At 37.3% G+C, this 72089-nt stretch overlaps 2 protein-coding genes across 2 annotated transcripts; both read left to right on the forward strand.

The window, feature by feature from the left end:
• The first annotated feature begins 23368 nt into the window (after nt 1–23368).
• On the forward strand, nt 23369–24454 carry LOC149501638 (uncharacterized). The gene has a single exon (XM_089732538.1). It carries the CDS (start codon nt 23369–23371, stop codon nt 24398–24400), a length of 1032 nt encoding a protein of 343 aa, XP_089588664.1. The 3' UTR covers nt 24401–24454.
• Nucleotides 24455–29445: 4991 nt separating this feature from the next.
• LOC149501639 (uncharacterized) lies at nt 29446–30601 on the forward strand. Its single transcript, XM_089732337.1, has one exon. It carries the CDS (start codon nt 29446–29448, stop codon nt 30436–30438), a length of 993 nt encoding a protein of 330 aa, XP_089588463.1. The 3' UTR covers nt 30439–30601.
• The last annotated feature ends 41488 nt before the right edge of the window (nt 30602–72089 follow it).

Genomic DNA, 72089 nt, shown 5'->3' on the forward strand with positions numbered 1-72089 from the left:
CGAAAGAAAGGTGAGTTTTAAATGAACACTATTCCTAGCTATATTTTCATACCTTAGTAAATGGTGTTACGGACTATTAAAAACCGAAGATGTTTTTGCGGTTGAGCCCATAGTTATCACAGTATATATGCTGATGCTTGCATTGAGACAAATGAGTGAAGTCTCAATTGCATCTGTTGTCATTTGTTAAGTGATGCCAATAATTAATTGAATTATGCATACAAACAATTTTTGTTCTACTGTTCTTTTTTTTTTTTTTTTTTATAACAACTAATAGGCAAACGAGCAAGACGGGTCACCTGATGGTAAGTGATTCACCGCCGCCCACGGTCACCAGCGTTTACGCCTGTGCGTTGCCTACCCTTCAGATAAGAATATGCTCTTTTCTTGAATAACCCAATGTCGCAGTTTTTGGGGAAGACCGCTGATGGCAACGAATTCCAGAGATTTACTGTGCGTGGCAGAAAACTGTTTTTAAAACGCATTGTAGTGGAACGCCAACCATCCAGATGGTGCGGATGATAGTTCCGGCGAGACGATCGGCAAATATTTTTACTAATTACCATTCATTTATTTATAAAATGGAATCAAATGAATTATCTCGTTTAAATTTGGTGATTTTATTTTAAGACTAAACCAATAAACTGGGAAACTAAACTACTTTTGAATCGTCCTCAAAAATCTTCACACTAGTGACTCGCCAATCAAATACTCTGTATGATTTTGACGCCCCTACTTTTTTTTTCCCTTCCTAAGCTGATAGCCTTGGGAGGCTATTTCAGCGTAACCTTAACTAGTAGGTGAGCTCACGGGGCTCAAACCGGAGTGATGCTAACACTGACCCCAGCGAGAGCAGTGCTTCGCAGAATCTACCACCGGATCGGAAACGCGACCCACTGAGAAGATCCGGCGAGAAACTCAGTGGGTTGTGTCTATGGGTTAATTCGCTCGTCGAGCTCTTCGTAGCACGCGACGGGTTCGACGAGGACGGTGACCGGTGCTTGTGGTACCTAAAAGCACCGTTAATGGACCAAGAGGATCCGTTAAGACGTGTTTTGGCAAAATTTTGATTTTTACGCAAGATTTACGATATCTATCGCCAAAACAAAATACACACATTCCCACTAAAACACTTACATAACAATTTGCCAAAAAGATCCCTTTTGTATTTTCACGAAACTTTCAGTCCGTCACTTCTCATCGGCTCCCCGAGGACAGCGTCTAAACTTTATTTTCCGCTTCAGCGGCCGGCCCAATCAATGAGTGTTGGCCATCACTCCGGCACAACGGAAATATTGACAAACTTTGTATTGGACTTGAGAAATTCGTGAAACTTAGGCAGTGTCAGTATTCAATGGACACGACTGTTTAGTGTGTGTCTTTGATCTTTTTGTTTCTAAACGTTCTCTTTAAAGATGTATTTTTGGAAGTAGACAAATTCACGGCCGATCTGGTGTTACGTAGTTACCGGAATCCAAAGAGAACACGACCTGAATGCACTGGCACATTGAGGCGTGAGGTCAAAATCTCAACTGTTTTTTAAATAGTTTTTCTTACAAAATAAACCTCAACTCATCACGCGTTCTACCTGACTAAAACCAATATTTCTATCTTATTGTATTTATTGAATGTTCACTGGTTAGTAGAAGTTGATGACTCTAATCATGAAGTTCTCGGGTTGTTCTGTCAATAAAAAATCTGTCAAATATACTATTTCGGTATTTGAATTCTGAATGTATTTGCTTGTTCATAAAGTCGAATATGCTTTGAGAAGGCATAAGGTATCAATCAACCAACACCGCGTCAATTTCTAATACGGAACACTGTAAAATGGAAACATTATCGAAGAACAATGACGCAATGACAAAATAAAAATAGCTGTAATTAAAATAAACAACAGAACACGAAAAGTATGAAACTGTTCAGGAACAAAACCAAATTACATCAAAAATAATTCAGTTAATTTGTTACTCAAAATTACCTTTATGCGTATACAACAAAATGTGAGTTCGAATTAGTTTTGATGTTGCTGTGCTTCATATAACTTTAAAAATAGACCTTTAGAATTATGTTGCCACTTGTAGAACCGTGTAGAGAATTATTTGCGAAATTTCTAGGGACGGCCCCTACGAAGCTAGGCTATAAGTGGATTCGTAGCTTAAAATTTGATTTAAACAAAAATGAAACGGGAAAAATATCTATTATGCTATTAGATAAGCCGTTGGATCTTTCCGTGTGCCTGTGTCTGTCACGACGTAAATTTGAAGCGAAAGCCATTGTATCGACGTGGTTGAAACTTCTTAGATATTAATTGGAGTAAAAAACATTCTATGCTGCATAGGGTGACTACCCATATCAATTACTTAATTAAGTATAAGGTAAGTACATAAGTAACTTTTTTTTTTTTTTTTGTCCTTGTAGGCAGACAAGCGCACGGCCCACCTAATGGTGAGTGGCTACCGTCGCCCATGGACTTCAGCAATGCCAGAGACAGAGCCAAGCCGCTGTCTACAAAATTAAGTACTATGTTTTTGACTCGTCTAGTTTCCCACAATATGATTAGAAAACCAAATAATTTAGCCCTATTATGTTTATAGCTATTTCGTTCGCAGCACTTGATTTTAGCGAATGTAGTTTTACTGAATGTATTTTTCTTCGCTGGCCAGTTCAGGCGTTTATAGAGCGTTTCACTCTAGTTCCAGCTCAATACAGATGTGTTGAACATCCAACTATTATTTGTAATATTAGAAAAAGCAAGAAAATTTTCAAATTTTTAATTTATACCAAAATTGCTATGAAAGCTTTGAGATGCGTCGAGAAAATTCCCGCCATAAGGCGAAGCTATCGTCTGTATTGAAGTGGCTAAATAATGATGGGAGCGATGAGATGGTACGGGAGTGATGGGGCTAAATAGTGATAGGATGTGATGTGTATGGATGTATCGTCTCATAAGGAACTTCGTTCCAAAAAAGCCAACTACAATGATAGTTCTATAAACGTGTTTAAGTATATAGATTAATCTCTGGTTCCCAAAGTACAGGAAATCTTAGTAGGTAAAGGAGCAGGGGAACGTAGGTATGTGATTTATCCCCGATTACTTAATTATTTTTTGGAACGAAGTTCCTTATGGGACGATGCGGAGGGGTAACCTAACCGGGAAAAAACGTCCGTAACGTAAGATTTTTTCTATTTAGTTTGTTATCAACAAATGTCGCTGCACGTAAATTCAACAATTCCTGAATCGCGGTGACGAGATGTTACACAGTTGATAGACGTTCTCATATTTTTCTTGATAAATTATTCTTACCTGGTATAGGGGATACCGTAGACCGTAATCATGCAGGCGGTTCCCCCAGGGCGAGGCTGCTCCATTACACTGCGGAGTGGTTGACCCTTGCGATTATTTTTATGTTTATCAATAAAATAATCATAAAAAAAATGTATACCCGAATAATTATTTTCTTTATACCTCGAATAGAACTTAAAATTAATATTTTTATAATAAGGAACTTCGTTGCTATCGGATGTCGTGGGGACACCACACTACTTTTTTTTTATATTCTAATGTCAAGATTTCCCAAAGTCTACTTTTAATTCTAATAAATTTGAGAAATCTTCGACCGTTATTTTTCGGACTTCATTTGTATTTTACATCTCTATTCATACGTTGAGGAAATATTTCGAAAAAAAAGTTGGGCACCATACTTTTACACGTTTAGAATAACTTCTTCGGGATTTATCTTTTCACTCGATTACAATTAAACTGCAAGAATACTTGTAAGTTATGATAATACTTGTGTGTGTGTGTGTGTGTGTGTGTAATACTTGTGATTAAAAAAAACACATAAAATATTTAGAGGATAGTTAAGAGTCTTTCTGTTATCGGAACACCAGAGCCGTGTGTACGTACCGAGTCGAACAGGAATACGTTAACGACGACGATGTTTGTGATCTTGCGAACTTATACATAGCGATTATCTGCGCTACTGCACCCATTAAAACTTTCCTAGACTGAACGTTATAACTATATCAAGTACTTTGTCTTTAATCTAAGCTTGAAGTGGAAATTTTGAATGTTAAGGAGTTTTTCTTTTAGGAGTTATTGATCTTCTAAATCTTATAGGAAGTGTTTGGATTCCTCTGGGACATCATAGGAATCGATTGGAACATATATTCATTTTAAGAATCCCAGTCAAAACTGGGTCGAAAAAACGCTTTTGCTTTTCTTGCCTGTCCGTCTCATAAGAGCCGTTGATTTCGAAGTTGATTCTGAATTTACTAGTGGTAGGACCTCTTGTGAGTCCGCGCGGGTAGGTACCACCAACTCGTCTATTTTTGCCGTAAAGCAGTAATGCGTATTGGTTTAAAGGGTGGGGCAGCCGTTGTAACTGTACTTGAGACCTTAGAACTTATATCTCAAGGTGGATGGCGCATTTACGTTGTAGATGTCTATGGGTTCCAGTAACCATTTGACAACAGGTGTGCTGTGCGCTCGTCCAACCATTAAGCAATAAAAAAAATCAATCTTAGTTAAAATGAAATTCGTGTAAAAAGTATTCTCTTTTAGAAATCATTTCATTGACATTCTGTTCAACTTTGATACGAGAGCCTTTGAAACAATCCAATATAGGGCCATACGCGATTGGACAACGGCCTTTTCTATTGAACTCCTGACATTGATGCATGACGCTGTCAATGAAAGGTGGCTTTAAATCTAGGCGCCGTCAAAATACACTGTCTTGATGAATTCGCTTCAGTTCATCTCATCTGTTTTTTATGACGTGTTTTAGTACACAGTAATTCGCAATTTGTAATAGTCTTTTAGAAAAGTTTTAAAAACCATTTTATGTTGATGGAAGTTGGAGGTTTCTGAAACATGTTTACGCTGGTAGATGAGATCTTAAGGCTGTAATTTCTTAATAGCAATGTAAATAAAAATAACTTGAAGAGAACTAGTGTAGGGCTCCACTTCCAACAGTCAGGAAATAATACACAGATTGCAGTAGTTTACTTAATTCTGTATTGCTTTATTTGTAACTCCACTTGTACAATCTTTAGACATCTGCTCACTACCGAATACACTCATTTCTGTTCCGTTTTTTCAGACTACCGCCTTTTTTATTATGTCACGTCCCCACTACTGTAATTGCTCCCACCAACAGTGTTGCTATTTGGCAATCCGAAAATTGCCTAAACATTAACAAATTTAATTATTGTACAACAAACCTTAGACTAGAATTAGAAAAAATAGAACGCGTGCCCTAATGATTGCGATATTCATTTTGTTTACCTGTTCATTTTGACAGGAAAATGCTGGATTTAAAATCGTGCAAGTGCCAATTTTTCCGGTCTATTTATATTATTTTCTTTATTACGTAGACGTGTGAATAAGATCACGGAACTATAGGTGTTAAATGGCAATTGAAGACCATGAACACCATAGTGTGAGTAGAATTCACATTGAGATTTTTTTATTGGAACGAAGTTCCTTATGGGACGATGCGGAGGGGTACCCTAACCGGGAAAAGACGTTCGTATCGTAAGATTTTTTCTATTTAGTTTGTTATCAACAGATGTCGCTGCACGTAAATTCGACGAGATGTTACACAGTTGATAGACGTTCTCGTATTTCTCTTACTCAATCATACTTACCTGGCGTGGGCGACAGGGGAGGTGCCTAGCATGCAGGCGGTTCCCCCAGGGTGAAGCTGCCCCATTGCACTGCGGAGTGGTTGACCCTTGCGATTATTTTTATTTTTATCAATAAAAAAATCATAATAAAAATGTATACCCGAATAATTATTTTCTTTATAACTCGAATAGAACTTTATAACAAGGAACTTTGTTCCTATCCGGTGGCCCACGACACCACACATCTTTTTTTATTTCTTTATTATTGCTTAGATGGATGGACGAGCTCACCAGCAAACCTGGTGTTAAGTGGTTACTAGAGTCCATAGACATCTACGACGTAAATGCGCCACCCACCTTGAGATATAAGTTCTAAGGTCTCAAGTATAGTTACAACGGCCGCCCCACCCTTCAAACCAAAACGCATTACTGCTTCACGGCAGAAATAGGCAGGATGGTGGTACCTACCCACGCAGACTAATAAGAGTTCCCACTACCAGTAATTTTTTTTTTTTTTTTTTTGTTGCTTATACGGCTGGACGAGCTAACAGCCCGCCTGGTGTTAAGTGGTTACTGGAGCCCATAGACATCCACAACGTAAATGCGCCACCCACCTTGAGATACAAGTTCTAAGGTCTCAAGTATAGTAACGACGGCTGCCCCACCCTTCAAACCGAAACGCATTACTGCTTCACGGCAGAAATAGGCAGGGTTTGAGTTAGGGATTTACTTTTTGCTAAGTACACTTTCGCTCGGGTTCGTTTGTCGTTTTTTTTACTTTTTCTTGTTTCAATTTTTAATATCGTCATATTATTTAACAGTTACAAAAAAAAACCATTTTACAAATTGGTCTTAAATCTACATAACTTTTTTAATTAGAACTAATTACAATTTACAACACTTCAAGTTATGAAAGTCCAACTTTATTAATATCGAAATTACCAGCGAGACACATTTTTTCAAATTTAACATCTCAAAATGTAGGTATTACTGGTTTTTTTTACAATAATTTTCATACTATATATTCAGATATTCAAAAAGGTCCCAGGTGCGGCGTATGTGCGATTTCTCATTTGTTTAATCCTAGACGTACATCGGATCGATTGTCCAGTCCCAGTGTATGTGTCATGAAAGTAACCGGTAACAAAGAAATTACCAATCCGGGAACAAACGTTACACACAATTGCATTAAATCATTGTGAATTTTGGTGAATTCGTCCACGACTTTGAAGTAACTTTGAAGAAATTACAGAAAGCAATCCTTATAGATCTCTGCTGCATATTCCATTTCACTTTTTTTTATTAGTTAGTTTTACTTCACGACCGACCTGAAGACACGACCTGGTGAAATTGGCTGGTAGGATTGGATGCGAAAGGCAAGAGACCGAAAAGAATGGGGTGCAGCTGCAAAGACCTACACACAGCATTGCGTGGACACGGGTTGAAGAAGACTTTCATGGCTTGGTCTTGAAATAAAATTTGAGTTTATAATTTTTTTATTATATCTTTTCACTACAATTTTACGAAATTACTATACCATGTATATAAAAACTCCAAAACAGGAAAACGGTTGTGTTCTTATCTACAATATACTGCACTTATTACCGATCAGTTCCCTGTGGACATTTCAACAAATTGTCTCTCTATTTATGTTTAAAATCTATTGAGATTCTTATTTCAATCGCTATAAAGCGTAGATTAGCTTGTAGTTCTATTAACCCGTTTACTAAGCGAGGGGCAAGTTTGATGGGCATCGCATGTCAGTGGTCGAGACAGCTGACTTTTAGTTGTACTTTTGCGTTCTACAGAATTGGTACGAGATGAACTTTCATGTTTGATTCGGAACGATTTTCCTCCAGGAAATTACAAAAATTGAAATATTTATTTGTCTTCGATCTGGTTTTTTTAAATTGATAATTAAAACGACAATGGTTTACCTTAGTGTGGTGATTGATATTTTTATTGGCTTTCAATATTTTTCGGCACTATCGGTTACAATATCATCGATCTGTTCACGTTGACGATGCTACAAGAATAAAAATATATATAAGATACTAGCTGACCCGGCGGACTTCGTAGTGCCTCAACCGAGATACGAGAAAAGACCTAAAATTTTGTATAAAATAAACTTAAAACAAACAAAAGGAATCCGTCTGACGCGAGACACATCAAAGAAAAAACAAAACTGTTTGTTTTTATATAATTCTGAGCTTTTTTATATTTTTTCACCTTTTAAATCTTCCCTGGACTTCCACGAATAATTCAAGACCAAAATTAGCCAAATCGGTCCAGCCGTTCTCGAGTTTTAGCGAGACTAACGAACAGCAATTCATTTTTATATGCATAGATATAGATTTAATCATTTATTATTATTTGAGAATTTAAGCAGCGCATTAAACGTGCATTAGAGATTATTAAAAAAATATGTTCATAATATATATATAAAAAAAATGTATTTATTTTTTCATCACAAAAAGCTGGTCTGTTAATTAAGTGAGCAGCTCTTAATCCCGGATTACAATAAACCAGTAAAGGTCTTCACGGCGCTCTGCGAATGAATTTAATGAGCATTTTCTGAATTTATTGTCGGCGCAGGGGGGCGGGGGCTTAGCTTTTTAATATCCCTCCTTGCATTGTTTTCATTGCTTTTTTCCATAACACGAGCATTACTTTATTTTACCATTGTAAAATCAAAACTGGTGGTAGGACCACTTGTGAGTCCGCGCGGGTAGGTACCACCACCCTGCCTATTTCTGCCGTGAAGCAGTAATGCGTTTCGGTTTGAAGGGTGAGGCAGCCGCTGTAACTATACTTGATACCTTAGAACTTATATCTCAAGGTGGGTGGCACATTTACATTGTAGATGCCTATGGGCTCCAGTAACCACTTAACACCAGGTGGGCTGTGAGCTCGTCCACACATTTAAGCAATAAAAAAATCAGAAGATAAGTGAAGTGTACTTTAAAAGTTTTTAGGTTGATTTTCCTAAATCTGTGTGTCGTAGTTTAAGTATTAAAGATGACTAAATGGTTCATTGGAGAATGGGCAACAGCATTTCCTGTGTATTATACAAGCCCACTATGGTCACTAACTGCCGTTTATTTGTAGAGCGTATTGTGAACCAACTTAAGGTACCATCATCCTAAAGGTTTCTGCCACGAAGCATTTTATGCGGTTCGATTTGAAGAGTGGGAGATCCTTTATTCGTTCCGATAGTGTAGCTAGGCAGGACTGTGACATTGTTGACGTCCATGGGCGACGGTAACTATTTACCGTCAGGTGGGTCGCGAGCTTGCTTACTCTACAGCATATTAAAAAAAATTATTCGACTTTTTTTTATAAAATACATTTTTTTTATTGCGATTGTAGGCAGACGAGCATACACGGCCCACCTGATGGTGGCCCTACAAGGGCAATAAAAAAAACGGTGATTGTCAATTGAAGTGTCTGTCATATGCATAGACCTATATACTTCAGTGGTCAAAATATGGTCTAGAAACAAAAGAAAAAAATGTCAAGGAGCAATTGTGTAATGAGGCGTATTATAATCTGAAAGGTTTTTTACCAGATGACACTTAATGCGTGGGAGACCGACGTTCGCTCCAGGCTTTACTGGCTTGATGTATCTTGTGACTTCGTTTACATGTCTTTTTTGTACTTAGATTATTGATATATTGGCAAAATAAAATACAAATACACGAATAAAAAAAAAGATATGCCCGCCGAGCTTATTTCGCCGGTCATTCTCAGATTTTGGAGTCAAGACTTCTTGGAATCCCTGGTAAAGTTTATTTTTACATTAAATAAGCATTTTCAATATTTTCTAACCTTACAAAGTTTATTTTAATGTTCTATTCTATGATTTTCTTTTATTTACATATTTCAATACAGCTCGTAGATATTATCTACTATTATCTTGAAGTGGAACTGATATGATTTTACCTGCAAGGTTTTTAATTTTTACTCTAAAGTTCTTGGCAGCAATAGCGGCAACGAATACCCTTAAAAGGTCTCAAAGAAATCGCCGTATTAACAAAAATACGCATTAAATGCTCCATTATACGTGATAAAGGCCGCTTTGAACGTGCATACGAAACGCTAACTGAGTTTAAATTACCCTATTAATGGGTAGTAACGGTGCGGTCTGTCTGGGTACTTTTGTACCCCTCTCGCGTTGCACGCTTAGGTGACTCCTGTCGGACTCACGCCGTGTAATCCGATTACGTATTCTGTGTGTAGTTGGGACGAGTAATAACTACTACTCGTATGTGTATTGACTCGACGTATCATAAATATTAAGTCCTAATTTCTAATTCTAAATGTATGGACAGACCGTGAATCGAGGTACAAGTTTTTTTTTTTTTTTTTTCTTAAATTTTCATTTAAGGTGATAATTAATTTCGATATACCAAAAAAAGGCCTCATCTTTCTTTAATAAAAAATTGAAAGAATGAACTTATTTAGGGAAGTTTTTGCACCTTAAGAAGCATTGATTAATAAACGAAAATCGCAAATTCGGTGTCAAGCACAAACCCCGTTGGAGCCTAGGCTACCTATTTTCAATAGAAAGAGAGGCTTTTATCGATATCTGGGAAACTAGGTCGACATTTAGCTTCCCCGTATCCGACCTAACCGAACGTATGAATATGTATGTACTCTCTCTCTCTCTCTCTACGTATGTAGTTTTATTAAGTACCATTCGAAGTAAATCCAGTTGTGAATTGGATGAAAATTTAAAAACGTTTGCCTTGGAAGAGAATTTTCGAGATTAACTTTCCTCTTATAAAGTATTTCTGGTTTCAGCAATGTGGATAATATTAGAAATTGGGCTCGAAAGCAACTAGCGGAGGTCAATTTCTGTGAGTATAATGTAGGTTAGGTAGTGGCAGCAGAATGCGCTAAAGATTTTTCTTCTTCCATAAAGAGCTTATCTGGATCTTTGTGTTAATCGACATCTCTTTTGCATTTATTTAGGAAAGATAACGAAATGTCTTTAAGGAGGTTATTAACCGCTTTTGATATTCAGCTTAGTAGCTGTACTAAACTGAGTGTCAGTGAGAGTCGCGCACGAGCGCGAGTGAAGTTCCAATCAAGTCTTGTAATGAATTCATCTTCACCTAAATGTTTACATACATATTTTGATATCACACTGAGATCTTCAAACTATGATATTGAAATTCAAAGATTTCACAATAAAATACTGAGAGTTTTTAATTAATGCATCTTGATTTGTCCCAACGAATTGCTGAATCTTGATATTAAAATACCTACTGCTAGTCAAGATTCACCAAATTACAAAGTGATCATGTAGCCATACATCCAAATACTCCGGGACGGAATCTGATAAAAGAAGACGCTATAAACCATTTCTCACGAATAAAGCGAAGCAGAACCTCATGCACCAGTACATCATTAGTACCATTTATTTTAATGGAATGTGATAGTAGCTGCAAACCTAGAAAGTCACGAAATTTTAGAGATGATAATTATTTTAAAATATCACACCACTCACCACCAGAAAATTGGAAACGTCCTGTTTATCCAAAGTACGCTTTAAGACAGTTTAAATGAGGTAGGTACCTTTCGGCTCTCGATAAGATGTAGCTCACGGCATTTCCTAACCTTGGTATATTACATGGTATTCAAAAGGATTTAGAAGAGTACTCAGCGCTAGGCAGCAACTTAGATATCCTCAACGGTAATCAGTCAGCTGGCAAGTATGAAAGGAATACAAACAGAACCACAAGCTCGGAAAAAAATCTCCAATGTCAAAACACATTGATCACATTTATTTTACTGTACAATATTTCTCGTCAAATGTCGGAAATCAAGTCCTTAGACGTACAAAAGGGAGTGGCACTTTTTATATTACATTTCCTCATACAATTATCGTCGATTTATCTCCGGTCTTGAAAAATTCGTTCGTGTCTTTATGTGACTGCCATCGCTTCAATACAAATGTTATCATGTGTGATGAAATAGGAAGGGATGAGTGAGTATAATATCGGTTTCTGGAAACTTATGGAATTATAGAGGAGTTTGTGGCCTGGTATTAAATAGTTACTGTAATATATGGACTATGTTCAGGATGGACCCTTCCCACCTGGAGACAAAACGTCAAATACGTAATCGCAGTGTTGAAATAAAATTGAGGTAACCTACCAGTAATCACGCAAATTCATAATTTTTTGTGAGTTTTGTTTGATTAACCCTTTGCTATACTTTCAAATTGGAAGTAATTCGGGAAGATGTCTTAAGTGGGAATCTCTTTAGCTTCCGGGATTTCAGCCCGCCATAGTCAAATTGCTTAATATGAGTACATCGCCTTTACGCCACTATGTCTTCAACGAATAAAGGAATTACGAACTAGATTTCAAGCGGTTGGACGACATGACGTCATGCATGTAATCGGGCAGAGGTTATAAATTTCGATAGGGTACACAAATTATGAAAAATAATTTCTTGTTCCTAACAACAACATGCTTAGAATGTACAATCACAGCAATTACAAAAAGGCTAAAAGCACAACAAATCAAACAATTTAATTTGCTTGCGTATCCAAATAACTGAACCGATGTCATAAATTAGAATAATTTTCAGTACTAGATTTAGATTCGAACAGACACATGTCTCCCGACCCGTCTAAGTAAAATGGATTGCCATTTCTCAAGCCGGCGGCCATTACTGTAGGTCGAGAGAGTTACCAAATATTGACGCTAGTGCTAGGAAATAAATCACCGATATGGAACCATCGGTATGGAGGTATAGTAAGTGGCCCGAGAATAAAACTATTTGTCATAATACTCAAACTGCGAGATTAAGTACGTAATTTCGTTTGATCTGTAGATAGAAGTTTTGCGACGTGCGTGCTATTATTGCTTTTCGCGGTGGGATAATATATTTTATAGATAACGATCATTTAGGATTAAACGTTGGAATGGTTTGTTTTCGCTTCACAAAAAAAATACCCTAAACGAACTTTACTTCAATAGACAAATGAGTATGGGAACTACGTGATGTTTTAGCAGATGCAGCATCATCTAATCGTTCTAAAGCCTGTGGGTCTACTAAAAGGAGAGTGATCCTTATAGCCAAAGACGATCCTGCTCTAATACGAGTTCCTCTCCAAGGTGTTTCCGAAGCACATGGCCTTCTTCAAGCAATTTTTGGTATGCAAAAGCTTCAGCGGTATGCAAAACACTCAAACACTCCTCCATTGGTTTTCCAGTCCAGGTCCCAACTGAATTAGAGTACTAGCCATTATTATCTTTAGAACCAGATTTCATGATTGCTTAGCTGCAGAAATAGGTAAGTGATTGATGGCTGGATATTCAATTAAAAACAATGAATTAAAATAGTTTTAACCGGCTGTGTTATCAACGAACTCAACAAAGTTGCACGTATTGATCACAATTAAAAGTTGGAAAACCGTTAATTACCAAAGAATAACTTGGGTTCAAAGGTTGAGGCAACATAACAACTTCGAAGAAAAAGTCTTTTCGTCTATCCCACGCTTGATCGCTTTTTCTATCCGCAAAGCCAGGTAATACAGAACTTTCTCCGGAGGAAAATTACTTTTCGTACGAAATTTCACCCCTTATCAAATTCAATTCAGAAAGCGGTGGATACAGAGAAGTTTTCAGTTGTAAGAGTTTACAGCCAAAAACGTATTTATCTTTTTGGAGGATTCTTAAGTTAGTAAAAAAGTTTTTTAAAGTTTTGTATGTGTCATAACAATTATTTGTTTTTTTAACGTTTTTGTTCCTCTTTTTTCTTACTGGCTTACCAATTGGTGAGAGGATTATCATAAAGCTATAGATAACGAAATGGAAATGTCACTTAACGTCGATAAAAACACGATGTATTTACACACACACACACACACACACACACACGCACACCCACACACACACACACACACTCACTCACACACACATGCACGCACACACACACCCACACACCCACACCCACACCCACACCCAAACATCCATACAAACACACACAGTGCCAGTGATCGTGAAAAAATAGACGGAAGCGAATCAGGTCTGTTTCGAATAGAGAATAGAACTAAAATGCAAAATATACTATTCCTCATGGGTATTAGCAATACTACGGCTAAACGGTTAAAAGGTAAAGATTCGACAAAAATTGCCCAAGATGATAACTGGCCCCCTAAGAGCTAGGGGTCCCACCCGTTTTGTGCGGGGAGAGACCCAGACGTGGGGTGGCGTGCTTTGCACGCTCACCCGCAGTAAGAAGCCGGGTGATGGTAGACCGCGTTCCCCCGACCGCTCTGGGGGAAGGTGTAACGCGGCGCCATCAAGGCGGGCTCTCGGCCCGCTGAACGAGGGAACCGGTGGTCGTGTCGCTGGCGGCCGCCGGTCTGGCGTCCGTGGGACGGTGGGATGGATGTAATGTGCTCTGCGTCAACCCTGTCCCGCCGTCTCAATAGCCCCGACTGGGCTCCGGCCCGGTCCGAGGTAGGGCGCCGGTTGTGAGCGGCAGGAGTTTTTAGTGAGGTTCAACTCCCACATACCCCACTTGCCGCGCGGGTGGGGATCCGGCGATTTTCTCCTGTGGGAAAAAAAAAAAAGATGATAATGGAAAATGTTCTCAAGCAAAGCTGCTACAGAAATTAGGAATATGCTCCGAAGCTGGATTCTTTGTTTGGATGCAATATTTTTATAATGAATTCCGATATTTGCGCACGCTTACTGCTCAAATGTCAACTGACGCCTTGAAGCAGGTCCAGCGTACCTGTTCCGATGAGCCCACATGGTCAGATGGATCTAATTCTATTTACTCTATTCGGAGGCTCTTCGTACACCTGCGTTCGGATCAAAATACGCACACACGCAAAATTTCTGGTCGGATGTCACTGAAGACACAAGTATGGGTAGGATTTGCAGTTTTTTTTTTATTTTTTTTTTTATTGCTTAGTTGGATGGACGAGCTCACAGCCCACCTGGTGTTAAGTGGTGGAGCCCATAGACATCTACAACGTAAATGTGCCACCCACCTCGAGATATAAGTTCTAAGATCTCAGTATAGTTACAACGGCTGCCCCCACCCTCTTCAAGCCGAAACGCATTACTGCTTCACGGCAGAAATAGGCAGGGTGGTGGTACCCGCGCGGACTCACAAGAGGTCCTTCCACCAGTTACCGGTTAATCAGTATATATGGACCAATTTTTGTGATATGCCTTACTGACTTTTTACAAAATATAACTATTATAATTATCAGAAAGGGACTGGTGAGTCGGCAACGTTTCTGGAAATAGAGCGCAAAAGCTGTCGTGTACGAAATGTATACAACGTGAAATTTATTCAAATCGTTTGAATGTTTATAATGGCTGTGTATCTATCGTAAATCTCAATACTCAATATCAATAATTTTATTTTGTTATAAAGGCCACCAGAGAAATCTAGTGCGATTAACGCTAAATTTATGATATATAAGTATAGGTACCCATTTGTGCAAGCACTACATCTCGGAAGTAAAAGCAATAAGTAAGCAACAAAAAGCATAACTTTCATCTCTCTTTCTCTCTCTATCTACTTTCGTCTCTTTCAGCTCTACATTTATTTTAATGTTATCTATTCCAAACGGCAAGGGATAACATAAGCCCGCAATGGTATAGGTATAACCGTCCTATATTTGTGAGAACGCGCTCATGCGTTCCAATTTGAGTCACGAGACAACCGTGTTGAATGTTACTGATCTACGCGCCTCCTTAGCGGTTTTAAAAGCGAGGGACTGGGTGATCTATGGAATTAAAAATAAGAAAGTTACTGTTTTGTCAGACAGGGGCTGTTGTGAACTACATTAATGGTGTAGCATGAGTGATGTTACTGGCTGGAAATTAAGTGGCGGACATCTTCGCAATGAAGTCGCTATTATGTCGGAGGATCAAGGAAATTGGAACGTCAGCCGCGTTATGAAGGCTTGCTTTTTATTCTCGTTAACGATTCTGTTGTGATGGAAAAATGTGGTTTGTACTAATTTTCCAAAGATAAAGCTTGTTGCTGTTCGTTCTTTTTCCAATTTTAAAAATGCTTTTTTTTGTTCCAACAGAATTCCAAAATAAATCTTGAGTGATACCGGCATGAGGCTGTTTGCTGAGGAATCAAATTTAATATGTATAGAAAAAAAAATTGGTTCATTTTGTTTGTTCGTGTTCTATGCATCCACGGCTCGTTCATCCAAATGATTGGAAGATTTGTATGTACATATGCCTCGGTAAGATTGGTACTATCCTAGACATAGTAGTATGAATCTTGGATAGTTGGCACGAGACATTCCATACAATATAATATAAAAATCAAGAGCAATACAGAGTCGTGTTTCAGATAAATACTATTCGTGATCGTGCCACGTCTATCCTTGGCAGACTTACTTCATAATTTGCAAGTGGAGTAAGCCGTCTCTTCGTAGTAAGTTCACATTTTACAAAAGCCATGTCCGTCCTACAATGATCTATACACCCGCATCCATAGACACCCATCATTTGCTTCAGTCCCGTCTTCGCTGGATAGCCGTTGGAGCGCCGCAGATCGTGAAGAACTTCAATCTTCACGAGAGTATGAGCCTTAAATCCAACGGGAAATGCCTTAGTCGGCGTCGAAAGGCTGTGCGGTATGAAAATTTCCTCAACGTGCTCTTTTCTTTTTTCGAGCAGGGGGGCAGATCTCCTGTGAGGCTTACGCGCCTAGGGGGCGCGCGGGGTATGTGGGACTTGACGGTCTGCAGACAACGTGCCTGCCGGTGACTATTCCTCAAAAATTGGCTCCTGCAAGAGCCAGTCACCCTCGATGCCCTGGACACGTCCTTACGAATATATCCGATCCGCTATTGTTGTCATTAGAAGCCTGCAGCTCTAACAACTAAGAGTATAGGGACACTGGTAATCGTACTCGTTGAAGTCGTTAAGCTCTCCGAAGACTGACGTGAAACACGGGCCATAAGACGAGCCTGCAGAGTTTCTGGGCGGATCTTATCAGCGGATCGCAATTCCGATTAAGCAATAGGCAGGTCCCCTTCGGAAGCGCTCGAGAAGCTATTCGTAAATTCCATCACTCCTGGCTGAGCCCATGCTCGCCCATCTGTACTGGCGAAGCTGGAAAGGCCTTCGGGCTGTCAGTGCCGCCCCCCATCTTCAGACATCAACACGAAATTGAATAGTATTGTAGTATCAGTGGCCCCATCCACATAGAAAAATATTTAGATTAAAATATTTCAAATCTTCTGTTCACTAACATAAAACCGCTAACACTAGAAAACTTTCACTGAAGTAAAATATTCTCCGCGCAACAAAATTAACGGACTGAAGACGTCCGACTAATTAGAGTTTTTCATTACGCACGTGCCGAGGCAAAATTGAATTTTTCAAGGAACTTTATAAGAACGAAACGTGTCTACACGGAATTATTAATACGAAGTATTCATTAATGCGCAATTAGGAAAACGGAGGATGCACGACAGATGTCCAGAAATTTATTTAATTCCTTTTACATTTTCTTTTAATATAAAATCTGGGAAGCGCGAGTCAGATCTCATTTCTCGAGACAATTCGATGTAAATTCGATTCAATATCAGACGTTTTTGCACGGTAGAGTAGGTAACTTTGGAATGGTTTTATTTGAGCTTTTAAAAGCAATAAATAAGTTTGTAATAAAGGCGAACGGTCTATGTTCGTTAAGTTAAGGCTTGGTAATTAAAAACTGAATTCAGATCATAAAACAGTTTTGCTGTTTTAGTGAAAGCAAGAAATTTACTTTGATACCGGTTATCACAAAAATATTATTGTTATTGATGTCAAGGGAGTTTATACACCTGTCAATGAGACACACGTGGACATATTTTGACTATTCAAAACCATTTTACTCTTTGTCTATTTCAAAATCCAGCATCAACTGAACTAATTTTCTTGTACAGGTTTATTTTATTTTATAAATGTAGATTACTGTCGCCAGTGCTGTCGGGACCGATGCATGCGTCGCCTGACTTCGCAGCAAAAATCCATTAAGGCAAATTAAAAATACACATATTATTATGTATATATGTATATTCTTATTTATCCTGGCTGATCGAATTGGTGATTAAACTAGGAAGGGCTAGAGCAGCTGTGGTTTTAAATCTGAAATGATGGTAGTTCATGACATATTATTTTGTCAGCGTCCACTAAGGAAGGATTTTTTTTAAATTTTATCTCTATAAGGGTAAAACAAGAGATCAATGGAAGTCCGTCATTTTCAAGGGGGAAAAGCACAAAATTTGGTATACCTCAATTTGGTTAGATATACATAAATATACACGTATAGGTCTTTACAAAACATTATCTCTAAGATGGTAAATTACGAATTAAAGTGATATAGATAAAGGGACTTATATTTGTTTGTATGTTTATGAAATGCCAAGACCATTTTTCCATCACATATATCTTGGTAAAGCAGCTCCCCGTTGAGTCTCTGTGCTCGTTAACCCTTATTGTTGTTGGATATAATTGCAAATGCCAAAAATCTCCCCATTCCAAAAAAAAAAAACAAGTTTCAGGCCACAAACCATTTAAAATGTATTAATAAAGAATGACTTCCGAACTTTAACCTACTTGGATACACTGAACGTGTAAGACGAATCATAATACAAAATACCATACGTTGTTTCATAAAGATTTGTTGTGTTTTAAAGTACTCAAGCGTAAGCCTGGAGGTGTGTAGCGAGTTGTCGGGAAGTTTCATTCGTTTATAATGCGTAACTTCGTTTCATGACATTATAATATACTTAGAAGTGTCGTGTCAAAGTACTCAAAGCTACTGTATTCTCAATATCAAATGGCAGAATGATGAATTACGTAATAGTATACTGGAAGCCACGTAATGTCTAAACATCTAACGCCCCGGGGAGCGCAAATCTAAATCACACTTTCAACTTTCATCCAATGTGTAGTTTTGAATGAATTATTTCTGTAAATTTTAGTTTTTAATGATCAAAAACTTTGTTTAATTAAATAAAAACACAATTTTAACGTAAATGAAAATGCTTGGCTTGAAGGTCTTCTAGTAATGACCTCTAAACAGTATGGAGGTAACGAAAGTGTTAGCTCTTTTTTTTCTCAAATTAAATATAAATAATGTATTTAAAAAAAGCGCTCGTTCGCAACACAACAGCTTCGAGTTTTGAGAAAGGCAAGGTTCAAATTCTAAACGAAGAAAAGAAACATCGTTGTGCTGACGAAGACTTATAGACAATTACAAATGTACACGGAAATAAGAGAGATCTAATAATATTTGTAAATTAAATTTATTTAATTATTGTAACTAAAATGAAAGGTGCATGCAGCAGAGATGCGAATGTTGCGATGGATGTGTGGAGTAACGAGAATGGATAGATAGAATACGAAATGAATATGTTAGAGGAAGTCTGAAAGTGGCACCTGTGACAGAGAAGTTGAGAGTTGCGCGTTTCGGATGGTATGGACATGTGACGAGATGAAATGACAATGAGCTTGTTAAAAGAGCTTTAACTAGGAATGTGGAAGGCTTTAGAGGAAGAGGTAGACCTATGAAAAATTAATGGATTGTGTAAAAGACGATATGTGTAAGAGGCGAGTGAGCGAAGAAATGGTATGGAAGGTGAAAACATGTAGCGCTGACCCCAGGTGACTGGGAGAAGGGCAAAGATATGATGATTGTAAATAAAAATAAATTTACTAAAATTTGCTAATCCCGATTTAATCCATGTGTACACGTAAATAAATTGAACAAAGCATGGTACGTCAGATATGTATCTGTACAGTCGACGAGCCTCCCACCGTTCTGCAGCACCGATAATGACACTCCCTTGTGTACAGGCCCTTATGAAAAAGGGTTGTAATCGGTAATTCAGATCACGTACTGCCTTCAAGCGTGACTCGTAACGAAAGACGCTAATGGCCGTTGAAAATATTTTTTTTCAGATATTACCAGGGGCACCGCTTCTGCGAGGTGCGATAAAGTGGCCCTCTTATTAATGCTATGGAATCGGTTTTTTGTTATTTACTTTAAGGCCACAAGGATTTGTAAGTACTGCATTTTTTTAAGTAAACCTTTTTGGAGTTTACTCCTTTAGAATCGATTTACATATATAGGCCCGGGGTATGAAAATTATGGGGACCAAAATCGTACTAGCATGTCACACGAAATGCGTTATGCGCCTGATTGGCTCCTGATTGCGTGATGCGTGCGCGCGCCAATCAAAATCGTACTAGCATGTCACACGAAATGCGTTATGCGCCTGATTGGCTCCTGATTGCGTGATGCGTGCGCGCGCCAATCAAAATCGTACTAGCATGTCACACGAAATGCGTTATGCGCCTGATTGGCTCCTGATTGCGTGATGCGTGCGCGCGCCAATCAGGAGCCAACGCGCGGCCGCGTTATCGCAGGTGACGCCGGGCTGCTGCGCCGGCAGTCCGCCACAAAGCCTCGTACTGATCGCGCGTTTCTCTCATTATTTTATTTTATTTTATAATCGTTCTTGAGGAGTAAACTCCAGTCGTGCGTCGGAGCGGACACACACACTTTTTTTTTTATTGCCCTTGTAGGCAGACGAGCACACGGCCCACATGATGGTGAGTGGTTACCGTCGTCCATGGACTTCAGCAATGCCAGAGGCAGAGCCGAGCCGCTGCCTACCGGTTAATACTCTCCACAAGCCACGTTTGAAGAAGGACATGTCATAGCGCTCGGGAAACACCGTGGAGGGGCACCTCAAACAATTGTTGTTGTATTCGATTCGTTTTATTCTAAATTTATCCTTCTTGAATTCAAGAATTAAAGTCGAGCTATTTTTGTGATTTTGAATGCAAGCAACTTAAATCTTAATTATAATGTTGTTTTTTTTCTTCATACTGGCTATTTTTATTTTCAATATTATTCATGGTAATTACTGCTTAAGCATGTGTGTGTGAACGTTCGTAATTTCCCAGTAATTACTTCTGTTCGTTTTAATTATTATAATAGATTTATTTTTATATGATACGTAATCTTAGCTTTTTATCTTTAAGCGTGAACGAAGGTTGACTAGCATTTGTGACGACAAATTTCAAAATTATTAATATATAGTTTATTACGTACTTCAAAAGACTGCTCTGGAAAAGCATTATGCTGTACGAAAAATCATGAAATAAATTAGCGTTCATTAAAAGCTTAACTCCACGGGTAGAAAATTGTGGGTTGGTGATCATGATGAAGAAGTAAGGGCAAGTTGTGATTTGTGAGTCCGCACGGGTAGGTACCACCATCCTGCCGATTTCTGGCGTGAAGCAGTAACGCGTTTCGGTTTGTAGGGTGGGGCAGCCGTTGTAACTATACTTGAGACCTTAGAACTTATATCTCAAGGTGGGTGGCGCATTTACGTCGTAGATGTCTATGGGCTCTAGTAACCCCTTAACAACAGGTGAGCTGTGAGCTCGTCCACCCATCTAAGCAATAAAAAATAAATAAAAACTGAGACCTTAGAACTCATATCTCAAGGTAGGTGGCGCATTTACGTTGTAGATGTCTATGGGCTCCAGTAACCACTTAACACCAGGTGATCTATGAGCTTGTCCACCCATCTAGCAATAAAAAAATAAAAAATAATGTAAATATCAGTACGAAACTGTTTTTGCAGCAAAGTCGGATTCATGCAAATAACGACCTATTGCAATTTGAAATACGTCACTAATATAACAACGGCACATCGCAAAACAATTGTCCCAAAACGTAAGTCCCATTTCAGTATCCGATTGTTCCAATAACTTATGCCTGTCAAAATAGAGATAGATTGTGAACATTCCATAACGACGAATGTATAAAAACTACGTTTTGTTTGTTTTTTACCGAGAGTAAATCGACACACTGTTGTTTTATTTTAAACCTTATTTGCATAGTTATATTTTTGAAATTCAATTGAACGTATACAATATAAACATATATAACTAGTCAGGTCATAAGTATTGTCACACAGTAAAAACTTTTCTTTTAGAATGCTGGCCACAAAAAAGTTTATTGAATTCGAATTTCGAATTGTTCATGAAAATAAAAATGTATACTTTTAGAATTTTACTCATTTTTAAATATGGAGTGGACGCTTAAAGAAGACCGTGTTGCAGTTATTGCGTTGCATCGTTGCGGTTACGCGCCAATTCAAATTTTTAACATACTGAAAAATTTGAATATAACCAAAAGATTCGTTTATCGTACCATCAAACGATACAATAAAGACTCTAGTGTAGATGACAGGTCAAGAAGTGGTCGCCCTCGGTCTGTTAGGACTCCAGCAGTGATAAAAGCTGTGAAGGCGCGAATTCAAAGAAATCCCAAACGTAAGCAGAAACTGTTGGCAGGTATTTTGACCGTGTGCGCTTTCAATGATCGTTTATCGAATTTGAGTTGAAAATTAACATAGCTATTGGCATACGGTATACGGTCTAAAAACCTATCTTAAATAATATTTGACTGACTCAGTGGCGCAGTAATTAACGCCCCCGGCTATGGGTTGAGGATCGTGGTTCGATACCCACTTTTAGCAACATTTTGTGTTACGAAAACAGTACAGTACATCCTTGTTTTTGGTGCTAGTGTGCTTAGTGGAACAGCGCCCATTGCGGCAAGTGTAGGCAAACGTTCTGTTATAACCCTAGTACGAACACTATTTGGCTGACAGCCCTAACCAAGCTGTACAATCAGCATACCCGAGCTCTCCTGTTCCGTCCGCCCCGCAAACGGACAGTCTTGTACAATCTTTCGACCCGAGCGGTCAAGTCTGATTCAATCTCTCGACCCGAGCGGTCAAGTCTTCTCCTATCCTCCTAAATCAGTGCGCGTGACTGTCGTCGGACCTCCATAACTTCGTATTTCATTTTTTAAAATCTACGTAGCGAATCCCGCTATAACATTTTGGTGGCAGCGTTAAGGGATCCAAAACACGGGTCCTCGGATCGTCTCCGTCTACTCGAAAAGCTCATCGCCGTATCCTGAAGAAAACAAGAAAGAAATCACTAAGTCTGTCCAGAACCAGTCCGCGCCATACTACATCCACTGAATCCAAGAAGACTCAACCACTGTATCCTGAAAGAAGACTCAACCACTGTATCCTGAAAGAAGACTCAACCACTGTATCCTGAAAGAAGACTCAACCACTGTATCCTGAAAGAAGACTCAACCACTGTATCCTGAAAGAAGACTCAACCACTGTATCCACATACTATATCCACTGAATCAAAGAAGAAAAATCACTGTATCCTGAAAGAAGACTAATCACTGTATCCTGAAAGAAAAAACCCACTGTGTCCTGACGGAAGAATCAACCACTGTATCCTAAAACAAGAAAACACCACTGTATCCTGAAAGAAAAAGCATCGTATCCCGAAAGAAGAATTCCTCATCATCATCACATTCCGAAAAAAATCAAGCATCAACCAGGCCGTTTCCTGTCAACCCGAGCCGAGCCTCAATCGCCTTATCACCGGAATGCTGAGACTTCGAGCTACAATATTCGTCGCCTGCGCAACATTGTTACAGTAAGCCGTTCTTTGTTCTAACATTATAATATAAACAAATCGTATCAAGATTTCGCCGCAGTACTTCCGACAATAATTTCAAAGCAAAACAATCAACCCTTGTTCTTAATCGTTTCAACCAAACCTATTGTTATATTTTCTACATGCTAATTCAAATTCTATTTCTATTTTAAAACTTTAATAAATTTGTTACAATGCCATCGGACTCCAAGGTACCGAAAGAAACTTTGTCGCTTCCTCTCCAAGTTGATCTACCTTCTGAATCAGAAGACGATAGGCCTCTTGACTCATTCGAAAAAGAAAAAATCAAAAAGTCCTCACAAATGCAACTAGACCTAAGCATACTTTTAAAATTCATTAAACCATACGATGGGAGTAAGGAAACTCTTAATTCATTTTTAATAAATTGCAACAATGCCTACGAGCTCGCGAATAAAATTCAAAAACCAATTGTTTTCAAATACATTCTATGTCAACTGCAAGGTCGAGCTGAAATCGCATGCTCCATTAAGGAATTCAATAACTGGGAACAATTAAAAACATTTCTTAAAACACAATTTAGTGAACGGAAGCATTACTCCTACTTACTAACAGAATTACAGGAAAGTAAGCAACAGATAAACGAAAACATTAGTCAATATGCGCTTAAAATCGAAACTCTGTTATCTCAACTTCTTACGGAAATCTCGCTCAACACTACAAAGAATAAAGAAATTCATGGCCGCGTCGCAATGATGGAGGAGTTAGCCCTTCACCACTTTCTAATGGGACTACACCCGAGAATATCAAACATCATTAGGTGTAAGTCACCCCGTACGCTGAACGAAGCGATTAACTTTGCTATATCCGAAGAGAAAATTCAACAAACTCTGTATAGACGCAATGCGCCCATAGATCACGTACGCCCGCGAAGAATAATATCAAATAATCCTAACATGTCTCGCGAAAACCGTAATCAATACAACAACACTCAGACTCCGCGTTACAATCCACAAAATACCAATTCCAATTTAGTGTGTCGTTACTGCAAAAATCCGGGTCACACAATCGAGAACTGTAGAAAGAGAGAGTATAATAACAAATTCAAAAACCAGTCCATCCCTGGTCCTTCCACTTCCTACCAAGCACCTAATCAATTTAGGAAGGTTAATCTAATTACCGAACAAAACGGATATGACACGGTAGACTATAACGAAATTCCAAAACAAGAAAATTTAAACGCATAATGGACTCCCGCCGGTGTCACGAGAGTCCAGCATCAAGACACTCTCTCGTGCCAAATCAAAACGACACCAATAATTCAAAAACAATCCCGCTGTATCAAAAGAAACTCACTGTATCCTCTGTATCTAACTCACTGCATCAAAACAAAATCGCTGTATCCTCTGTATCCGATTCGCCGAATCAAAACAAAATCGCTGTATCCTCTGTATCCTCTGTATCCGATTCGCCGAATCAATATAAACTCACTGTATCCTCTGTATCCTCTGTATCTGATTCAATGAATCAAAAATCCACTGTATCTACTAAACCTAAACAATCGAATTCAAAACAAAACACTGAATCCATTCTGCAAACATACAACATTACTACTAATCCTGCTAAACAACACTTACCATTCATCGAAACAAAAACGACTCTATCCTCTGTTCCGTTCAAGCTACTCATAGACAGTGGCGCATCAATCAGTCTCATAAAGGCAACGTCTATTCAAAAAATGCCAAAAATTACAAAAGAAGTAATCGCGTTCAACGGTTTAGGGTCATCGGAGAATGTAATACACTCCCTAGGCCACATCCTAATCAACATCCTATCAGCCCAACACCGGTTCCATTTAATCCCAGACCTAGATTTCCCTTATGACGGAATAATAGGCAACGACTTCCTCTCCGCATTCAATTCCCAAATTGATTACTCTAAAGAAATACTCACCCTTGGCGACCTAAGCTTCAAACTCCAATTTCATGAACCAACCCTCATTATACCTGCCAGATCCGAAGTCGTCGTAGAATGTTCCATTTCCAACCCAGAACTAAAAGAAGGCCTTATCCTAGATCAAAACATCTCCGACGATCTCTTAGTAGCTAACTGCCTCGTAAAAACAAAGGCATAATAGAACCTTCAATATCCCCTTGGTCCTCACCTATTTGGGTTGTACCAAAGAAACTCGATGCATCAGGCCAACAAAAGTGGCGTATAGTTATAGACTATAGAAAACTAAATGACATAACTATTGGAGATACCTATCCCATTCCCCAAATCACAGAAATCCTAGACCAATTAGGAAAAAGCACATACTTCTCCACTTTAGACTTAGCCTCCGGATTCCATCAAATTCTCGTAAACCAACCTGAAAAAACAGCCTTCAGCGTCCCTCAAGGTCACTTCCAATTTGCCCGCATGAGCTTCGGACTCAAAAACGCCCCTTCTACCTTCCAACGTCTAATGAACACGGCTCTATCCGGTTTACAAGGTCTACGCTGTTTCGTGTATTTAGATGACATCGTCTGCTATTCCTCTGACTTAAAAACTCAAATTCTAAACCTCGCTGAGATCTTTCAGAGACTCAGAAACTTCAACCTCAAACTACAACCTGACAAGTGCGAATTCCTACGACGAGAAGTCGCTTACTTGGGACACATAATCTCCACTGACGGAGTCAAACCTAACCCAGATAAAATAAAAGCAGTCGTTGAATTCCCTACGCCTTCTAATCCCAAAGACATTAAATCCTTTCTTGGTCTCGTTTCCTACTATCGCCGGTTCATCCCCGACTTTTCAAAAATTGCCAAACCCCTTACCTCCTTACTAAAGAAAGAAACTCCATTCAATTGGGAGAACCAACAACAAATATCATTCGATCTCCTAAAACAAAAACTCACTACTGCCCCTGTGCTCGCCTATCCCGATTTCTCCCAACCTTTCCTTCTAACCTGTGACGCATCAAATCATGCCGTCGGATCCGTACTATCTCAAGGACCTGTCGGAAAAGACAGACCCATCGCGTTCGCCTCTCGAACACTTAACCGAAGCGAAGTCCATTACAGCACCACGGAAAAAGAATTACTAGCAATATTGTTCGGATGCAAAACCTTTAGGCCATACCTCTATGGCAGAAAATTCCAAATCATTACTGACCATAGACCACTAAAGTGGCTATTCAACCACAAAGACCCAAGCAGTAAAATGCAACGCTGGCGTCTTAAACTCGAAGAGTTCGACTACGAAATCATTTACCGCAAAGGCAAACTTAATTCAGCAGCCGACGCTCTTTCTCGATATCCCGTGAATCCAATAATTCCCTCTGAATCCATTGATGAAACTCTGAATCCAGAACCTCTGTCTCCTGACGAAAATCATGACGACTTACCATTCAGTCCTATCACGCTAGAGGACCTTACCGTGAATCTTCCTGCTATTTCCGACCAAGACAGTAACGAACTACCCTGTATCGACCTACTAGAACAAGACAATGACATGCTACTTCAATCTAAATCCGCTGAATCCCCTGAATCTGCCAATCCTACCAATCCTACTAACTCTAATGACATTCCAAATCCTATTGATCATGAACCGTTGCCCACTACAGCAACCCCACTGACTCCACAAAGCCCAAACTCGAACCCCGACAACATCCTAGAAGACGACTATTCCAAATTCTTAAAAGAGATTAACAAGAATACGACATTCAACACTAAAGTTATTGACCAAAACCAGAACCTCTTAAAAACTCATTGCCAGACGATACTAGTCCCGACATCAATAGACATGGATGAATCCAACCCCTACGTTCCTGAAATAATGGAAACCCTTTCCAATCCCGACGAAACACTATACCGTGAAAAACAACTGTACTCCTTCGAAGAGGTCCCTTTCGGCAACAAAGTAACATACCTCATGTTCGTCAAAGTACACCACTTCGACGATTGTTCCTATCCCGAAATATTTCAAACTCTCAAAACGACTAGAAATCATTTAATAACACTGAATCCTCCTATAACTGAAATTGCTATCCCAGACTTCAAAAACCCTTTCGAGTCACACTCATTCGCCAAAATCTACAATATCCTAGTATACGTATTCCACAACACGAACATAATCGTTAACATATATCATAACAGCATCATATATCCCTCGCTTAGTGAAATTAAGAAAATACTAAAAGAAAACCACGATATTCCTATAGCTGGCCATTTAGGCGGTAACCGAATGTTAAGCAGAATAAAAGAAAAATACTATTGGAAGGGAATAAAATCCGATGTCGAAAATTATATCAAAAATTGTACCCTATGTCAAGAAAACAAAGCCCTTAGAAGGTGCAATCGAGCACCGATGCAGATCACTACTACTTCCACTAGCCCTTTTCAAAGAGTCTCACTCGATATCGTCGGACCCTTACCCGAATCAGGAACAGCGAAACTCAAATATGTCATGACACTCCAAGACGACCTTACTAAATATTCAGCAGCTTACCCATTGCGTAGTGTATCAGCTGAAGAAACTACAGACTGTTTGATCCACTTCATATCCCTTTTCGGAATACCTAATACTATCTTCACCGACCAAGGCACTAACTTCACTTCAGACCTTTTCAAAAGCACTTGTTCCTTCCTGAAAATAAAAAACCTTTGGTCAACGCCATACCATCCCCAATCCCAAGGAGCTTTAGAGAGAAGCCATTCCACACTCAAAGAGTACCTAAAATCATTTGTGAACGACAACCAAGATGACTGGCCCCGATATGTTTACACAGCAATGCTAAGCTATAATACGGCCATTCACTCCACTACCAACTTCTCCCCATACGAATTATTATTCGGCCACAAGGCATTTATTCCTGACTCCATTTATAAACAAGACCTTACTACTTACCCTGACTACGTCAGAATGCTCCAACATCGTCTCAAGCAATCTTGGGCCAAAGCAGCCGAAAACATCGACAAATCCAAAGACAGATCAAAATCCTACTATGATAACAAAACTCGTCCTATAAAATATAAGGTTGGAGACTTCGTTTATCTAAAAAACCATTTAAGACTCCGAAAAGCCCTCTCGCCAATATGGAAAGGCCCATATAAAGTGATTCAAGTTCACAACAACAACAATGTCACTCTATTAATAAACAGAAAACATGTGAGGCACCATTTTGACGAAATAAAACTGGCAAGTGCCACTCCTAGCAATTAGTTCAAAAAAAAAATTATAATTTACATTATTTTTACTATTTACATTACTCATGTTTACTATATTAGTCGTAAGCTATATTTACTCAATTTTAATTAATTTAGTTAACCAGTTACATTTTTATCATCTCTTACTAACTCGTACGACTTTTACTATGTCATACTATTTCCTACTAATCCCTTAATTAATTAAGCACCGCTGCGTCGTTACTAAAACATAAATTAATCTCTAAATCTATAAACACAAATCGTCCATTTCCAGAGCATCAAGTTGCACAACTCCGCAAATCGTTACTCAGATCTCTTCCAGTCCAGGTATATATTTCCATCACGTCGGAAAAACAAAACTAGCAAATGGTCACTTAAATGTACTAATTCCTGTAGACATATCCCGAATTAAACCCTATGTCGAAAACATATTTCAAACACTTGAAACAGTAAAAACCCTCTGCAGGCAAATCAGACAAACTAACAATTCAGAATGCCAAAGTATGATCCACCCCTTACAAACTCGTTACTTAGACCTTTTGAAAGAATATTCTTCTATATCACATCTAATGAATAATAGAGCAAAGCGCGCTTGGATAAGCGGCATCGGCATAGCAATGAAATCAATTTTCGGTACCCTGGACGAAGATGATGCTTTGAAATATGAAAACGCCATAAATGATATCCAAAACGAACAAAAGAGGCTAGCTTCATTAACTAAGGAACAAATTCTTGTAACCAAATCAACTATACAAACGTTCAATGAAACTTTCAATGTCATAAAAGAAAATGAAGAAAAACTCAACGTGGCTATCGAAAAGCTTTCCACTCAATTGAGAAACTTATCGCGAACATCTAGTAATATATTAATCAGTTCCCAATTCAATATCGTATTTAGCAATCTAGAAACTGCCCTCTTATGTTTGTCCTTCCAATTGGAAGATATTACAAATTCCATTCTTTTTAGTAAATTAAATATTATACACCCATCTATTCTAACGCCGTACCAATTACACCAAGAACTTGTCGAGAATCACCGACACTTACCTAGCGACTTAGAATTAGCCACGAGTCTCGGTTTAAAACACATACATACTTTAATGAAAATTTCTAATGTTATAAGTTATTTCTTTAATGATAAGATCATGTTCGTTTTACAAATTCCGTTGGTAGAACCTCAAGAATTCAATGTATACCTCTGTATCCCATTACCTGTACCTCATAACGCTACAAACATAAACTCCTTCAGCACCGTAATTCCGAATGAGAAGTACCTAGTTATAAGTAAGGACAAAACCCGATATAGTAATTTAAGATCCCTAAGCCAATGTAAATCAATCAATTATGTATACTACATTTGCAACATTGTAAAAATTCTCTCTACAAACGCCAACCCATCCTGTGAAAGCGAATTAGTTTCTAAAGCCATTACCACCTTGCCAACTCTATGTAAAACTAAATTTATCCACGGAATCATAGATGTATGGGAACCACTCAACAACAATAAATGGATATTTGTTCAATCCAAACCAAGTAAACTGTCAATCGATTGTAAGAACCTAGAGATAAGAGACTATATTATATCAGGCACGGGAATCGTAACTATCCCGATAACATGTAAAGGTTTCTGTAAAGATACCCGACTATTTCCCAATTCTAATGTCCTTAATATAAGTCATCCTACTATTAAGCTAGATTTTAACATATTAAACGATTCATGTTGTAACTTTGCTAAATTCAAAGAAGCCGAGAATAACGTGCCCCACATTAAACTAAACCAACTTGACCTTAACTTACTTAACCATCTATTAGAAAACAATTCAAATTTAATTCCAGAACTAGATAAAATAATTGAACACCCTAATCATTTTACAAAATATGGCGCACATTATTCCTCCTTTGTGTTATTTCTAATTCTAATCATAATTATTGTATCTTTATGTAAACTGTATCGCTATTATAAAATAAATAAGCCCAACGACGCTCACGATCGCACAGAGATCCCAATGATCATCGTAAACAATCCAGAACAACCCATTCCTAATCCAGGAGCACTAGATACTCCGTCACCCAAGACTCGCCGTAACCTCTAGAACCACGGCATCCTCGCCTTCTCTTCATCAACCCCTATAATAATAGCATCCCCTACCAAATCTACTAAACCCTCTTCCAGATCCACTGCATCATTTCCAAATCAATAAACTTAGAGGATCAAGCCCCTAAGTTTATTTTCCCATGGGGGGAGGTGTTATAACCCTAGTACGAACACTATTTGGCTGACAGCCCTAACCAAGCTGTACAATCAGCATACCCGAGCTCTCCTGTTCCGTCCGCCCCGCAAACGGACAGTCTTGTACAATCTTTCGACCCGAGCGGTCAAGTCTGATTCAATCTCTCGACCCGAGCGGTCAAGTCTTCTCCTATCCTCCTAAATCAGTGCGCGTGACTGTCGTCGGACCTCCATAACTTCGTATTTCATTTTTTAAAATCTACGTAGCGAATCCCGCTATAACAGTTCCAACTCCATACCATACTATTTTAGTTAACTTTTACGCTATCGAGAACGTTTAATTTTGTTAAAAAACTCGCACTAAGCACACAGATGACCTTGATTGCTTCACTCTAATTATTTCTTATTATTACGAGATCGACGCTGTGATGTGTGCTTAGACATCACTAGGGCTGAATAAAATAGTCTAAAATAAAAAAATAAAAAACATTTCTTTTAATAAAAAACATTTATTAGCAAACACTACACAAGAACTGGATAATTAGTTTGAAATCGACTTTTCGTGTTCAAACATGAAAGCACGAAGTCTTCTGCAAACGAACATTGAAATTATTTTTTATAGGTATTTTTAATTTATTTTATTTAGTAGTTAGTGGTTCAAAACGTATCGAAGATTCGTAAGCAAATTCCAAGAGAATTCAACCGGGTCATCAGGCACCCTACATCTGAGCATAATCTCATCCATGCCGAGCTCAAAACCCAAGCTATTAGCGAAATATAAAAGGTTGGCCGCAATTCTCGAGTGCTCGCTTAGAACCATATGGGGCAGCTCGTTAGATGGGAGCATGGCGATTTGTTTAAAAACTTGCTGAAAAACGCAAGTCCATTTTCTTAACAATAAACTTTCTGGTCGGATATAATAGCATGTACGTAATAGTCTAGAATTCATACGCTACTTAATGTATTGTTCAAATGGTTTTCTCTTATTCTTTGTTCGCTAAGGTTAAAAATGGCTAGTAAAATACTATGTGAATATTTTTTTTTTATGAACAACGCAAAAAAAATTGATCGTAAATAAAACAGAAAATACATTAAAATTTGTTTAATTAGTAAAAGATTAAAATAAAAATAAATAATAGTTAAAAAAAACAAAAAAATATTTTATTGTAAAAAAAGCGTGGGCTGCATGTTATATCAGTAGTTATAAATATTTTATGAACAGATATGAGTAGAAGGGTTATTTTGATAATATCCTGAAAAGCACCCCACGCTTTTCTATATCTATATCTATACTAATATTATAAAGAGGAAAGATTTGTTTGTTTGTTTGTTTCGAATAGGCTCCGAAACTACTGGACCGATTTGAAAAATTCTTTTTCCATTAGAAGCCGACATTGTCCCTGATGAACATAGGCTACTTTTTTAAAAATTTTTTTTTTTTTTTTGGTTTCATGTGTGTTTTAATGTTTCCGAAGCGAAGCGAGGGCGGGTCGCTAGTTAACAATAAAATCATTTTTACTTAGACTATTTTTAATTCAAATTTGTTAAAATTTATTTTCTATTTTTTAGTTGGATTTTCTATAAAAGCGTATTTTTTTAGTTTTTTTAAACTATTATTTACTTTTAATTTTTTAGTTGAATTTCAATTTTTTTTTAAATATTGAATTGTCATCAGTCTTTAATAAGTATGCCAAATTTCGAGTTAATCCGACGTTTTGAAGGGGGTCAAAATCATGTTCAAAGATTCCGTTACATACATTAATACGTCTGAAGCTAATAAAAGCGTATTAACAAAAGTATCTCTGATATGTCTTATGTCAATTGTTATAGACATCTTCATCAAATAAATAGTTAGTCTTCATTGCCGATTTAAACATTAAAGTTATCATTTTTAGAAAGTATACCTAGTGCAGCTATGCTCTGTAAAATAAAAATAAGAAAAATCTAGAGACATTAACATTATAGCACTCAGCGGGTTTCCTGCGAAACTTGCCGTAATAATTCTTTAAGGAGCCATGAAAAACTTTGCAAACTGCACTGCGACATTGCTGTTTACAAAACTATAAACATAAACAGGCTAACGTATTCTCACGTATCAACAAATAATTCTATATTTTCCAAATTTATAGGTCGTGAGTCCGCACGGGTAGGTACAACGGACCTGCCTATTTCTGACGTGAAGCAGTAATGCATTTCGGTTTGAAGGGTGGGGCAGCCGTTGTAACTATACTGAGACCTTAGAACCCATATCTCAAGGTGGGTGAGCTCCGGTAACCACTTAACATCAGGTGGGCCGTGAGCTCGTCCATCCATCAAAGCAAAAATATACATGAATCTCGTAGCACTTTAAATACTCGGGTCCGTCTTAAAGAAATATGATTATGTACACATTCAGCATTTTTATTTATTTACTCAATACGATAAATATTATTTCCAATACATCAATGAAACAAAATAATTTGTTTAAATTATCTCTTTTATCTTGTTTCATTAGTTTGTTTGCTATTTAAAATACTTGATGCGTTCGTAAACACTCTAAACTATGTGTGTATGTATTTAGTATTTTTTTACAAACGATTTTCGCTCAAATATTATGTTAGAAATCAAACCCAACTCTCTGGAATTTAAAAATTATAATTAGGTACCTAATAAGGTACATAGAGCCGCAAGGATTGGTGATCTTATTGACAAAAAAAAAATAGCCCTTGTAAGCAGACGAGCGTACGGTCCACCTGATGATGAGTAGTTACCGTCGCCCTTGGACATCAGCAATGCCAGGGGCAGAGCCAACCTGCTACCTACCTTTAGGTACTCCCCACAAGCCTCATTTGAAGAAGGACAAATTACTACATTTACCGTAAAGATATTGTATGTTCCGGTTCTTTCACTTATAATTCATGACTCCTTTAATCCCATGAAACCAGACTATTGTGAAAGCATGTACCAATCTAAGCAAAAGTATAATTCAATTATAAATTGTTAGCAACATCGAGATATTAAAAATGTATATTTTAATATCTATATTATTAATACGTGAAGCAAAAACTTTGTTTCCCTTTTTACGAAAATTGCGCGGACGGAGGAGCATGAAATTTTCCACACTTATAGATAATATAGAGAAGAAGTGCACAATGCAATTTTTTTTTAAATAATGCATAAAATATATATTAAATCAATAAAGAAAACATCACACACACTACCATGTATTTGACACGACACATATATATATATATATATATATATATATACTCTTTGTTTATTGTCAATTGTCAAACTTTTGTTAGTGTTTAAAGCTTGTGGTCAATTTGAGAATAGATGATTATTGTTTGTCTTTGTTATTATTTATGTATAGTGTAGTTTTGGCGAAATCTGTGATTATATTATATACGTATAATAGTATTTGACAATAGAACCTTATTAATGTTTAAACATAAAATTTCCATTGATTAAAGTCGAATTTCGACTACTGCGGGACCACTAGTGCATGTCAATTTTCTACCTTAAAGACTTGAAGTTTCTAGCTAAGTGCAAATCGTTGAAGTAAATTCTGCGACAAATTGACCACCTTCTCTCATTTTGGACGCCACGTAATAATTAATAGCAAATACTTTAAAACGATTTTCATTTTAAATATCGGTTCGGGATTCGCGCTTGCTCCATTGAAAAGAATCGAAACAGGCAAAACCCATAAAAAGTGTGGCAATATTTATTTATTTTTGTGCAATTCCCACGTGGAGAGTCCGCGACTTTATTTATCGCTTTCATTTATTTCAGTTCGACTGTATTTAAATTACTCGTGTGATTGTCAGATAATATGCGAACGGCGCATTTCTGTTGAACAAGAAGTCTGTGATCGAATTCTGTGACGCGGCTGCTGATTGCAGTAGGCATCTAGAGCGTTATGATTTTGCGCGACTTGTGGGTTCGTATTATAAAAAAATGTAACTGAAGCATTTTCCAGAATAAGTAAAAAACAAATTTTTCATTGATGACGCAAGATTACACAATTCTTTTATTATCAAACACCATGATTTGAATAGGCAAAGAAAAAACACTTATGTACTGGTTTTCAAGCGGCTTTCTTCGTTTTATTTAGTATCTTTGTAGACTGCAAGCTTAGTTTTCTCAATAAAAAAAGTTAGAACTTATCTGATTCTTTACTACCAGATTTAAAAAAAAAGGTCGACCATCAATCCGATTGTTTTTTATGTTATATGTTATAAGAGAACTTTTTCTAGGTGAAATGATTTTGATGAATTATATGCCTGTTTCAAAAATAGATTTTAAGGAGTTTTTTTATTCCAAAATTTCAACTATATCTGACCAATAGTTTTTGAGGACATCTTTTTGATTACAACTACACATTGATGATATTCAATTTACTTTATTAAGTAAAATGTTTTTATTTATTTATTTTTTATATTATTTTATAATAGAAAGAAAAGAATAAAAGAAACTACATCCTTGAGGTACTAGTGATTATGGTCGAATTTCGATCATTTGACGAAGACTACTCCGTATAATTAGGTTGCAATAGGTCGCTTTCGGACATCTGTTGCGGGCAGCGAGCCGTCCTTAATTAAAATTAAAGCAAAATTACGAGCGATACGAGGCCTCAATATTTAATTAAATATTTTAAAATTAATCTTCGGGTCAGCTTGGATGTACCAAGCGGTGTTGCACAGATTGATACATTTTGTAAAATTATGTTGAAGTTTTCGTCACGAAACTTCGTCGAATTCGTGGTAGGACCTCTTGTGAGTCCGCGCGGGTAGGTACCACCACCCTGCCTATTTCTGCCGTGAAGCAGTAATACGTTTAGGTTTGAAGGGTGGGGCAGCCGTTAAAGCTGTACCCGAGACCCTAGAACTTATATCTCAAGGTGGGTGGCGCATTTACGTTGTAGATGTCTATGGGCTCCAGTAACCACGATAAAATAAAAACGATAGTATGACTTTACATTACTTTATTTGCATGAATCGTATCTTTCCAGATAAGTTCGGTTTTCAGTATCAGTAGCTGTGTGGTGCCCATTTCTTCTAGTAAGTGTCGTAAAAAGTGACAAAGAGAATCACCGTTAATGGGTGGGATCGTTTTCCGACTATCGTACCAGCTTACTATGATCACCAACTGACATTAACGGGTAGTACATCATTGTTACTGGTGGTAGAACCTCTTGTGAGTCTGCACGGGTAGGTACCGCCGAGTTCGTCGAGGACGGTGACCGGTGCCTGAAGAGCCTAAAAGCACCGAGAGTGGATCTGGAGGTTCCGACAAGCCATGTTTTGGGCGATGGCCGCTTTGGTTTGCGCTGTCGCCTGGGTCCGATATGTAGCTAGCGGTGGCTACGATAAGGGGGTTATTGTGTCGCGCCGCTTTTTCAAAGTGGCGTTCTGACGCTTCCTTCAGATACTTACTAGTATCGGTACTAGGTTTAGGTCGATGTGAAGATCTACATTCCGCACATACTACTTTCAGCTGCTTCTATATTCCGTAAATACTAAGACAAGAGTTCAGTAACTGTTTACTAAAATTAATTTTTCTGAAAGCAAACATTAGATGTTTATGTTACATTGAATTCGTTCAAGTACCGTCTGTGCTTTTTACTGTTATTTTATACCGCACTAATCCATTATTGATGCGAGCAAGTTTTGCGAGAATCTGCTGTTTCAATTCGTTCGTAGAGAGGTCCGATTTATTTTTGAAATTTATTTTCACTAAATCAGATTTCGGGTGAAGACATATCAAAATTCAATTCAACGTAACGAAACATTGTTTTCGAATATAAAATACGTTTACGTTCCGCTTCGATTTTAATTCCACAAGAAAATAATATTATTGTTTTTATTTTGAAATCGTCTTTTTAGATTTATTTCAAGTTTCATTTTCAGCTTATAGAATAGACGTTCAATGTGATTGAGATTTTAATTTGATGCCATTACTGGCTTACATTATTTTCGAAAACGTATCTGACGTTTTTAAATTTGAGTTTTCGAATATAACTTAAGTATCGGCTTGACTATACCTTTGGCATTGTAAATGTCAGTGAACGACGGTATCCATTTATCATCAGACAGATTACCATCATACAAAAAATAGAATATCTTTTGTAACTAATAAGTTCGTGGTATAAATATACCGAATCATGTACATTTTTCAGAAAGTAAGCTATTCTCAATGTTGAAATCAAAACAAGATTCCGGATTTGACGATTGTTACCTCCCTAACTTTGAAAGTTAATTTGAAAATTGATTATCAAGAGATGAGTCCGAAGTTTTCTACGTATTTTTCCTTCTTTCCCTTTGCTAAACGTAAGGGAAAAGCGTTTTTAAGAGACACGACATTTTGTTGCGTAAAAGCTACGGCACTTCGATTTTAATGAGGGACTTTGAAAATGAAGACGAGGTGTGGGGGAGTTTTGTTTCCTTTGTCATAGTTCGCTAATTAACGCCGTCCGATACTTTGTCATAGAATATGAACGTAGATAGGTTTTTAGTTTGAAAGTGGCCATCGTTGGAAATTTCTGTAAAAGGTTTCTTGGCATCGATTCTAAGTTATAAATTAGTGTTAAACATGCCAGCGTGGAGATGGTTAATGTGGAGTGTTCTTCTCAAAAAGAGCTTTATTCTTTGTTAAATTTGCAAAGTGTAAAAAGATTTAAGATTTTTCTTTATCGGGTAATTGTAATAATTATAGCCTACAATTGATCCACTATTCGCTTTCGATCGATCTACTAGGCTGTATTAAGGACCTAATGCTTTTCTTAATGGAGTTTCCCAACTCTTCCACGTCTTTAGATTTTCTGAAATGCATACTGTTTATGACATACTGTATATACCGCTGTGCTGGAGGTACCAGAATCAGTTGAATTGCTGTGTCGTCTTAGAACTATTTTATGCTCAAAACTGGAATGGCTTACTACTTCACCGCTGAAGCAGGCAGGATATTGTTATCTACCTATTGAAGGCTTACTATGTGCTCTACTATCAGTGATTACGCCATAACATTTTGCCGGTTCATTTTTTGACTTACGATTTTATTTCTTCATGAATACTAGTTACGTACGGAACATATTAGTCTATTTTTAGGAAAATACTTTATCTGTTTCTGAGATTTGAACATCGACAGAGTGACGTCATTGCACCGGGTATCTAATCATTTGGGTAATAATAATTTTACAACAATTACGACATTATTTAAGCATTGTTAATGACATTGTACGGTAACGGCCGTCTGGTGTAGTGGTAAGTGACATGGTCACTACACAAGGGGGTCGCGGGTTCGAATCCCGCCAAGGGAAGATATTTGTATGAAAAATATAAATGTCTTTTCCAGGGTTATGAATGTCTATTAAATATACGTATGTGTATAATAAAAATCTTACATTTATATCCGTTATCTGGTACCTGTAACACAAGTTCTTTACGAACTTATCACGGGACCAGTTAACGTGGCGTGATTGTTATTAAATATTTATTTATTTATTTATTTATTGTAATATGAGGGTAGTGCTCAGTAATGCTATTTATTATATATTTTTTTATGATTTGATGTTTATTGCCATATTAAATTGGGAATTGGAGCATGCCTTGAATTTTGTTAACGACTTATGTCAGTAGTGAAACTACATTCAGAATGGGTGGTAAAGCCATGACAGTTTTAAAATGTTTGCTTATTTGAATAATAAAATTCGGGTTCTGAAAGTTATGTTTCCTACGCGCATAAATTGGTAAGGAATTGACTAAAAAAATTTCAACGTATAAACTCTCTTATTGACTCAGTTTCAACTATTGACTATACATATTCATAAATAATAATAATCAGAAATAGACACTTAAGGTAGAAATTCACATTTAATCTGAATAGAAACTGCCTTAGCGTCGTCTGTACCACGGTTTTACAATAGCTTCAACTATCTTTAAAAAAATCCAGAACATTCACCATAGAGCTAGGACATTCGAGAATGTTCTAAACTCTAGACTAGTATTCTAAAGTTGTTAGGTGTCCTTCGGAAGCGCTCGAGCAGCTGGTAGCTAATCCCACCCCTCCTGGGTGAGCCCTTGCTCACCCACCTGTCCTGGTGGAACTGGAAAGGCCTCCGGGCCACCAGTAATCCCTTAAACATAAAAAAGTATTCGAAAGGTTTTGTAGTTGCTTCGATATGCGTTTTAGCAATCGGACGATAGATGGCGTTACTTGTAACAGACAACAATATTGTTAGACCGTTGAACGACAAAAAGAAACATTATTCTTAAACTAATTCTAGACAGTGCAGCTCTATATAATTATCGCTCGTTTGTTTGTCTCAACACAAACAACCCCCAGAGGTCGCTTATCATGGGGCACTAATTACAAACTTGGTCTTCACTTTCATTAACTATAAGGGTTGTCGCACTGACGCTTTCATACCTAATCTTGTAGACCGAATGTTAAACAGTCGACGTCACCCTAAACACGTCATTACGGATCCTCCCGGTCCATTAACGGTACTTTTAGGTTCCTCAAGTACCGGTCACCGTCCATGCCAAGCCCGTCGCTTGCGACGAAGGGCTCGACGAGTAAACCCATAGTCACAGCCCACTGAGTTTCTCGCCGGATCTTCTCAGTGGATCGCGTTTCCGATCCGGTGGAAGATTCTGCAAAGCACTGCTCTTGCTAGGGCCGGTGTTAGCAACACTGCCGGTTTGAGCCCCGTGAGCTCACCTACATGTTAGGGTGAAGCTGAAATAGCCTCTCAAGGCTATCAGCATAGGTAGGGGGGGGGGGAAACATACTAAATTCAATTATTTAAATAATCTAATATATATTAATATATTTATTAATTATAAGTTTGTTTTATATGTTTCATGATAAGGCTAAAAAAAGAGACTCGCACGTCGAGAAATTCAGAAATAATGTCGCCTGTCATTAGTTTAGCCTTAGGTTCTATTAATTGCATTATTTATGTACTATTAAAATTAATTTCTTACCAAAATTTAATTTTGAACAAGAGCATTCATTTTATCATTTTAACTTGGTTTCCGAAACATAATTCTTAACGTACCCTCGTAAAGTATTTTGAATGAAATGGGTGCCTTCCTACTATCTACTACTGCTAATTACTGCCGCGAAATAGTGATCCGTTCCAGTTTGAAGGGTGGAATAGGATATATGCAATCCAATCGAGACTTTGATTTTATGTATCTTCATTATAATGTCTATAGTCACTTAACACTGGATGAGTTACGACTCGTCCCGATATGAGGTACAATAAATAAAAACTTCCTGTCTTTTTATGGTTCTTACATAATTATTTATTTAATTTGTTGCGATAAATATATATAGAGTCAGTAATTAATTCGTGACAGAAATAGGCTGGTATTACACTTACCACCAATACTTCGGTGGTAAAAACTTATGAGAAGGCTCAAGGTCACCCAAAGAGCAATGGAGAGGGCTATGCTCGGAGTTTCCCTGCTAGATCAAATCAGAAATGAGGAGATTCGTAGGAAAACCATGGTAACCAACATAGCCCAAAGGATTGCGACATTGAAGTGGCAGTCGGCAGGACACATTGCTCGCAGAACGGATGGCCGTTGGGGCCAGAAAGTTCTTGAGTGGCGACCGCGTACTGGAAGACGTAGCGTGGGTAGGCCTCCCACAAGATGGGCCGACGATCTATTGAGGATCGCGGGGATCCGCTGGATGCAGGCAGCGCAGGACAGGTCTTTGTGGCGAGGCTTGGGGGAGGCCTATGTCCAGCAGTGGACGTCCATGGGCTGACAAGTATGAACCCCATCCGGGTAGTGGTACTAATTCGAACTCGCTTACATTTTAATTTTTTGTTGTTGTTTCCTTTGTAGGCAGGTGAGCACACGGCCCACCTGCTGTTAAGTGGTTACCGTCAGTCATGGACGTCAGCAATGCCAGGGAGGGCCAAACCGCTGCCTACCAATAAACGCTCCATATTCCACAAACGCCAGTGCGAGCACCTGCTAGTAGTTGCTTTGTTTAGCATTTAAACTTTTCGACTCAAAGTTTCGAGGTAGGACTTGAGGGCCACTGTCCACTTCTGCGTCTTAACAAAGTCTTTGACGTTTTTGATTCAACAGCGAAACGGAGGGTATTTTGTTTCAACGAGCCTTTTTGAAATGTGATTAGCTCGGGAAAGTTTGTTCAAATTAATTCGTTTGTTATTTTCTTTGATGTTATAAATAGGATGCGAGTTTCACTGACGGCTTTTAGGTATGGAAAATTTTAAATAATTTTTCGTATACAATTTTTCCTTTCAACCTAAGCTGATAGGTTTGAGAAGCTATGTCAGCGTAACCTAACAAGTAGGTGAGCTCACGGGGATCAAACCTGATGACGTTGCTAACACTAACCCTAGCAGGAGCAGTGCTTCGCAGAATCTACCACCAGATCGGAAACGCGATTTACTGAGAAGGTCCGGTGAGAAACTCAGTCAGCTGTGTCTGTGGGTTCATATATATATTGTATAAATATTTAAGCACATTTTATACTGTTCAGGGTAATGAAGCTACCGTAGTGATAACCAAAATAAATTGTTAAATTTGTAATTGTTAAAGAAAAATTATAGAGCGAAGAAGATGAGAAGATATTACTATGGGAAACAATTTGTAAATATTCAACACATTGTTAGCTGGACACGAAGCAGTGAAAGTTAGCTAGGATCAACTCTGTCGTTATCTGAATAGATTTAAACTTGCTTTTGGCTTTTTGAAACTTTTATACACTCTGAGCAGCATTCTGCTTTTCCGAATTACGGGGGGTATTACATTAATATAGGGTATAAATTAATGCATAGATTCGGTAATCTGTTTACTTGTAGACATCTGCCATAATATGATACTTGTCAAGATATATTTTCAATGATCCTTAATACGATGAGTTTATTATATATCGTTAGGGTTGTTCACACTTGCAAGGAATTCTTAAAAATAAAACAGATTCCATTTCTACAATTCAACAAACTCTATGGTATCGCCATATTGGAACACATCGGAATCTATATATTAATACGTGAAGCAAAAACTTTGTATCCCTTTTTACGAAAATTGCGCGGACGGAGGAGCATCAAATTTTCCACACTTATAGAGAATATAGGGAAGAAGTGCACAATGCTAATATTTTTTTTAAATGATGCATAAAATATACTTTAAATCAATAAAGAAAACATTACACACACTCACTACATACCATGTATTTGACGCACACACGCATGCATACTATTTATTGTCAAACTTTTGTTCTTGGCGTCTGTTTTCAAATTGAGAATAGATTAAATATTGTTTGTATTTGTTAATATTTTTTATAGTGGCGAAATTTGTAATTATAGAAGTATAAAATACAGTCATAATAGTGTACAAACTTACAATTCCAATTAATTATAGTCGAATTTCGACTACTGCGGGACCTCTAGTATTTATAAAAACATGTTTCAGAGATTTTTTTTAAATCGAATTTCGACGAAATGCTGATAAATAATTCGTATATGTAGTAATATAAGATACTTTCAAGAAAACTATCAAGATTTCCGAGTCTTCGTAAAAACCGTACCTTCTAAAGACAAAGTTTGCGAAGGCATTAAGCCCACTCGAAGTACTAAGTACTGGCTCTTGAGTAAGTTTTTTTAACAAAAAGATCTTCCTTCGGCTACACGTCTTTTGTATTTCTTCGTGAGTTTTTCAACTTTTAGGCTTAGCGGTTAGAAGCAGGTAAATGTTTTCAAAGATTTACTGTAAGTATTTATGAAAAGAATAAATTATTTTATTATCTGGTTTATTTTATTACAAAAGACCATTAAAAGAATTGCGGAAATTGTATAAGAACGCTACTTAATAAATATTTTACTACAATGTATGAATATCTTAGTATACGTTTTAGTACGCTAAGCTTGATATTGTTAAATTGAAACAGAAAATGTTGTCTGCGAAAACTGACAATGAAACTGATCTAAAAAGCAACTGAAATACCGGGGGTGATGGTTTCAAATTAAACTGCTGAGTAGAATTCTTGTTGAATGAGTGGAAATGAGGATAAAATTAAATCGATAATAATTTTATTTTTTTCTGAATGAAAAGATTGAACGACAAAATTGGAATGATCACTTAATTGAATCCACAGTGTATATCACAACAGAAGCACATAATGTATGCTGTGTACGAACATGACACCGAGCCGACTCTATTACTCACAAGACGTAGAATTTATGAACCGAATAACATATAGCCTTGAGTTATTGGAAACGTGATGTTAATGCTGATGTACAGAGCAAGCATACTTACTACAGGTTTTTTTTTCTGTAGGTATTATAAAGTTGAACTAGACGCCGTCGGTGAATTTTGTTTCCGATAGTTGTTAACGCACTGTCGATTGCACCTATAATAATAATTGAGGTGACATCTGCCATGAACTTTTGTCAATTGTTCAATGTTTTGTATCGATGATCACTTTGTTGGTGCACCTTAATAAACAAATAAATAAATAAATAGTTCAGAGTTTTATTGCATTCACGGGCAGACCAGTCGTAATGGTTGCAGATGCTCATAAACTGTTTCAAATCTCGTTTGTCGAAGGTTTACGATGAAAGGAAAATAAGATATAAAAATATTTTAATACAATTTATTTATTTATTCAATTACAGGTATGAGCGTTAGAATATTTAATAAACTACTAAAGAGATTAAGAGACCTAGACGATTTTCATTTTAAGAAAAAAACTAAAAGATAATCATAATAGTGAAATTTGTTATCACATAAATGATTTTCTTAGGGACGACATTCAAACTAAAAGGATTTTTTAGTTATTTATTGAATTATGGATGAATGAAAGGTAAATTATATAATATCATAATATCTTGCCCTGCACTAAAATTTGCATGTCAAATAATGACAAAGCATACACGCTGCTTTTAACTTATGTAATAACTCATTTTCACTATGCTTGGCGAATAAATGATTAAATTTCTTTCTTTGCAAAGCAAAACTACTTGAAATGTACATATGCATTGGGTAATAAAGATTTGTTCTTACGGAAAATTAAGACAATTTATTTAAGAATATATCAGTTTAAAACCCTTTAACAGCAATTAATCATATTTACTACCTGAATGTAGTATTGTATTATCATATACGAAGATTTAATGTTGTCCTAACTTTGAAGTTTCTTTACTAACTATCTGGTTGATGCCTATCAGTTGCGAAGTGGTCACTGGACTCTAAAAAGATACAAACAGCATATACGGAAACTCATACATACGGCTTTATATTAAGAAACACGCAAATGAAAAAAGCACTTTTGTTTTCATAATATTAAGTTAATCGTGGAAGTCACTCTTGAATAAGTGTTAGGTATGTATGTATAGAATTTGATTACTACCAGACAATATGGAGCCTGCCTTAGATCACTCGATACGAATATATAGGTGTACTGGGAATTTAATGGATGTACTTTTTGAGGCCTTACCGTGGATAGGGGCTTCAGATTATAACGCCATTTACATATTCATCTCCATATTATTATATGTATTTATCTACAGAAACAAAAGATAATTTTCTCTTGAACAACTTGAAAATATCTTAATGCTTAGCAATCCACTTTTATGTGCTAAGCGATAAGATGTGTGTGTTTTAAGAAGAACTCGAATATGTGTCTTCAGAGAATTCTGACGTACAATACTTATCCTATGATTCCCGAAATTGTTTAACCAATGCGAAGAGCTATGTAGGGTGAGAAGCTTTCGATTCGCTCGCGTTACAAGAGGATATTAAGAAGCCTGCGAAAGTAAACAGGTATTTCACGATTTAGAAAATCAATACATATTATAGTGAAACCATACAGATGAGGTGACAGATGGGTCGTGTGCACCGAACACGGCGGTGCGGTGCTCCGCTTTCCGGTCGAGTGCGGTGTTCGGTCGGTTTTTGGCCCTCTCCTGTGGAATATCGGTTACGACTGGGCTCTGCAGTGCGTCCTGCACAGCCCTCTCCCGGGCCTACGCGTTGTGAGTTACGCGGATGACACGTTGGTCGTGGCCCGGGGGAAGGACTACCAAGAGTTTGCTCGTCTTGCCTGCGCAGGGCTGGCATTCGTCGTCGGTAAGATCCGAAGGCTGGGCCTCGAGGTTGCGCTCGAGAAATCCCAGGCCCTGCTGTTTCACAGGGTTAGGAGAGAACCGCCACCCGGGGCCCACCTGGTGATTGGAGGCGTCCGCGTCCAGGTCGGGGTGACCGGGTTATGGTACCTCGGCCTCAAATTGGACGGTCGTTAGAACTTCCGCGCTCATTACGAGAAGTCTTGCCAAACGTCGGAGGGCCTGACATAGTGGTGCGCCGCCTATACATGGGGGTGGTGCGGTCTATTGCACTATACGGGGCCCCCGTGTGGTGCCGCGCCTTGACTCGCAGAAAGGCCGTGGCGCTGCGACGCCCGCAGCGTGCAATCGCGGTCAGGGCGATCCGTTGATACCCCATACTATTGTTACGCGCTGAGGTTCGTGATAAATAAAATTCCCACGAAGTACAAATAAAAGCTGTATTCAACACTTAGAACACTTAAAATACTCAACAAATACTTTAAAACTCTCAATTCGCTTCTTCCGCTTCGCTTCAGGTGATCCGTTCGCTGTTTCGCTTCGAGTGGTTCCGATTACTAACTGACTGCGTGCCATCTCTGCAAGGCTTTTATAGTCGATACCATATCCTTAGAATTATCGAGAATATTCCACACATTTCGAGTATTGTGTTTCCGCTATCTGACAATAGATGGCGTTGTACTTCTCGAGCGTTCTAGGTGCTACTAGATCCTTCAATATTCGTTCGACTATTTGGCGATAGACGGCGTTACTCTTACCGGCGTAACGATATTGTTAATATGAAAGAAGCTTTATCGGACAACGTGAATGTCGGTCACCAAGTTTGATTCAGAAGGTCGAAATTTTAATCGCATAGTATAACGGTTATTCCACTCAACACCGCATGACGCACTCCCGGTTTGAGTCCCGTGTATTCACCTACACGTCAAGGCGAAGCTGAAATAGCCTCTCAAGGCTATCAGCAACGAAAAAAAAACCTGTGACGCATGCCTGAATCTTGGCAGAAGTAAACAGGGTCGCGGTATCCATCCGTGCGGGCTAATATTAAGGATATCACTAGTAATTACGCACTTTTTTTAAGGAAAAAAGTGGTGGAAGTATTGGTACCTGACTGGGGGATGAAGATCGCTGAGCTGTAGCCTCACCGATTTATATAAGATATCGAATGCATTACCCTTCAGGTTACGACGATTTCCTCACGAGTAATTTACCGGGTATAGAAAATTATAATTCAGATTCCATAGGTTTATTTCCGCTCAACACATTTCATTAAATAATTATTTCAAAGGAAGATTATTTTAACTACCAATTACTGTTTTGGTTTAATGTTGACCAAGTCAAAGCGATTAGGAGGCTGTAACAATGTTTAAGTGTCTCGCAAAATATGCTCCGTTGTGTCTTTAATCTAGGTAATTGAAATTTAACGACTGTAAATAAGTTTTAAGGCTCCTTTTAGTTACTAAACAATGTCTTTAACATAGCCGAGCCCGCCATAAAGCTTCAAAGCTGTTACTAAGTCGACGCTTTTATTGTTCCTGGAAGAATTCAATTTTTTATTTAAATTTAGTGAGAAATTACATTTTTGGGTAATTGACACATGATCATAAATACTGTTACGCGCTGGGGGGTAAACTAAAACTCTATTTAACACTTTGATCACTCACAAAACACTTTACAATTCGTAATTCGCTTGTTCCGCTTCGCTTCAGGAGATTCGTTCGCTGTTTTGCTTCGAGTAGATCCGATTAATAAATTTTTAACTGCATTCTTGTTTTTTTTTCCCTACCTATGCTGATAGCCTTGAGAGGCTATTTCAGCTTCGCCCTAACGTGTAGGTGAGCTTACGGGGCTCAAACCGGAAGTGTTGCTAACACTGGCTCGAGCAAGAGCAGTGCTTCGCAGAATCTATCACCGGATCGGAAACGCGACCCACTCAGAAGATCTGGCGAGAAACTCAGTGGGCTGTGTCTGAGGGTTAATTTACTCGTCGAGCCCTTCGTCGCAACCGACGGGTTCAACGAAAACGATGACCGGTGCTTGAGGTACCTAAAAACACCGTTAGTGGATCAGGAGGATCCGAAATGACGTGCTTGGGGTGACGTCGACTGCTTTCCATTCTGTCCGCAGGATCGGGAATGTAGTTACCGGCGGCCACGATGAGAGGGTTCTTGTGTTGTGCCGCTTTATCGAAGTGGCGCATCGATGTCGACTGTAGATACTTACTGATGGACTCTAGGTCCAGGTCGTTATGGAGGTCTTTTGATTTTTTGTAAAAAAAAAATTATAAATTTTCTTACTTCGTTACAAACACTATTTATATATTTTACTTACATATTTACATTTAGTACAGTTACCAGCCGCGAAATTATGAAAAGCAATTCCATACTCATCTATTTTTTTTTTATTGTCCTTGTAGGCTGACGAGAATACCCATGGACGTCAGCAATGCCAGGGGCACAGCCAAGCGTAATAAACAAATTACGAACGAAGGCTCTATCGAAGCTGTCATGAACAACTTCATAGTTCGTACACTATTCAAATTTATTCGCTCCCCTCAAACAAAAGCAAAACGGTACGAGCATCGGCTGCACTTAAATTTTAATATTCATGAGAATTATTTTATCGCGGTTTCCCGACAGATACTGTGCATAGGTTAAACAATATTAAGGACCGAACGATACTATTACTATGCAAATGAAACATTCCTACGAAACCGAAACAACGGCTTAGTGTCTGTAATTGATAGAGATACAAGATTAGCTAGTGGATGTTGGGAGTGTTGTCATTTCATGTTAGCTTTGAATTAAACAATATAAAATTAGTTATTTTTATTTTTTATCTTGACTTGACATGTGGGTATTTATAAAAAAAACCACACCCTGTAACAAACCAAAAAATAATAATTGACATCCTCTCTATTGACCTCCTATTCCTTCTTCCCTCTTTCGCCTTCTTCGATGACACTAGATATTAGATTATTGAGTTATATGGCACAAGTTTTTATTTTTTTTAGCTTGAATGGCCGGACGAGTTCACGGCCCACCTGATGTTAAATAGTTACTGGAGCTCATAGACATCTACAACGTAAATGTCGCCTCCTACCTTGAGATATGAGTTCTAAGTCTCAGATCTACAGTACAGCAGTTACTCTATCCTTCTAGCTGGAACGTATTACTTCTTCGCGGTAGAAATAGGATGAGGGGGGGCGGATATATCTTGCTAGTGCATGCTCACAACACGCCCTACTAGCAATAGTTTGGAACGGGAGGATTGCGACTGCTACGGAGTTCTTGCCACTTAACCAGCTCAGGTTCTATAGCAGTGAGTTTAATTTTATTTTAAATCTTGCAATACCCTAAGTAGAAATCAAAATCTAATAACCTATACTGCTATTGTAATTTAAAATGTATTTTAAATGCGGATTAGCATTGAGAAATCTCAATTGGGTTGAATGACAGCTGATCAAATTGACATGGCTGTGTTTTCAGTGAGTCAACACATTATTTTATTGGCATAGAGTAAAGCAAGCTAATGGTTCACCCGATATTTTACCTCAAACATGAACGGGGACCCCGAAGGTTAATCTCTCTCATGCAAACAATGTTAGTACACTGGCGCAGTTCTTAAAGAAACGATCTTTGAACCCGATCATTTAACAGGATAACATTTGTACAGACGTAGCTACGATTCATGGGTTGGATTCATTTTCATTTTTTGAAATGAATAGAGAAACTCATGTAGTTCCCATAGCCTAAGATCACGCGAAACTATTGCCTTGAAGCATAATTTGAAGGCTCACTGTCTTCTGTCTTGATAGTCCTAATAGTTCAAAACAAAACGTCGAATCAACATCTTCAGCTCTAACACTAGGAGCAGGCTTAGGGACCACGGTTACCGTGCTCGTCGAACTCGACAAAGAGTTCGACGTGCAACTGAACCCATACATCAGTCCGTTGAGTTTCTCACCGGATCTTCGCGATTCCGATCCGGTAGTAGAATCGCGAAGCAACTGCTCCTGAGTTGTTGGGTCTCCTTTCCTTTAATCATAAAAAAAACCTCGAAATTCCAATGGTAATCCTTCAATCATAAAAAAAACCTCGAAATTCTTGGTGGCTAAAATAATCGAGATGGTGGTATCCACCCATACAGTCACTCATACTCATCACCAGTTTCTAAGCAAACCACTGAATTATGTAAGTTTGATTTATAATAATATTTATGTAGTATACCGTGTTATCATTTTGAAACTTTTTCAAAAACACGTGCACATAGTTATTTGGAATATAGTAGTCACCTGTCTCGAAACTGCAGCCAGATTCAGAGAGATAAGCTCAAAGCTCCTCCAAAATAAAAGGGAGCTTTTTAAATATATAAAGTACTACGAGAATAGCTTACTAGCCGCGCATGACTATATAACTAAAACCAGATATGCCTTGCTCCTTACTAATGTATCAATTATTAATGCTTTCACGGGTAAATAGTGCATTTTAGATGAAATTCCACCGGGAGCTATTTTGCTACATATCTTTCTGGGGTATAACATTTTCTTGAAGCTAAAATAATCCAATACACTTGATTGCTTACGAGGTAATGTTTTATATTTCTACGATTTTTTCTGTGAAAGTAATCAAGAAAGTTTATACGTCTTCTGGAATCTAGATTACCCGATCTCATACTAGTAGCCTCTCAGACCATACGGGTCTTTGACTTCAGCTTTCTCGGATAACTACATGTATCCCTAGTTGTAGAATCTTACTTCAATAACTCAGTCCTTTCTTCAATGGCCTGTCCTATAAATGACATTACATATAATTAAAATTAATTACTGTGGTGGAGTTATAAATTATTTCACAAAATTGACACAAAAAAAGAAAAACTTTCATTTAATCCTGAATTTTAGACGAGGCCTTAAATTACGGAGGGGTAAGATTCAACTGACGCAACGAATGCAATGTCCGGGTAAATTGGAGCACTGCATAAGGTCAGCGGGGATTGTGGTTCTAGCTGGCACGACTTCAAGGATTACTAGAACTTTATATACGTAACCGAACGTTTTAAATATCGAAACAAAGTGGCTTAATTCGTTCGTAATTGGTATATCTTGGCTAGAGTTTGTTTTAATTGTTTCGGAGAGTACGAACTACAAAATATCTTGGTAGGTTTTGTAAGAATCCGTTTTGTAAGTCTTATCCTATCTATATATTAATACGTGAAGGAAAAACTTTGTATCCCTTTGTACGAAAATTGCGCGGCCGGAGGATTATGAAATTTCCCACACTTATAGACAATATAGAGAAGGAGTGCAGAATGTTAATATTTTTTTAAATTATGCCTAAAAAATACATTAAATCAATAAAAAAAACATTACACACACTACCATGTATTTGACGCACACACATGCATGCGCATACTATTTATTTATTGTCAAACTTTTGTTCTTGACGTCGGTAGTCAAATTGAGAAAATATATATATTGTTTGTCTTTATTAATATTTTTCTATAGTGTAGTCTTGACGAAATTTGTGATTATTGAAGTTTAAGAGTCTATGAAAATACAATCGTAATAGTGTACAAACTTACAATTTCAATTAATTATAGTTGAATTTCGACTACTGCGGGACCTCTAGTTGGTATAAGTCAACGCATCAAGTTTCGGTTCATAACATTTGTCTCAACGGGTTATATTCTCGAACTGTTTTTTTTTTTGGGCATTTTAATAAATATACTTTGTAGCATATATAAGACGTTTTCTATTTAACTTACTAGGAATTATAAATAAGAATTGCAAGTTGGAATAAACATGGCGTTACTCTGAAAACAAAGGTTTTATTATTTTAATAACTTACAATTACAACTTAATAACATACACAATAGTAACAAACAGTATATTCACATTATAGGTATCTTCTACAGAAAACAAAGAAACGAAATTTAAAGTCCACCACTCTCAATTCCTTATAATAATTATCCAATTTAATTTAGTAACAATATGCCATCAATATGCCCGAACATGGCAGATCTCTAATATATTAAGTGTATAATCTATGATGGCAGATGTCAACCCTTCAATATCAACGCATGTCACCTTTATCGACAGCGCCATCTATATAATTACACAGGAGCTATTAGAGCGTTTACTATAAAGAAATATAGTTTCTTTACACATATACAAATTAAAATATTATAAAATTCACTGATGTTAATCATGGGCCCTTGATTCTAATTTATGTTTGTGGGCTGAGCGCTATTTTTTCGCCCAGTAGCGTTGGCTAGTACCACTTCTTTATATGAACACTGGGCAATTATATATGGTATATGAACACTGGGCAATTCTAGTTTAATACTATCATATATTGTCAAAAATACATAGTAACTATTAAGTAAATGTGCAAAATCGCATTAAGTCTATAACACAATTATAAATATCGTTTCTTAAGAAGAATATCGATCGTTGGAGAACGCGTTAAGCTTCTGGCATTTTATACTACGAGGCTTTAACGGAGAAATAAAAAATAAAAAAAAAAGATTGTTGACAAAACGCAATTAGGACGACGAAGGAAAAAACACTATAGGATGGGCGTTAGTAGCTGGCTAATAACTCTCATCAATCAAGTTTGCCGGCGGGAGCGAAACGACTATTTTCGAGAGTGAATTTAGCTAAATTTTACTCTAGGCAGCTTGGGGAAGGGTTGTTTATTGTTTTTAAATTACTACAATAAAGATCTGAGGATGAAAAAAAAAAAGAAACCAGAATTAAACATTGTTCATTTATTTAACTTGCATTATTAGTATCTATTTTAGGAATATAATATTATTTTAAAAACGTTACGGTTTTATAAATGTTCACCATTGGTATGCACGGTGTCCAAAGAAATTCTTGATAGACCGTACTATTAAATAACCATGGTATGTTATTTGTGTAAAAGTTATTAAGGTAGTAAATGGAACGAACACCTGCACATGATTCATTGTATAATTGGATTGGACAAACTATTTTTTTTTATAAAAAATAAAGTTCATAATTAATAATAGTTAAGTTCATATAGCTTTGAACCATTAAGTATTATTAAATTTTAACTATTATTATTATATTATTATCATTTAAAATGATCGAAATAATCTAATTTACTCAGAGAAGTTCTGGCCCACGCGTAGATGAAAAGTAAAAAAAACAAGATAGGGTGTGTGTGTTTCGAGAAAGAGATGATGGAATTTTCGCGCAACGACGTGAAATCGATGCATTTCCAAATAAGATTGCGAACAAAATATCTGTATATCAAAAGACAAGAATACAATATCAAAAGTTATAGGTACGTTCCATCAAGACAAGCATTACAGGATACCTCTCAAATGTAAAAATAAACAATTCGGAGAAGCTCCTTTCCATATTTTCATTAATTTAACAGTCGTTTTCTAAATGATTGAGTACTGACATTACCTATTTCTTCTGTTTACGTCTTTGTCACTCACTGAACATCTTCTAAGCGGCTTAGCCGATTCTGATAAAATTTAATGAAATGAAATTCGTGCCTGGATGATTTCGATTTATAATTAGATCCGGTAGGTGGCGTTGTAATCAGGTATTAGCTACTTTCTTTCTTGTGTTTAGCTTGTTACAGGACTGAAAAATGTCTGCCGGATCAGTTATCCTGATTAATACATGACAATAAAAATAATCATTTTCCTCAAGAAATCAAATTTCAAAGAATTTAGCAACAATGTTAAACTTTATGTCCTTAGCAATTTTTGATTTTGTTCATGAAGTTCACACGTCCCTCTCTGCCGACTTCCCTACTATTTTCATTTACATAAAAGAAAGAATTTAAAAACCAATATCATTAAGAGATCGAAAATAAAAGCCAGAAAAAGAAAACCATACAAAATTGCCGGTCCCATCCACTATATTAATTCCGGGGTAAGAGATTCCTGGCTTATTCTTGAATCCCGGCCCCGGGATCGTTAAACCACGCTTTGCAGTCTTCTTTTAAACAATAAAAGCAAATTGAATAAACGGCCGACCCTTCTTATAAGGTATTTCAGGAGCTGCGAGATTTTAATTGAGAAAATAAAGCTGGGAGAGTGTAATTTCGGTACAATGTCCGCGGGGTGGCTGAAGAATGTAAGCTTGAGTTATGTCACTGTGCCGGCTTCGGGGGAAACAAAACAAGTCGGGAATAAAAATGGAATTTAATGGATTGTTCGCTCACAATTGACTGGCTCTCGAGTGATAATACGATGAATAAATGCAAGCTTAATTTATAGACGCGTTGGGAATTGTCTTATGGAGAGATAATTGTGTTATAATTCGCTATGATGTTTCAATGCCTTTCGCTGCCTATTTTTGCCGTGCAACAGTAATGAGTTTCGGCTCTAAGGGTGGGGCAGCCGTTGTAGCTATACTGAGACCTTAGAAATTATATCTCAAGGGGGTGGCGCATTTACGTTGTAAATGTCTATAGGCTCCAGTAACCACTTAACACCAGGTGGACTGTGAGCTCGTCCACCCATCAAAGCAATAAAATAATAATAATTGCGAACCATTTAGATTTCCTACAGGGGTTTTTAAATGCGCTAATAACTGTAAGCTATTTCTGGTGTTCTTAATTATTATTTCAATTAAAAATAATTTAAAGCAATTCAATGTTATTATTTGATTGGTTTTTTTTTTATTGCTTAGATGCCACCTGCCACAGCCCACCTGGTGTTAAGTGGTTACTGGAGCCCATAGACATCCACAAGGTAAAAGCGCCACCCACCTTGAGATATAAGTTCTAAGGTCTCAAGTATAGTTACATTTTTTGATTGCACTAGACACGTGCAGACAACGTCCACGACCAACTTTATATTAAGAGGTTACTGAATTCTATTGACATTCTTAACGTGAATTCCGATCGTGGAGATATGAGGTCCTAATCTCAAATTGATGGTATAGCACTATAAAAACCAGAACGCATTATGGGTTGGCGACAGAAACAGTGACGCCGGAGTAATGGTATCTACTCATACAGGTTTACAAGATGACCTACCACTAATAAATTATATAATTATTTTATTTTGTTTATTTATTTAATATATTTTGTACACGCAGCTGTTAGAAGAAACACGACAATAAGGATACAGAGTACAAGGGCATGCAAGTTAATTGTATTGAATTTTAAATATGCTGCAAAGGTAAAATTCTTACAATGATTATTCACTGCTACTGTAGCCAATTGTTCAGTCGACTAGTCCAGGGATAAAAGAGAACGAAACAAAGGTGATTTAATCAATTGTAGTTCATTCAATATTGAGCCCTGCTACATTTATTCGAAAGTAGGTCAGCCGCCTTTTGGACAATACAATGTTTATTAAATAACAAAGAGCGTTCCTCTTAAAACAGAAATAATATTTACAAATAATTACAGCATTTCATTGGGTTCCAGTTTTATGAGTGATTCATTCGCTCTTTTATCAGTAACTAATGAATTTAATTTTTACGGGCATTTACTGGTGGTAGGACCTCTTGTGAGTCCGCGCGGGTGGGTACCACCGCCCTGCCTGTTTCTGCCGTTAACCAGTAATGCGTTTCGGTTTGAAGGGTGGGGCAGCCGTTGTAACTATACTGAAACCTTAGAACTTATATCTCAAGGTGGGTGACGCATTTACGTTGTAGATGTCAATGGGCTCCAGTAACCACTTAACACCAGGTGGGCTCTGAGCTCGTCCACCAATCTAAGCAATAAAAAAAAAGACGGGATCAAGTTTTCTCGATACTAAGTGATCACGGGAGCTCATAGAGCTTACGGCTCAAAAGCCGTCCTCTAAGTTCTCTTCCATGTAAGTCATCGTGGCCTAAAGGATAACACGTCCGGTGCATTCGTATCTAGCGATGCAAGGGTGTTCGAATCCCGCCGGCAGGTACCAATTTTTCTAATGAAATACCTACTTGACAAATGTTCACGATTGACTTCCACGGTGAAGGAATTCGTGTAATAAAAATCAAATCCGCGAAATTATAATTTGCGTTATTACTGGTGGTAGAACCTCGTGTGAGTCCGCACGGGTAGGTACCACCACCCTGCCTATTTCTACCGTGAAGCGTGCGTTTCGGTTTGAAGGGTGGGGCAGCCGGTGTAACTATACTGAGACCTTAGAACTTATATCTCAAGGTGGGTGGCGCATTTACGTTGTAGATATTGTAATTACGTTGTAGACTAGTAATTGCCGATTGCAATATTTCGGCATTATACTCAGGGTATACTGATCATTCCTCGGTGAATCCTTTGATAGCCTTTAGCATCTACGGGAACCAATGGGTTGGCTTTTTTTAGGTCACCACACCGCCTTGAGTTCTTCCTCTCAACTAAGCAATAAAAAAATTATCATCGACAAAATAAAAACCGACATTGCCTGAATAATTTCACGTCACGCTCCCATACGCTCGCCCCAAAATTTAATTTCTAATCAGCGAATAATGCGAGCACGTAAACATACAATGATTTACGACATCCAATAATAAGGAACAGTATCACCTAACGTAATATAGAGCCCCTGTTTACCTGACCTTAATATGAAGATTTCCATTTTAGATCCGACACCGTTCTTTGCATAGATGTAAATTAAATTTTCGTATCGGCTTATTATGGGTTACTCGGATTGTGTGAGGCGGGTTGCGCTAAAGGGCGTGGTTGAGAGTTAAGACCATACACATCGAGTTTCTAGATGGACAGAAGAAAGGTTTATGTATTTAATAATAATAATAATAAAAATCATTTATTGCCTTTCACATCAAATAAAATAAAATGAAATACAAATAAAAGAAAAGAAAAAAAAAGAATAAAAGGCAAAAGGAATTCGAATATCTTTCCTTTAAAATTACTGAGTTTAATCAGTTGTTTTTTTTTGGAACGAAGTTCGTTATGGGACGATGCGGACCTAACCGAGAAAAAGCGTCCGTAACGTAAGATTTTTATTAGTAATGAACACAGTGTACGACTTAACTTTGTCATAACGTACAAAAAATAACATATTTTTTTGTCATTCATTAACCACGATCTCAGAGCGTTCGTTTGCGCAATAGCAAGAGCAGTACTTCGCAGAATCTACCACCGGATCGGAAACGCAACCCACTGAGAAGATCCGGCAAGAAACTCAGTGGACTGTGTCTGTGGGCCAGTTGTTAGTAGGTCGTGATAGCACAGAAATTCATAATACCATCCTGATTTTTATCTAAAGGAAGCAACAATTTTATTGTCGGAATTTGACAGCCACGGTCTCGATAAAAACCTACTTTTAATTTTTCAAAGTGTGAATGATATTCGTTTCTTGTCTCTCTCTGTACATGCAAGATCATTGTCTTATCACAATTATAATTGACAAATAATTCACATTAAAATGACAACTTTTTTGAAGTGAAAACTTCTTTAGAATCGTTGTGATTTCAAACCGGATGCAACGGAAAAAACGACAGGTAAGAGACACAAATACAAAAATGTGTAGGATGAAGCCAGCAAAGAATGAGACAGAAATATACATACTATTTAATACAGCGCCATCTGTGAGATTTTTTAATACTAACGTGTGTATGAAAGCTCTTGTAGTGAATTTTAATTTAGGATTATACGTGAAATTAAAATATCAATTCACAGAGGGCGCTACCTTACAATTATTTACTAATGACAAAATTTTACATATACTTAAGACGTTTAGGATAATTGTATTTTAATTTTGGAAGGTTTCACTTCTACCACGTGTGAATTGCACACATTTTGTTTTTTTTTAAGTTTCTTTTTTTTTGTGTTCCTTTCGATCACCAAATATCAAACCAAAATTATTAATTTGCGGGTGGTAGGACCTCCTTTGAGTCCGCACGGGTAGGTACCGCCACCCAACCTATTTCTGCCGTGAAGCAATAATGCGTTTCGGTTTGAAGAGTGGGGCAGATATTATAATTAAACTGAGACCTTGGAACTCATATCTCAAGGTGGGTGGCGGTATATACGTTGTAGATGTCTATGGGCTTCGGTAACCACTTAATACCAGGTGGGCTGTGACCTCGTTCACCCATCTATAAAAAAAATATTATGTTAGTATCTTTATTGTATCATAACAGTTAATTTAAATTGTTTTTAATGTCGAGAGGCACGCGAATTACACCTCCACACATATTGGGTAGGAGCAGTCGTCAATATGAGAGCAAAATACTCACGATCCAAGTCTATTATTATAAAAAAACAAGGTACTTATTTTAGATCCTCAATAGCACAAATTGACACCAGTCAGACACCTACCTACTCGTAAAAAGAAACTAACATCAATCATCAAAGCCTTAAAGTAATTTTATAGTTTCGAAAAAAAAAAAAAACATCAAAGTTTCATAACAACGAATTTCTTTTATCTTGGCTTATAAAAATATTAAAAAAATTAAATAACACCAGTAACAATATAAAAAGAAAGACTTGCCCCGAACAATATTCGATTTTTAAACGACCCTTGACTTGCGAAAAATCGTAGCGACGACAATTTAAAAAGTTTAAATAAAGAAACTTTCCGTTAAGAAAACCGGACTAGGAGTGTAACGATGAAATATTTATAATATGAAGCCACAATTTATGAACAAATTAGTTTGCGTAATTAATGACAGTAGTCTTGTGAGGGTAGGTCGAGGTACGAGGGTTGGTGACGAAACACGAATGTGTTTCTGTTTCGTGGGTGGAAAAGCTATTACACTAAGCAATTGAAACTTAGACCTCATGTCTCAAGGTGGACGGCGGCAATCACGCTGTGTCTCATATGGCCTCAGCAACCTCTTAGGGTTTTTTTTTAATTTTTTTATTGCCTAGATGTGTGGACGAGCTCACAGCCCACTTGGTGTTAAGTGGTTACTGGAACCCATAGACATCTATAACGTAAATACGCCACACACCTTGAGATAGAAGTTCTAAGGTCTCAGTACAGTTACAACGGCTGCCCCACCCTTCAAACCGAAACGCATTACTGCTTCACGGCTGAAATAGGCAGGGAGGTGGTACCTACCCGTGCGGACTCAAGAGGACCTACCACCAGTCAAAAGGTTGCACTGTCCAGCCTAATTTGGTGACGAAGCACGAATGTGTTTCGGTTTTGTGGGCGGAAAAGCTGTTACACTAAGCAATTGAAACTTAGACCTCATGTCTCAAGGTGGACGGCGGCAATCACGCTGTGTCTCATATGGCCTCAGCAACCTCTTGATATCAGGTGAGCCGTGAGCTAGTTCACCCATCCATGTCAATATGTATAAAACGGCCAACGGCGTCACTCTAAATAATATACATAATACTTTTTCGGTTTCATGTAGTCCGCTGACGAATATAATCGTGTTATTTTTCAGGTGAATTCCAAATTGGCTGCGACTGTTGAATTCGAGTGCTGTACTCGAGTTTCGTGCTCGTTTGGAGTTTTTCGGCGCCATAAAATCAACGTAATTTTAATTCTTTTTTGCGGTAAAAATTTTTGATAATTATACGGGGAACTTTGTAGACGTCATAGCCTACGGGCGAAGTGCTCTGTGCGCTTGTGACAAGCGAACCGATGCTAGAGTCCAAATCCTCCAGGCATGTTAGATTTCTAAGGAAATGCATACTTAATACATGTTCACAAATGAATTCCAACAGTTTGAAAAACCACGTGCAACCAAAATAAATGGGAGAATTTTATAATGACAGACACAGCCCGCTGAGTTTCTCGCCGGATCTTCTCAGTGGGTCGTGTTCCCGATCCGGTGGTAGATTCTGCGAAGCATTACTGTTGCTAGCAGCAACGTCGTCAGGTTTGAGTCCGGTGAGCTCTCCTACTTGTTAGGGTAACGCTGAAATGGCCTCTCAAGGCCACCAGATTATGTAGGAAAAAAAAAAGTTTTTTCTTTATTTACATATATAAATATTCTTTAATATTTATTTTAAGTATGTCTTTCACTTATGTCGTACCAGCATTTATGATTGACATGTACCTGTGACTATTATTACCAATTCTCTTCTAATAATGAAAATTTAAACACTAACAGCTTAAAGTTCTAATTGATTTCATGCTTGATATTTACTTTTTGGTTTTGATACAAAAATAAAAATAAAACTGGCTTCTAAAAACAGCTACTATACAAAAAATAAACACGATTGTCAAACAGACGAGAAAATGGTATTAATCTGTTTGGACTTTCCCTATTTGTACAAATAGAGGAAGAAGGTTTCTTAATAAATGAAAATAGCTTATACGGGGCTTTATATAAGCTCAGCTTATACGGGGCTTTATATAAGCTGTATTATATTAACTTAATAAATTATATCAAAAAGTTGAATTGTTGAACTTACGTACAGCGACATCTGTTGATAACAAATTAAATATAAACAATTCTAAATCATCTTTTATAGTATGAGGTGGCGCCCTCTGTGAATTTATATTTTAACTTCGTGTTTCATTTTTTCGTTTCATCGAGTTTGAAATCACATCACAACGATTCTAAAGAAGTTTCGCTTCAAAAAAGAAACATCATAACTTTCTGTGGGCTGCGTGCGAATCGTACTTCATTTCGGAACGCTTAGCTTCATTCTTGATTATGTTTAAGGAAAACATCGTGGAGATTGCGGTTAGAGGGAAATTTATTAAGGCCCGAGCTCCTGCGGGCCGCGTCGACTTAAACTTTATTAAACGCATCATTTTGAACGGCGCTCTTCAAATACCTTTTTTGTTTCTTCATACTAGCTTGTTCAATTTCACACCGAGAGCGAATCTTCGTTTTTGTGTCGGATCATTAAATGATTAAGCAAAATGTAAGGAACATCGAACTTTCTGTAATTCTAAAATGTACAGTACAAATATTGTTAAAGACTAGCGACTCACACTCACTTCGCTTCGGAAACATTAAATTTTATTATTGAATAGCTGAGTTCCGCGATGTTACCCGCGGTTATTGTCGTACCGCGGGTGAAGCCGCAGGGCAAAGCTAGTCTAAAAAAGTAGCCTAAGTTACTCCTTATGTCATCAGCTATCTATTAGTGAAAGTCCCGTCAAAATCGGTTCAGCCGTTCCAGAGATTAGCCGGAACAAACAGACAGACAGACAGACAAAAATTGTAAAAAAATGATATTTTGGTGTATGTACCGTATATATATTCATATGCATGTAGTAAAAAGAGGCTATTTCAATATTACAAACAGACACTTCAATTTTATTTATATGTATAGATAAAACAAAAAAAAAGATGGGTAGTACAATCCAGGATTAACAAAGCAATTGTGCTTTTATTCAAATGAGAAACTTTATACCATTTTCTATCAGCCCACAGACGTCCACTGCTGGACAAATGCCTACCCCAAGACTCGCCACAAAGATCGGTCCTGCTTTGCTTGCATCCAGCGGATCCCCTACGATATCATATCAGAAATGAGGAGATTCGCAGGAAAACCATGGTAAGCGAAGTTGCAGTGGCCAGGGTACATTGTTCGTAGAACTTTATACTATAACACTAATTAATTAAACTTTTAGTGGCATGGTTGTAAACGTACCCGACAAAAGATGTCATCATGTCTATTCTTATTAATATGTACATCTATATAATGAGATTCATGTATTGTTTTTAACTAATGCAATATTAAAAGAAATATTAAAAAAAATAACACGTTCATTATTTTATGAACAATGCTTTCAGTACTCAATTTTGCATTGCATTTGCATTGCAAGTACGAATGTCATTGCATTAAATGCAATCCGACCAGTTGCTTTGACTCAAACATAGGCTGGATCATACCTTCAACCTACCAAGTCGAAGACCACGATATTTACAGATGCGACTTTATCCCTGTTCTAATTGTTTTTATTAACACTGAAAGCCAGAATCTTGCAAGTTAAACTTTGTGTCGAGCTTTCGTCAACATACTATGTAATTTCAAAAAACCTTTCACCTTCAATCCTATTTTTCGATATTAAATATGCATGTAGGGATTTTTAAATCGAGCCTTTGCGACCACCAATACCGGACACCGGACGCGTGCGAAGGATAAATAAAACGACAAACATCAACACAGAAACAGGAGCGGTGTAATTAGATTCCACTCCGGACTGACCGGGATAAAGGCTGACGAAATTTTCCATACTGAGAACTCCTTTTGAATTTTCAGAATCACTCTTGATTGGAAGATTGTCAGTATTGGAACGAAGTTCCTTATCGCGCGTTGTGAAAGGGGGCTAGACGGAAAAAATTCTTACGAAAAGTTGTCACGACACTTTTTGCTATAAATTCTTACGAAAAGTTGTCACGACACTTTCTGCTATAGTAAGCTATTGTAAGCTGTGCGGCGTCGCATGTTTCTCTGTCTGTCTGTCTGTCTCTCTCTCTCTCTCTCTTCCTTCATACCTCGAATAGAACTTTAAATTAATATTTTTATAATTGGGAACTTCGTTCCTATCCGGTGTCCCACGACACCACACATCTTTTTATTATCTATATTAAGCTTGCTCATAAAAGCTTGTCCTGCTTCATATATTTACTTTGTAAATTTCACATAATTTAAAAGTTTCGATACTTCTGTTATAAATGATTCGGGTTTTTTCTCATGCCGGTTTGAAGACTAGCGAGAGAGACCAGGGAGCAAAAATCAGCGGCCCCGACTTCGAAAAGACCACGGATTGACATGGCTGGTGGTCCGACGTCCTATAGGTGATGTAGTTGGGGTGTGGTTTGTAGGATGTGATTGTTGAGTAATAGATAATATTAGTTAGCTTTTTTAGACTTAGCTCTGATCTTCTTAACTCCTCACGCCCAGTGGAAGTTCAATGATTCTCACCTGGCCAAATAGGCAACTTGGCGGCGTATAAGTCTTGCGATTGTTTCGAGTAAAACATTTTTTCTAACTCGAAAGACTTGGAAGAATACCAGGCAAATGTAAACATAGTAGACATCATTCTGATAATGGTTTTTAGAAATCAGTAAAACAATAAAAAGAGTCAAAAATGTTGTCGTACTCATTATTAGCAGAGAGTTTTCTTGAAAATTTTAATAACGATCATAAATTACTTCACTAGCAAAATTTTGAAAACATCAAATGATCGTTTGAAATCTTCAGGTCGTTTCGTCGACGCTCAAAAGTGTACTAGCTCCTCTGTAAACAAAGCAAGCTTCGCATCTGCCAAAACACAACTGACGGATCGCCCTGACCTCTGTTATTCTAACGGAAACATTCAGGCTGTTGTTTACGTGAAGCTGTTATCAGAAATAAGTCCTCGGTATAAATCAACGGTAATCTTGTTTGTCAGAAGCGATCGAACGTCTGTTTGTTCATGTATTTTTTCATCGGATGGATCGTAAAAGTTTTCTCCCCTTTTAGCGGCGAAGTTAGTTTTTTAGGTCACGGTTAGATGGAATATCAAATTTCCGGATATCTGCGATTATTATTGTTTGAACGGAGTGAGTTACAGTGTTTTATTGTAAATTCAGCTAACTTATGTACGCTAAATACTATTTGATTGTTACTGTTGTTGTCTGCTAATTTGCTATATAATTATTTAAGACATCGAATTGTATCTTAAGTTTAATAATTATGTTTAGGTGTAGTAAAACTGTTATGTGGAATATTTTAGTGGTGATAGGACCTTTTGTGAGTCCGCATGGGCCGTGAAGCAGTAATGCGTTTCGGTTTGAAGGGTGGGGCAGCCGTTGTAACTATATTTGAGACCTTAAAACTTATATCTCAAGATCGGTGGCGCATTTACGTTGTAGATGTCTATGGGCTCCAGTAACCACCTAATAACCAGGTGAGCTCGTCGATCCATCTATGCAACAAAAAGAATATACATTTAGGTCAGATAAACTTAACTCTATATATATTTATATTTAAAGAAACACTTTTATCATTTAAAAACTTAAAAACTCTTTAGTTTTAAAAAAACATTTTTCTTAGACGGATCACTCACCTGTCTGTCATTGAATGAAAAGAGTGTTCAGTTTTGTATAGTATAATAATACTGTTTAAAATATTAATTTTAAAAGAGATTAAGGGCTTTAAATGTTGTTTTCTTATTATATTAAAGAAAACGCAATTAGTCTTTTATCGTTCATTCATTTATACATATTTTAGGACATATTATCTAATAGTATTCTGAATTTTCCGTCATATTTAGATCATATCTGATAAATAGTAATAAAAAAATCTAATATTAGGTACTACTATTATCTCGTAGGAGGTTCGGCCCTCTACCCGAAAAAAAAAAAAAAAAAAAAAAAAAAAAAAAAAAAAAAAAAAAAAAAAAAAAAGGTACTACTATTATTAAATTATTGTAATACGAGGGCTGCACTTAAAGTATCGGGAACGGAATATTTCCACTGTTCCTGTCATATTAAAATCTTTTTAATTGAAAACTCCTTGGCTTTAAAAATCTAATACCATTTATTTATTTTAAAAAAAATTCTCGGTCTTGTCACGAGGTTTTTTCAAACTTGTTTAGTCGTTGAGAAAATGGAATTGACTCGAGAAAATTCAAGAGCGATGATTTATTATGACTTTCGAAGTGTTTTAACACAAAAACAGTGTGTTGACCGGATGATTTCTGCATTTGGTGATGAAGCCCCATCCAAAACCAATTTATCGCTGGTTTGCTGAGTTTCATCGTGGACGTGTCAAGCTCAGTGATGATCCCCGTCAAGGTCGTCCAAAAACTGCAGTCACCCAAGAAAACGTTGATGCTGTGCGTAAGCTGATTGAGGAAGATCGACATGTGACATACCGCGAAATTCAGGCAACTTTAGACATTGGCATTGACATCAAATACAAATAATCTTGCATGAACAATTAGGTGTAAAAAAGTTGTTTTCCCGATGGATACCGCATTCGCTCTGTGAAGAGCAAAAAGCGGCTCGCGTTACTTGGTGCGTCAGAACTCTCGAAAGATTCCACGCAGGATCCTCAAATGCTGTATACAACATTGTATCAGGTGACGAATCCTGGATATAACGAACTCGAAACAAAAAAGCAGTCACGAGTTTGGGTGTTCGAAAATGAGTTAAAGCCAACAAAAATTGTTCGTTCACGGAGTGTTGCAAAAAAAATGGTGGCCACGTTTGTCTCCAAAACCGGCCATGTTACGACTATTCCTCTTGAGGGACAAAGAACGGTTAATGCAGAATGGTATGCTAGCGTTTATTTGCCACAGGTCGTTTCTGAACTCCGTAAAGAGAACTGCAACCGCCGGATCATCCTCCATCACGACAATGCGAGCTTTCACACCGCGCACAGAACAAAAGAGTTTTTAGAGCAAGAAAACATAGAATTATTAGACCATCCGCCGTACAGCCCCGACCTAAGCCCTAATGATTTCTATACTTTCCTTAAAATAAAGAATAAATTGCGTGGACAGAGATTTTCATCACCTGAAGAAGCTGTGGACGCCTACAAAACGGCCATTTTGGAGACCCCAACTTCCGAATGGAATGGTTGCTTCAATGATTGGTTCCATCGTATGGAAAAAAGTGTCAAATATCGCGGAGAATACTTCGAAAAGCAATAAATACATTTTTAAATAGTAATGTTGTGTCACTTCATTAATTCCCGAAATTTTCAGTGCCGCCTAGGTATAACGTAAAATGTATGCAAAGCTAGAGGACAAAATAATATTCTTGAAACTTCAAGTAATCTAAGTGACGGCGTGTAAGTCAAATAAAAAAATGTCAAGCATTTTCGAGCTCATTAGACCGAAAATTGCCTTTAATTACTAACCTTTCACTTCAAAGAGAAAAGAAGTGACATTATTTTTTTGAAAGCAATAATTGCAAAGGTAATTTTGAAGTGTGACTGGGTATTAAGTGGGATCGATTTTGATGTTTGATTTTAGAAAACCTTTTTTTTTATGATTGAGAGATTACTGGTGGCCCGAAGGCCTTTCCAGTTTCACCAGGACAGGTGGGCGAGCAAAGGCTCAGCCAGGAGGGGTGGGATTTGCTAACAGCTGCCCGAGCGCCTCCGAAGGAGACCTAACAACTCAAGAGCAATTGCTTCGCGAATGAATCTACTACCGGATCGGAATCGCGACCCGCTGAGAAGATCCGGCGAGAAACTCAGCGGGCTGATGCATCGGACTTCCCTTTATAAAACCTCTGTGGAAACATATTTTAGACGTGGTAAGGTGTATCACGAGTCCACAAGGGTAGGTGTACAATTTGTATGTTAAATCGTACAAATATTATAAGGAAAAACAGTAAAATTTAACGACAAAGATAAAAAAAAATAGATGTTACGTTTCTTCATAAGAAAGCACTATTGTTATAAAGTTGGATGCTTGTGGCATTAAGAAATTAAATGCTAAATTTCGAAACAAAGCGAACAACGTGTTTTGAAATACTCGCTCTCTTATCTCACTTAGTAAAATAAAGTTGAACTCAACGAACTACTTCGTGCCGTCTTAAATCAAGTCAAACAGAAAACAAAACACGAATTCCCGTGAGATAAGTAACGAAACGAAATAAACTTCATTATTTACAAACGACGTAATCAGAATAATCCACGCGAAAACCGACAGTAAAACGAAGATATTTCTCGTTTGTCGTGAACTTTCCAGCGACCACGGACTCTCCCTCGGATAGGTATAAATTAGATCCTTTATCAGTACGTCGCAAACTTTACTATCACGAGTTCTGGGTTTACGACATGAAATTGCGTAAATTGAAAAATAGTCTTCGATGTTTCACGAAAAATTTGTTGATAGGTTATATTATTTGAAGCGAAATTTCTTTAGGCGCGTTGAGAGTAAAATTTAACTCGCGACAGATTCGTTACGGCTAGAGAGGAAATATATAATTTAGGTCGAGCGAGAGTGAGAAAATAGACAAAGCGTCTCGCGAACCACTCGACCTTGGAGAGAGGGAGAAAGCGAGCTAGGTTGTCTCTCTTTTTCATATTCTGTTTACGGCCCCTGGCCACTAGACGGCTTGTTATTAGTTTCTCATTGCTCCTGTAGATCGCAGTAACTTAGTTTATATTTTATTTTTAATAAACCATTTAAAAAATATATTTCATATAAATAGTGAAGAGGTCGTTTCTCTTATACATAGCATACCCTATACATACAAGATAAATTTGATTTAAGGATGAAAAACGAAGAAAACCACAATACTACATACCGCGATAGAAATTTTATTTCTTCCACGTGCACCAAGTTACGCGCACCATTTACCTGTGTTTTTACCTGTCTTCAATAGATCGACTCGTGTGTTTTTGTCACTGCTCTTGAACGCTGTTAACGCCTATTTTTAAATTAAATAAAAGAAAGAGTATAGAATAATAAACTTTATGAAGTCGATTAGGTTTGCCTAGATCTGATTATACTTTCGAAAACCTTAAATCAAAATTGCCCACTGAATTTCTCGCGGGTCTTTTCAGTGGGTCGCGATTTCGATCCGTTGGTAGATTCTACGAAGCACTGCTCTTGCTAGGGCTAGTGTTAGCAAATTCTCTTAGATTGAGCCCGTGAGCTCACCTATCAGGCTATCAGTGAATAGGTAAAGGAAAAAAAAAGTTAAAATTTTCAATATTTTCGATTGGCTATGTCGATAATGAACCGATGAATTAAATCCGTATAGATCGGTAGCTCCAACTTACATATTTTTAACGCAGCAATCATAATTTGAGTGGTGAAATTGTTGTTGTTCCAATGATATTTTAGCCTCACGACTCTATCAAACACATCATTCCCATTATTTCTGCTAAAAATAGAAACTAGCTTTTATTATTTTCTCTATAACATTTTCATTGAATTGTCATGTCTTTGTCTTTCTATAAATAGATTATACAATATTCTAGCTACAAACTTTGTAGACCAGAGTAGGCGTTCAAATTAAAATAAAGCTGTAATTTCCATTTATGTTGGTGTAGGCCTTTTACATTATGATTAAAAATTGTTATTACTAAAAATTACATTATTATTGTTGCTAGGGTGCGAATGTCATTACTAGCAACAACATTAACTGAACTACTAAGCCTTTCTTTTTCTATACGAATAGACATGTTCAAGGTAAGCTTTGTATCAAGTGATCAACAGAAATCTTGATACTCACTATAGTAGATACCTTTTTTTTATTGCTTTGATGGGTGGACGAGCTCACAGCCCCCCTGGTTTTAAGTGGTTACCGGAGCCCATAGACATCTACGACGTAAATACGCCACCCGCCTTGAGATATAAGTTCTAAGGTCTCAGTAGAGTTACAACGGCTGCCCTACCCTTCAAACCGAAACGCATTACTGCTTCACGGCAGAAATAGACAGGGTGGTGGTACCTACCCGTGCGGACTCACAAGAGGTCCTACCGCCAGTAATAAATACCTTCTCCCATCCTGAAATATGTTATGGAAGTCTCAGTCGTATTGGCTGTCATATCCATCAAACATGTAACTCTTCGCGGCAGAAAGAGCAGCATACTCGTACCTAGCTGTGTAAGACCGCAATATAGGGAGTATACCAGGAAAATACCAAAAACCAACTATAATAAAAAACGTCTTTTTTCCCAAAACTCAAAGTGCTTTACTACAAATATTTAGTTTCAACGCAGTGCATTGTACGATTTAGAGATAGCATTCAGGTTACTGACGTATGTGCTGTACGTAGATTTTCGTATTTTATTGATATCAGAATAATCAAGAAATATCGGTAACCTATATATATAAAAATGAATTACTGATCGTTAGTCTTACTAAAACTCGAAAACGGCTGGACTGATTTGGCTAATTTTGGTCTTGAATGATTTTTGGAAGTCCAGAGAAGGTTTATATGTTAAATAAATATGAAAATGCTCGGAATTAAATAAAAATAACAATTTGCTTTTTCCTTTGATGTGTCCCCCGTCGGCCGGATTCCTTTTTTTTTTTAGTTTATGTTATACAAAAGTTTAGGTCTTTTACTTATCGATTGAGGCACTACGAAGTCTGCCGGGTCAGCTAGTACCATATAAAATACCAAGAAAATAACAAGTATACCGTCAAAATAAATGATAAACTATAAAATTTTATTCAAATAGTTCCGTAATTATGAAGAGTTTCTCGCCGGATCTTCTCGGGGGGTCGCGTTTCCGACCCGGTAGTAGGTTTTGCGAAGCACTACTCTTGCTAGGGCTAGTGTTAGCAACGTTCCCGGGCTAGAACCTGAGAGCTCACTTACTCGCTCGGTTACGCTGGCGTAGCCTCTGAGGGTTCCAGTTTAGGTAGGAAAACAAAAGAAGTTTTGCAACTTAATGTACTTTTAAAATGTAATTCTTTTCTACTTTATTTGGTTATTTCATTAGTTTTTGGATAAAAAGATTACTAAATATCTACTTTAAAAAAAAACTGTGCGATAATTAACAATTATTACAATTTCGACAGCACTTAATTATTCCGTGACCTCGAAAATAATGAAGTGTTCGTAAGGACGGAAATTACTAAAAAAACGAGATTAAATCATATTAGTTTTAATTATGTTTACGACTCGTGAAACTTGAAGAAAATACGTTAGCATTTTGAAGCATTTTGTTTCGTTTTCAAAGGCCCAGGTCTGTTCGTGCCCCTTGAAGCAATACAACTATGTATCAGCTGAAGCGTGAGATTACCTAAGATTTTGTAGTTTAATACTGACGCAATTTACTAAATTAGAATTGTTAATTTTGTCCGAAGCGAAAATTTACTACGAATTTTATCATTACGTTTTTTTTCTTTCAGATGTTTTATCTCGACATAGAATGTAAATTGATGTTATTTGATAGACGCCATTTTGTGGAATTGGGGATCGAAATAATTTATCATGGTAATATTTATTGAAAGACATTTTCGCTTCGTATTTTTTTAAGCGAGAAGAAAATGCTAGCCTTATCACATGGATTGCATCACAATGAGATTAGTATTTTATATATAGCTTAAATAGGTGGACGAACTCACGACCCGCCTGTTGTTAAGTGGTAACCGGAGCCTATAAACATCTATAAAGTAAATTCCGCCATCCATCTCGAGTCAAAGTTGTAAGGTCTCAGTTTTAACAGTACAACGTCTGCCCCACCCTTCAAGCCGAAACGCATTACTGCTTTACGGCAGAAATAGGCGGGGTGATGGTACCTAGCCGTGCGGACTCACAAGATGTCCTACCACCAGTAAAGTATTTAATCCATTTGATTATTATTAGAGAGCTTAATATCAACAGTCCAAGTACAACAATAGTTAGAATAGGACTGAGATTTCATAGCAAGATAGAGATAAAGATTATAAGTCGGCTTGGCTGTACTGTGGGTATTGCTAAAGTATATAGGCGACGGTAACCACTCATCACTATCTAGTCGTTTATACCGTATAGTTATTTAACTACAAAGACCATACAAAAAAAGAACTAGACTAGAATCTTTACTCTTTATCTTTCTTCATAAGATTTTATGAATCTTCATTGCAATTTTTCTACTTATATAGAATTAAATATTTTTCAGTATTTGTACTATGGTAAACAAAAGACTTTTTCTTTATTACTTATATATGTACATATATACGATAAAGTGTATTTCCAATGTGTCTCAATTTATTCCGTGTCAATAGCATAAAAATGCGAAGGTACGCATAATAATCAGCACGAGGTGTCTGTTGACCCAGAAACGACATGCGACCGAGAGATTCTGTTGTGGGCTGTGAACGAGAAGAAAATTTCTGAGAAATATCTACAGATTATAATCGGTCCTTCGGAAAAGCGCCAAATAACTTTGTGGAGGTATACGACGAAAGGAAGATCTTCCACCGAGCGGGTGTAATTGCTCGGTAGATCAACGGTCCTAATGATTTTTTTTTCATACCTATACTGATGGTCTTGAGAGACCCTTTAGCATAAACATTAACTAGTAGGTGAGCTCACATGGCATAAGCCTGACGTCATTGCTAACACTAAGCCTATCAAGAGTAGTGCTTTACAGAATCTACCACCGAGATCGGAAACGCTACCCACTGAGAAGATCCGGCGAGAAACTCAGTGGGCTGTGTCTGTGGGTTAATTTACTAGCCGAGCCATTTGTCACAAGCGACGGGTTCGACGAGAACGATGACCGGTCCTATTGTTGTTGTTTAGAACTGGTATCTAAGTAAGCTTATCCTGAAAATTTCGTAAGAGAGATTCAGGCATCTGTCAAATATCTTATGTTCTATGATGGCTACCGCCATAAGTTTGTTATCTACCAGACAGGACATGGTCAGTACTAATAAAATGAAGTAACAAAACCGAGAGAGCTTATACTTGATATCGGACACATTTCGACCAAAGGGCTCACCTTGCTGAGACAATATTGATTTCGTACACGGAAGGGAGGAAAGGAGGGATGCCAATTAAATTTTATCACTGTACTTAGAATTGAGTTTGATAGGTCTTGGTGAAACTAAAAATCTCGAAAGAAACCGCAGAACGAATTCCATTAAAATAAAGTTCTTTTGTGTAAATAGCGAGCACGGTGAAGTGAATATTTTAATGTTACTCTCTCACTGTCTCGGTTGCAACTTTGCGAAATTACTTACGCTGGAAAAATATATTATTATGTTCACTGATACAGAAGCGCTGTATAAATTTACTTTTATGTGTTTTTCTTGTTCTTTTTGTGCTGTAACTGGAAAGATAAGTTTGCGACCTATCATAGTGAAACTCATTGATGCTGCAATTAAAAAACGCATAAGCCAAAATATTGAAATTTCAATTCTGCTTAATATGTCCGTCCTATCAAAATTCGAACGTAATAGTTAGAAAAGTATACATAATTAATAGCTGTTTTAGAACCTATATTTTCATTGTCTTCGAACTTAGTCGAGCACACCGCTCACTTAATGATGAGTGAGTAAATTTAGCATTCCCAAAAGCACAGTCAAGTCGTTGCCTTTAAAGTTTCTATAACCTACACATCCCGCGTCGTGATGTGTTTTTAAAAAATCGAGGGATGAAAGCGAAGGGAGGGAAAAGCTATTTAGTTTAAGCGACATTTCGCTTAACACGTGACATTTATTTTTGTAATTAAAGTTCCGTTTTATTTGGTACTAGCTGACCCGGCAAACTTCGTCCTGCCTCAATCGCTAAATAAAAGACCTAAATTTTTGTCCGACGGGGGACACATGAAAGCAAAAGCAAAATTGTTATTTTTATTTAATTCAGAGCTTTTACATATTTATCTACCTTTTAAACCTTCTCTGGACTTCCACAAATAATTCAAGACCAAAATTAGCCAAATCAGTCCAGTCGTTCTCGAGTTTTAGCGAGACTAACGGACAGCATTTCATTTTATATATACTTATATAGATAGATTAGCATCAACAATCAATTTTTGATTGAACTTCCATTAAGTTTACCCCATTCAAATGCTGAAGAAGATTTTTTGTTATGATATTTTTTCCAAATTGTAAACTTTAACTGGCTTTCCTCCAAAGTTGCAAATGTAAAAACGTTATTTAAACCAAATTTCACACCTCGAAATGATTTAAAAATAACTTGAAATCTTGTTTTGACGTGAATTTCTCTTGACCGCTAAAACGGATTCACCTATAACTTAAGCGCCCATTATGAAATTATTTTCTCATCAATTTTACTTACCCTCTTGGTTGGAAAATTTTATTTCACAAGTTCTGGGCCACGTTTTAATGATATTAGTGCAGTGGCCGTTAAATTGAAGTCAGTGCTGTTATACTCCATAAAAGGATTCGCGTTTGCACTTTAAATTAAGGATTCAGGTTCAAAACTCTACACGAAATTCATCTTCAACATCCAACTATTGTTTGAGTTTTATGATCTGGTTAAATAAAAATCTTCCCGATAAGTCAGTTCAATCGACATCAGAGTGAACTTAATCTTTTTTTTTTCGAGAACCTAACTTAGCGTCAAGCTTCAAGATAGATATCGGCATTTTTATTATGATTATGATTTATTACTTGTGGTAGGACCTCTTATGAGTCCGCACGGGTAGGTACCACCGTCCTGCCTATTTCTACCGTGAAGCAATAATGCGTTTCGGTTTGAAAGGTGGAGCAGCCATTGTAATTATACTGATATAAGTTCTAAGGTCTCAAGTATAGTTACAACGGCTGCCCTACCTTTATTTCAAGGTGGGTGGCGCATTTACGTTGTAGATGTCTATGGGCTCTAGTAATCACTTAACGTCAGGTGGGCTGTGAGCTCGTCCACCCAACTAAGCAATAAAAGTAAAAATAAAAAAATATGCCTATGGACTCCTGTAACCTCTTAACTCCGAGTGAACCGTGAGCTCCTTCAACTATCTATGCATTCTATGCAATTAAAAAAAGTTCCACCATTATTTTATCACATTTTCATCCAAATCAAACAATCTGATACATTTTTTTCATCTATGATATCTATGATAAATTAATATTTTACATTTTGAATAAACAAAAAAACATATTGTACAAACAACAAATATAGTAAATAAATTAG

Source organism: Bombyx mandarina, chromosome 13 (assembly GCF_030267445.1).
Source record: "Bombyx mandarina strain Sakado chromosome 13, ASM3026744v2".
NCBI classification, from domain to species: Eukaryota; Metazoa; Arthropoda; class Insecta; order Lepidoptera; family Bombycidae; genus Bombyx; species Bombyx mandarina.

Excerpts from the sequence above, each read along its gene's own strand:
- LOC149501638 (XM_089732538.1), top strand. The coding sequence starts at position 23,369 with ATGCCATCGGACTCCAAGGTACCGAAAGAAACTTTGTCGCTTCCTCTC.
- LOC149501639 (XM_089732337.1), top strand. The coding sequence starts at position 29,446 with ATGAAAATTTCTAATGTTATAAGTTATTTCTTTAATGATAAGATCATG.